This window comes from Microplitis demolitor, chromosome 10 (assembly GCF_026212275.2).
Source record: "Microplitis demolitor isolate Queensland-Clemson2020A chromosome 10, iyMicDemo2.1a, whole genome shotgun sequence".
In the NCBI taxonomy this organism is placed as follows: domain Eukaryota; kingdom Metazoa; phylum Arthropoda; class Insecta; order Hymenoptera; family Braconidae; genus Microplitis; species Microplitis demolitor.
In genome coordinates, this window is record NC_068554.1 from 11,774,752 (window position 1) to 11,846,840 (window position 72,089).

The 72,089-nt window shown below is 31.0% G+C and overlaps 2 protein-coding genes across 3 annotated transcripts; both read right to left on the reverse strand.

Moving 5' to 3' along the window:
• Positions 1-6,854: 6,854 nt before the first annotated feature.
• Positions 6,855-9,520, reverse strand: LOC128668843 (uncharacterized). The gene is made up of 2 exons (XM_053742647.1): positions 9,069-9,520; positions 6,855-6,909 (listed from the first exon to the last, which is right to left on the reverse strand). The coding sequence occupies exons 1-2, from the start codon at positions 9,518-9,520 to the stop codon at positions 6,855-6,857; spliced, it is 507 nt and encodes a 168-aa protein (XP_053598622.1).
• Positions 9,521-26,309: 16,789 nt separating this feature from the next.
• On the reverse strand, positions 26,310-59,542 carry LOC103578260 (uncharacterized). Of its 2 annotated transcripts, none has more exons than XM_014443781.2 (5): positions 59,437-59,542; positions 50,684-50,947; positions 50,286-50,578; positions 27,076-27,221; positions 26,310-26,573 (listed from the first exon to the last, which is right to left on the reverse strand). In XM_014443781.2, the coding sequence occupies exons 2-5, from the start codon at positions 50,926-50,928 to the stop codon at positions 26,388-26,390; spliced, it is 870 nt and encodes a 289-aa protein (XP_014299267.1). In that variant the 5' UTR covers positions 50,929-50,947; positions 59,437-59,542; the 3' UTR covers positions 26,310-26,387. The 2 variants fall into 2 exon arrangements, with proteins under 2 accessions (XP_014299267.1, XP_014299268.1); XM_014443782.2 differs by having other exon boundaries at positions 50,684-50,950; positions 59,437-59,517.
• Between the last annotated feature and the right edge of the window lie 12,547 nt (positions 59,543-72,089).

Here is a 72,089-nt window from a genome sequence, read left to right on the forward strand (position 1 = left end):
CATAACCATCGTTCTATCTTCTTATAGTTACTCATAGCTGCCAAATATTAAACATTTCTCTTTCATGATTCTTACAATTTTTATGAGAATTTGGAGTCGAAAATATTTTCGACACTCTCGTTATAAGAAAATGATTTTATAAGTTTTCATAAGGTTTTCCATGGACAAATACTGACCATTTTCTGATAAAGCATGTTTTCTATGAGAATTTATCAGACCTTTTCCTCAGGGCAGAACATGAATGGTGAAAAAACAGAGTAACAGGACAAGTTGCATTGAAGAGAAAGTGCAAAATGCGAAATATGTTTTAGGTTTCCACTATATTAAATTGATGTAATGGACGGTGTGGCTTAATAAGTTATTGATCAAATTGAACGGAATATAGTATAGTGCCGGATAGCTCAATTGGTAGAGCACTCGGCGCGATACCGACATGGTCTGGGTTCAATTCCCAGTTCGGGCTATCTATATTTTTCTCAATTTATCTATAAATTGTCTTATTGAGAATGTTTGCATGTTTTAGGTTTCCACTTATTTAATTGAAACCCTAAAACACAGAAAGTGCAAAATATGTCAAGAAAAGTTGAAAAAACCAAAAAAAAAACAAGTTAAGAAAAAGAAGAGGAACTAATGAAAAAGACATAAAAATAGCAAAATATAAAATATTTATACATTGCAGAATGATTGTAATAAAAATATTTATTTCTATAATGAGTAAGAAGAACATTTAATTTTAAGTTTATTATGATGATACAATAATAGTAATAATAGTAATAATGGTAATAATGGTAATAATTAAAGTAATTGTAGTGATTATTGGTAATAAAGGATATTTAAGTAGTAAATACCCCGAGAAAAAATTTTTATATATAATCATATAAAATTATATATAATTATATATAACTCGATTATATATAATCATATATGAAAAATGGCCAAATATAATCATATATAACTGTATATAATTATATATAGCTCTATATAATTATATTTGGCCGATTATTTGGCCGATGATTATATATAATCAAGTTATATATAATTAAAAAATATTTTTGAAAAAAAAAAAAAAAAAATTAAATACCAAATTTTTGATTTAGTTATTACCGCGCGAACGCATTACAAATTCAGAAACAAGAATTGATAGAAGTAAATGATAAAAAAATCCCGGAACATCTGCTGGGTTCGAACACGGCTCCTTTTGGCTGGTAGCCCTGAACGTTGATCACTGGTCCACATCACGAGAGTTCAAGTCATGTGCTTAATTGATGTATTTAGAGTGAAATGCCGGTAAAGAACGAGTTCATAAGTTTTCGTGATGGATTTTTACACAATTTAAAAAAACTCCACGAACTTATATGAAATTTTATTTTTGTCGGCCTCGATGATAATTACATAAAATTTTATTAAGTTTCTTCAAATTTTTTGATTTTCTGTTGTGATGTGAAATTTAAAAAAACTTATATAAAATTTTGGGAAACATTGAATTATATGAAATTGAACCGATTGAAAAACTGGGTACTTCCAATTTTTTAATACCATGAAAAAAAAAATTTTTTTTTTTTTAAACACCCTAATGATTGTATACAATTATATATGGATATTGTGATGGCAGACCAGTTGGGGGCGGACCCGTTTCGTTTTTTTTATTCTTACAACTATTGATTTCTTATATCTACTACTATACTAGCTACTATTTATCTAAATTACTGCTATTCTTATACTATGACTACTTGTTAACTACTAAACCTACTTTTTTTATAATAACTAGGACTACTATTTAATTACTACTTATTTACTATTTGTGATATATTACTATTATTATTATTACTTACGACTAATAAACCTAAAACTAGGGTACTTATTCTAATAACTATGACTACTTAATGCTACTTGTAACGTTTAATGAAACCTAAAACTATAGTACTTATTATAACTACTATTTTGTACTTAAAACCTATTTATCTAATACTAACTACTACTTGTTTGTTGTAATCTACTTAAATGTTGGTATTATAACTATTATTTACTATTATTTCTATTAATATACTTAAACTATTGCTATAACTATAGTGGATTTATTTACTATGGCTGTGTCATATTAGTACTAAGATTTTGTGTGATATTACATTGGTACGAGTGTATAGAATGGTAATATGAATACGCGCCGAGTGAAAATATTCTAAGTCCCGAGCCAGTAAATTTAAAGGAGAAGGAAAAAACGTGAAAAATAATTCCATATGAATCTTTTAAAAGATTCAAGAGATTGAAAGGAATATAAAATAAGACAAAATATGAAAAATAATGTGAGAGAGTTTAATTTAACTTAGTATTTTAATCGCGTATTCTTTCATTCTCTCTCCATTCGCTCGCGAGTGCGTAAGCCGTAAGGCTAACTTCTCCGTATTAGATGTTTACTCAAAGTCTTAAACACATTCTTTTTCTTTTCAAACCATTTTTATATTTCGTTAAATTATATTTTTTTTTTAATTCTCACTGATATTAAAACACAAAACTTAGAAGAAATTCAATCTCTTGAATAATATTTCATCGTTTTTCTGCTTCCTTTGATTTTTGACGGTTGGACTTGGAATATTTTCTCGATCGCTACGCTTTAGAAAGCAACGCTAGAGGGCGATGAAATTTATCCTTTTCCGTATGTGTGACGGATGGCTCAAGTAATAAAAGCGCTCGTTAAAGCCCGTATTGGGCAACTTAGTCTCCCGAGACGTTTTCTGGAGGAAGACCATTCCCTGGACAACATCTGGAACTTCGACTACCCCGAGTCCGACCGGACCAAGGTAAGCGAAATTTTGATTCTCGGGGAGATTTAAGGGTCTCCACTCTGAGGCCTTCTGCCAAGGGGTGGTAGGTAGAACTAGCCGTGTAGGTGGGGGTTTGACGGAGACCATCCGCTTACCCTCAGGGAAGGGGAACTCGTGCAGGGCCGACGGGGAAGTCGACCAGACACCCCTGAAGCATCCGGGAGAGGGGTAGACCCGCGTTACTAGTCCGCGTAAATTGTGTGTGTGTGGGAATTGACCGCGTAACAGTGTGTACGTATTTACAGAACCGTGATAAACCGTGATTTGAAATAGTCTTAAATAATTAAAAACCGTGATCATTTATTGTAAAGGTAGTAGAACAAGGGCTCGAAGCCTATGTAAAGGTTTGATTTGAATGAACTTTAAAGTATTACATTTAATATTGTCTATCTTTTGAAAACCCCCTTTGTTTTCAACCTTGGACTCCGGCGAGCTAAACCGAGCCAAAGGGGTAGTTTTGTATATCTTCTAATTTTTGTTTTCTGGGCTAATCATTAAATTTCCTTGCATTCAGATATTATTTGTCTATTTACTGTTTTGTCTTTTCTGGTTCCGATTTGGGTTCATTTCCGACTGATCAATTAATAACTTTTAATTGGCAGCTGAAATCAACCCCAGTTTTACCCGTTACAATATATATATATATATATATATATATATATATATATATATATATATATATAAGATTATATATAATTATATATAATTATATATGATTCTATATGAAAAAAATTTCTCGGAATAGTATTATATATAATCATATATAATATATATGGAGCTTCATATGACTTTCTCCGTTTAAATATTGTATTATGTATGATCATATATAATTCTATATGGATACCCTCGCAGTTTTGCGAATGCCGTAAAAATGCCGTAAATTTTCGGGATTTATGCACATGCCGTAAATTTACCGTAATAATTTGGTTATTTTGGCCAGTTTTTTTTCTGCAGTTACGCCATATACTTTCTGCACTTATGCTGTAGAGTTACCAGATTACTACAGTAATATTACTATAAAAATGCCGAACTTTTACCGAAAAATGCTGTAAAAAAACTATAACAATACCGAACTTTTGCCAAAAAAATGCTGTAAAAAAAACTGTAAAAATGCCGAACTTTTACCAATAAAATGCTGTATAAAAACTATAATACGATAATGTAGTAATAATAAAATTGTTGTTTTCGTGATAATAATACCGTCAGTATCCTGCAATTTCGCCAGATTTACGCTGATAAAATAGAAAATTGTAAAAAAATATGGTTTTATTGAGTGCCATGCTGTCGCCCTAAAATCTCTTTTAATAACAGTAGGAAAATAACTAAAATTGGAACTAACACCTGTACTAATACAATGATATTGTGATTTTTACATTAGACAATCTTTATAAACATAAAATGTACAACAATGTCGTTGATCTATATTGAGAGCATTTAACTATTCGTAAAAGTTAAAGCAAAATAATTTTAATACGCTACTGAAATGTTGCCAACTTAACTTAATTAATGTTTATTTGAATTGAAGTCTGATTTGAGTATAAGTAAAAATTGAAAATAGTTCAAATAAAGAAAAAGAATATAATTAAAAATGTCGAACAAAGAATGTTTATTTATTTACAAAAAGTTGGAAATTAAAATAAAAATTAATATATAAGATTCAAGTATAACGAAAAGATAGGTTTCAACAAAAAATAAAATAGTAATGTGTTTACGTTTACCGTAGGTATGCAATATCTTTCGGTGTATTTTAAAAAAAGTGAATATTTAAATCTGTTCTAAAGTTAGCAGGGATGATGTTGTAAACATGTATGAATTTAGTTGTAGTCGATTTTGTTATTTTACTCGGAAGATAATACTGACTGTCGATATACTGTATTACCGTTGGTAATGTAGAATTTTTCATAAAAATGTTTTTGAAATGTATAGTAGATGAATTAATTTGAATACTGTGAAATGAGAAATCACGTAGAAATAATTTAATTAATTATAAATAATTAAAAACTGAATTGTTATTTATGAATATTATTATCAATTAAAAATGATTATTATTATTATTATTATTATTATCATTATACTCCTATCACACCTAAATAATAATAAAACAAACGAAATATCGGAATTTATTCATCAAGCTGCAATAAATAATTAAATATAAATAATATTTTATAAATTTAATAACGGTACTCGGACAGTCACGTAGTGACTGTTTGCTATTATTAACGATATTGTTATTATTATTTTTATTATTATTATTATTGTCAGTAATTTTTTTAAAAATTCTATATCTTGGTGACAATTGAAACTCGGTCATTTTGTCAATTAATGCTTTAACTCTTTTAAATTAATTAATAAAATTTAATTACGCTTATATCAATCGAGTCATTGAATATTTAAAAAAATGGGGACACTGTGTGAAAATGCCCTCAAATAATTAAATGATGTATTTAAAATACCAATTGCTATTCTATAATAAACAATTCGTTTTTTATTGTTATTGTAGACACATGAAACAGTTTGGATTGATGCAAGGAGTCTCAGTAGTTTGGTGGATATGAAAGATTAGAATTTACACATTATTTTTTAATTATTTGTAAATTTTTAGTAATATTATTCTTTTATTGTTATCAGTGTATTGTACGAGTTGTTTATTTCATAATTTTCATAAAAATAATATTATAATATTGTAATGAATATTTTAGTGAAACCAATAACATTACTGAATCAGGTACAAATAAGATGAAAATTGCACTAGAAAACCGGGATATATCATGTAATTTTAAAATCATCCCTTTGTGGTGGGCCTCTTGTAAAGGCATGGCATCCAAATATTATTTACTCTCTCATAAATTAAATCTCATATAATGTATTCACAACTTTTCCAGAGACGCTAGTATCTCTTCAAGCACTCACAGAAATTGAATACATGACTGTTGTAAACGGTGCAGCGATTGGGCGTAATCCTCGTTCACAAGTAATTGAGCGTGATCGGAACATTAAAAGAGCTTGGATGCTCTACTCCCACAATGTACTCGACATACCAAATTTCCTGGCATACGCCAGTCATATTTTAAATGCCTTTCAAAAAGAAATTATTATTGTAGTAGAACAAGATGAAGAAGGTGTTGAAGGTGCTATTATCCCAGGTATAAAATAATATATTTATTTTGAGAAGAGAAATATATACCACACTTCTCTGTTTAAAAAAAATGATTGACAACAATTAAAAATGATATAAAACAATTCAATTTTAATATTATGTTGATAAACATTCATCATAGAGTAAGTCATTTTCTTTAATCAGGGCTTTTAATGAAACAGCCCTATAACTTAAAACGTTTCCATTACAGATAATGCCTTCGCCCAATTTGATGTAAATTACTTACATTTACCATTGTTTATGGAGATCAACATTGTATAGAGGATATAATCAACATTTTGGAGGCACGCTTAAAGGCTTATCAGCCAGTACATATCGAAGAATGATTTCGATTCATATAATATAAAAGAATATATATTATATCACGTAACTAGTTTTAAAAAGGCTTCTATTTTTATGTGCCCTTTTGGCTTCAGTCACTAAGTTAAAAGCCAAAAGGACGTATAATGTTTTTTTTGTAATCATTAGATTGTAGGATTATTCTAAAGCTGAAAATAGGAAAACAATTTTTAAGAATACATGAGTGATCGGGTAATAATTCTCTGATAAAGTACTGGATCCTTGATCGTGTACTAATTTTTATACGCTGTTTTGGCTATAAACTAAATCAATAAAGCTGCAAGGACGTATAAAACTCTTTTTTAAATTAGTGACGTGATATTTCATAATAATATATTTATAAAATATATAATATACATTACATATTTATTTTATATTATAGATTTATTGATAACAACCCTTCATTACAATATTTTAATATTATTTTTATGAAAATTATGAAATAAACAACTCGTACAATACACTGATAACAATAAAAGAATAATATTACTAAAAATTTACAAATAATTAAAAAATAATGTGTAAATTCTAATCTTTCATATCCACCAAACTACTGAGACTCCTTGCATCAATCCAAACTGTTTCATGTGTCTACAATAACAATAAAAAACGAATTGTTTATTATAGAATAGCAATTGGTATTTTAAATACATCATTTAATTATTTGAGGGCATTTTCACACAGTGTCCCCATTTTTTTAAATATTCAATGACTCGATTGATATAAGCGTAATTAAATTTTATTAATTAATTTAAAAGAGTTAAAGCATTAATTGACAAAATGACCGAGTTTCAATTGTCACCAAGATATAGAATTTTTAAAAAAATTACTGACAATAATAATAATAATAAAAATAATAATAACAATATCGTTAATAATAGCAAACAGTCACTACGTGACTGTCCGAGTACCGTTATTAAATTTATAAAATATTATTTATATTTAATTATTTATTGCAGCTTGATGAATAAATTCCGATATTTCGTTTGTTTTATTATTATTTAGGTGTGATAGGAGTATAATGATAATAATAATAATAATAATAATAATAATAATAATAATAATAATCATTTTTAATTGATAATAATATTCATAAATAACAATTCAGTTTTTAATTATTTATAATTAATTAAATTATTTCTACGTGATTTCTCATTTCACAGTATTCAAATTAATTCATCTACTATACATTTCAAAAACATTTTTATGAAAAATTCTACATTACCAACGGTAATACAGTATATCGACAGTCAGTATTATCTTCCGAGTAAAATAACAAAATCGACTACAACTAAATTCATACATGTTTACAACATCATCCCTGCTAACTTTAGAACAGATTTAAATATTCACTTTTTTTAAAATACACCGAAAGATATTGCATACCTACGGTAAACGTAAACACATTACTATTTTATTTTTTGTTGAAACCTATCTTTTCGTTATACTTGAATCTTATATATTAATTTTTATTTTAATTTCCAACTTTTTGTAAATAAATAAACATTCTTTGTTCGACATTTTTAATTATATCCTTTTTCTTTATTTGAACTATTTTCAATTTTTACTTATACTCAAATCAGACTTCAATTCAAATAAACATTAATTAAGTTAAGTTGGCAACATTTCAGTAGCGTATTAAAATTATTTTGCTTTAACTTTTACGAATAGTTAAATGCTCTCAATATAGATCAACGACATTGTTGTACATTTTATGTTTATAAACATTGTCTAATGTAAAAATCACAATATCATTGTATTAGTACAGGTGTTAGTTCCAATTTTAGTTATTTTCCTACTGTTATTAAAAGAGATTTTAGGGCGACAGCATGGCACTCGTTTTATTTTTTGTTCGCTTCTGCATTTAAAATCATCGAAAATGTGCAAAATGTAATATTTTTTATTTTATTTTATTGGTTCACACAATTCTTACTCAAACAAAAACATGTAAGTGAAAATAACTATCTGTGAAAATTGATGTTTTCAATTTTCTTAAGTTTGTTTGTATCCATCTGAATACAATTAGTAACATATTTCAAGTAAGTGATTTGGCATAATGGCTACCAGATCAGACTTTGAACAAATAGGTCTCGGGATTGAGTCCACGAGTTAACGGGTGTTTTTATTTTTTTTTTTTTTTTCATGACAGTTATTTAATATATAACTTTATAAGGTTCTATATAATTATATATAACTGAATAAAATTTTATATAATTATATATAAATTTTTTTACGGGTAGAACGGTTTGATGCTGCAAAAATGCCGAAAATATACTATAAATATGCTGTATAATTACTGTTTTAATTCTGTGAAAATACCGTACTTTTTCTGTTTTATTACCGTAAATATTAGGAATTTATTTCGTAAATTTTTGGTAATAATGCGGCAAAAAAACTGGCTAAAATAACTCGAGTAATATCATATTTATGCAGTATTTATACCGTATAATTCCGGTATTATTTCGGTATTTCCAAAACCGCGAGGGTCTATACACAAGATTATATATGATTATATATGATCATATATAGTTATATATAATTATGTATGCTTATATATAAACATTTTTTCTCGGGTATATGTATTAGATTATATATAATTACATATGATTATAGATAAGAAAATTTTCTCGGAATAGTATTATATACAATCATATATAATTATATATGGAGCTACATATGACACTCTCCGTTTAAATATTGCATTATATATAATCATATATAATTATGTATATCCATATATAATTGTATACAATCCAGCAACTTCATTATTGACGGTGACTGGTGGCTGATGAGGCATTGGTGGCGGTATGGCAATAGGTCCAGGGTTCTGACGTACAGCAAGTTCATTATTGACGGCGACAGGTGGCTGATGAAGCCTTGGTGGTGGTATGGCAGCAGGTACAGGGTCCTGACGTCCAGCAACTTCATTATTGACGGTGACAGGTGGCTGATGAGGCCTTGGTGGTGGTATGGCAGCAGTTACAGGGTCCTGACGTCCAGCAACTTCATTATTGACGGTGACAGGTGGCTGATGAAGCCTTGGTGGTGGTATGGCAGCAGGTACAGGGTCCTGACGTCCAGCAACTTCATTATTGACGGTGACAGGTGGCTGATGAGGCCTTGGTGGTGGTATGGCAGCAGTTACAGGGTCCTGACGTCCAGCAACTTCATTATTGACGGTGACAGGTGGCTGATGAGGCATTGGTGGCGGTATGGCACCGGATACAGGATTCTGACGTACAGCAAGTTCATTATTGACAGGAACCGGCGGCTGTCGCGCTGGTGACGACGTGCGGCGGGTGTTTGGCCTGTTAACAGAGCCAGACTGTAACTGGCCTGATGTAGCTGTTGGTCGACCACGGGTGCCACGTGCTCTTCTGCCTTTTCCTACGTAATACCAGATAATTAAACATAGAAAATTCACTAAAAAATTATAAATTTGAATTGTAGCAATTACCTCGTGACTTTCCACTAAAACCGTTCATCGTGTGTGGATCTTGAATATGCATGGACAAAATATTAAAATTTTTTTATATTAGGAGTCTGGGGCATTTATTTATTTAAATTTTCAATTGATTTATTCCTTTTAAGGTCCAAGATATTAATTTTTTTTCAATTTCATTTTTATGTTCCCAGCCAAATTACAAAAAAAGGGAATTTCTATACCCCTACCCAAATTGAATGAAAAAAATTGATTTAGCCAATTTCTTTGATCTTCAGCAAAGTAAATTTTATAAATTTTTATATAAATCAATTTTCTATACCCCAGGCAAAAGGAAAAAAAAAATAAATAAATAAGATTAATTCGTTCCTAGGACCCTCAACAGACTAAATTATTTTAATTTTTATGAAAATTAAATTCCTCTACCTACAGTCAAATTGAGTAAAAACATTTTGATTAATTGATATTTAATCCCTCCAGCCAAATTTAAAAAAAAATCAACAAAGTATTTTTCTCTTCCTCTAGCAACATTGAACAATTATAAAATTTCAAAATTAAATATTCTATGCCCCCAGATTAATTAAGTAAAAAAATTAATTCAATAAACTCTCGATACTCTCAGTCAATTTAAAAAAATAATAAGATAAATTTTCTATACCCCAAGCCAAATCAAACAGAATTAAAATCAAATAAATTAATTTCTCAGGCACTTTGCGAAATAAATTAAATCGATATTCAGATAAATTAATTTTCTGTTACTCCAGCCAAAATAGAGGCACAAAAAAATTAAATACGATAATTTTCGATACCCCCAGTCAAATTAAGAAAAAAAAATAACAATTTTAATAAATTCAAATCTTAAGTCCCGAACGCAATAAAAGAATTAAAATTTTTTATAAATTTATTTTCTATAACCTCAGTCAAATTAAAAAAAAGTTAAACTATATAAATAAATATCCTGAATCTTCAGCGGAAAAAATTAATTTTATTTTTACATAAATAAATTTTCTTTACTTCTAGCCAAATTAAAGAATAATGAAATTGAATATAGTAATTTCTTGGGCCCTCGGCGAAAATATAACAGAGATATAAAATGCACAGAAAACATAACATATCTTAGCGCAAAAAATTTTTATTTACCCAAAAAAAATATTATTTGCACCAAAAAATTATTTCGCGTTTTAAATTGAGAACAAACATTTCCTGGAGCAAGACAAAATTTTTAGAGGGTAAAAAAATTATCGCATCTAAGAATTCTTTACAGTCCTAAAAAAATTTTTGTCCTCAATTTGTAGTGCAAAATTTTTCGTACGTTAAAAAATTTTTTTCACTCTGTGTAATGATTTCAGCTAGATAACCTACCGTAGAAAACAAGTTTCCCAAAATTTTAGATCCTTTAGCCACTCAAAATAGTTAATGTGCAATATCTGTGATTAATAATTAAAGAAAATTAGAATTTATTCAGAATCTATTTATATTAGATGGTGGAAATTGCAATATATATGAGTTGTTATTGACTTGCATAGTAATCGACGCCACAAAAAAAAAAAAAATTATCAATAATGTTCATCAATATTCTATTGTTTTATAATTTATTATTTTTTTTTTTTTATGTTGTTTATCTTAACTCTTCTTCAGTTTAAAAAATATTATTTATATCGTCTTATTTTACAGAGAATATTAACGACAAAGGATTAATTTTAACAAATCACTCTGCACGATACGTAAAATACATGTAGAAATGACAATATCAGAAAACAAAAGAATAACTTCATCGGCGACTAACGCTGTGGGTACTTATTTGTCGCACCATACGCGAGGCTCAGATCAGGGAGAGGGAAATAAGCGGCAACGGAAATATATGCATTTCTTAAGTCCGTGAAAATAATAGTGTATCGGGATAAAAACAATTTTAATATCTATACGAACAAATTTTTATTCGCCCGGCAATAATAAAAATAATAAAAATTAATGTTAAAATAAATTTTCAATACCCCAGCCAAATTAAAAAAAACATTAAACAAATAGATTTTCTATCTCCCCAGCCAAATTTATAAACGAAGACATAAGTAGATTAATCGCTTGGAGCGTCAATAGAGCGCAATATTAAAATGTTTACATAAATGGAGTTCCTATATAACTAGCCGAATTGAATAAAAAATAAAATAAAATGATTAATTCTCGATACTCCCAGTCACATTAAAAAAAATATAAACAAGCTACTTTTCTATACCTCCAGCAAAATTGAAAAATTATAAAATTTAAAAAATTAATTGTCTATACCCTCAGCTAAACTGGATAAAAAAAATTAAATTAATAAATTCAAAATACTCCCAGTCAAATTAAAAAAAAAAAAAAAAAAAATTAAACAAAGTAATTTTCTATTCCACCTGAAAAATTACATAGAATTATGAAATTTTAAAGCTATATTTTCTATCCCCCTAGATAAATAGAATAGAAAAGAATAAAATCATTCAATTTCTTAAATCCTCAGCAAAGAAAATTTTACGAATTTTCATATAAATAAATTTTCTATAGCTCCGGAAAAATTAAAAAATTATAGAATTTAAATAATACATTTTTTATACTACTACACAAATCAAATAAAAAAAATTGAATAAACAAATTTCGTCAATTCTCAGCAAAGTAAACTTTATAAAGTTTTATGTGAATAAATTTTCTATACCCCAAGCGAAATTGAAAAAAAAAAAAGAAAAAAAAAAATTAATTCATTTCTTGGACCCTCCACAGACAAACTTATTTCAATTTTTATGAAAAGTAAAGTTCTCTGCCCACAGACAAATTGGGTGAAACGATTTTGAATAATTAATATTTCATTCTCCCAGCCAAATTAAAAAAAAGATTAAACAAAGAATTTTTCTATTCCTCCAGCACCATTGAACAAATATGAAATTTTGAAGATAAATTTTCTATGCCCCAAGTTTAATTAAATGAAAAATTAGTTCAATAAACCCTCGATACTCCCAGTCAAATTAAAAGAATAATAAATAAATAAGATCAATTCGTTTCTTGGATCCACAACGGACTTAATTTTTTCATATTCAATGAAAATTAAATTTCTATGCCCACAGGCAAATTGAGTAGAAAAATTCCAATTAATCAAGACTAAACCCCCCTCCCCCCGCAAAATATAAAAAAATTTCAATAAGATATTTTTCTACTCCTCTAGCAAGATTGAAAAATTATGAAATTTAATAGATAAATTTTCTATGCCCCCAGATTAATCAATTAAAAATATTAATTCAATAAACTTTCGATACTCCCAGTCAATCTATGTAAATAATAAATGGATAAAATCAATTCGTTTCTTGCAGAAGGGGGGAGGGGTAGCATTAATTATTTGAAATTTTTGTACTTAATTAGTCTGCGGGCATGGAAATAAATTTTTTTAATTTTTATAAAAATTAAATTTCTATGCCCGCAGACAACTTGAGTAAAAATTTTTAACTAATTAATACTAAACCTCCCCCCTGCCTCTCCGAAAAATCAAAATAAAAAATTTTAATAACATATTTTTCTATTTCTCTAGCAACATTGAACGATCATGAAAATTAAAAGATAAATATTCTATGCCCCCAGATTAATAAATAAACAAAATTGATTCAATAAACTCTCGATACTCCCAGTCAATTTAAAAAAATAATAAATAAATAAGATCAATTCGTTTCTTGGATCCACAACGGACTTAATTATTTAATTTTCATGAAAATTAAATTTTTGTGCCCACAGACAAATTGAGTAGAAAAATTCCAATTAATTAATGCTGCCCCTCCCCCCTCCCCACTCTTGTAAAATATAAAAAAAATTTCAATAAAATATTTTTTTATTCCTCTTGCAACATTAAAAAATTATGAAATTTAATAGATACATTTTCTATCCCCCCTGATTAATTATTAAAAAAAAATTAATTCAATAAACTCTCGATACTCCCCTGATTAAACAAAACGATTTGTGACGATTAAAACTGTTTTAATCGTCACAAATCGTCATGAATCGTCAATTGATGATTAAAAACGATTAAATTTCTAATCGTTTTAAATCGTCGTGAATCGTCAATTGATTATTAAAGAAGATTAAAAACGATTAAATTTTTAATCGTTTTTAATCACGGTGAATCGTCAACTAACGATTTAAGAGAATTTAAAACGATTAAGTTTTTGATAATTTTAAATCGTCGTGAATCGTCAATTGACGATTCGACAGGATTAAAAAAGATTAAAAATTTAATCGTTTTTTATCTTCTTTAATAATTAATAGACGATTCGTGACGATTAAAAATTTCAAGTCGTCATGAATCGTTTTTAATCTTCATTCGGAACCAGAAATTATAATATTATTTTACGATTAAAAACGATTCATGACGATTTGAAATTTTTAATCGTCATGAATCGTCTTTAATCGTAAAATAATATTGTAATTTCTGGTTCCGATTGAAGATTAAAAACGATTCATGACGATTAAAAATTTTAATCGTCATGAATCGTTTTAAATCGTAAAATAATAAATCGTCTTTTGACGATTTAGGACGATTAAATCTGAAACTCCATGACGATTATGACGATTAAAGACGATTAATGATGATTTAATTTTTAATCGTCTTTAATCGTCACAAATCGTTTTGTTTAATCAGGGTCCTAGTCAATTTAAAAAGATAATAAATGGATAAGATCAATTCGTTTCTTGGATCCACAACGGACTTAATTTTTTTATATTTAATGAAAATTAAATTTCTATGCCCACAGACAAATTGGGTGAAACAATTTTGAATAATTAATATTTCATTCTCCCAGCCAAATTAAAAAAAAGATTAAACAAAGAATTTTTCTATTCCTCCAGCACCATTGAACAAATATGAAATTTTGAAGATAAATTTATTATCTCCCCTGATTAATTAATCAAAAAAATTAATTGAATAAACTCTCGATACTCCCAGTCAAATTAAAAGAATAATAAATAAATATGATCAATTCGTTTCTTGGATCCACAACGGACTTAATTTTTTCATATTCAATGAAAATTAAATTTTTGTGCCCACTGACAAATTGAGTAGAAAAATTCCGATTAATTAATGTTACCCCCCCCCCCCCCCCCCACCCCTCCCCCCGCAAAAAGTAAAAAAAATTTCAATAAAATATTTTTCTACTCCTCTAGCAAGATTGAAAAATTATGAAATTTAATAGATAAATTTTCTATGCCCCCAGATTAATTAATTAACAATATTGATTCAACAAACTCTCGATACTCCCAGTCAATTTAAAAAAATAATAAATGAATAAGATCAATTCGTTTCTTGGATCCACAACAGACTAAAATTGTTTTATTTTTCATGAAAATCAAATTTCTATGCTCACAGACTATTAATAAATCTATTTAATTAATTTTTTAATTTAATTGTGCCGCTGATAGTTTGGTTAATTTATTCAATCAAGTACCAAATCGATTCAAATAAATAAAATATTGAACCATATAAATATTTGAGACCCTCACCAAAAAAATAAGTTTAATATTTAAATAAATAAATACCCAACACTCACAACAAAATAAATAAACAAATGCATCGAATAACAATTCAGTATTGACACAAGATCACTGATAGCAGGATTTTCAAATCTTTAGTTTTTTTACCGTTTCAAATAAGTCAACATGTGATAACTGTGAACAATAAATAATATTTAATTATCAATATTCTAAAGTAATCAGCATAATATTTTAAAGAAACGTCATTTTTTGAGTAGTTTTACTCACTTATACCTGAAAAGGCGCCCAGAGAAAGTATTTATTTTTGCTGGTGGAGATTTGGGATATCTCCTTAATAAAATTCCAATTTATTTATATTAAGGGTGGTCTAGTCAATTAATTTGTTCAAGTATGGAATCAATTCAAATAAATCAATTATTTGAGCAAACGTTTTTTTCACATCCTCGGAAAAAAAATTTTGAATTATAATTTAAAATTAATAAACCACCGCAGACAGCAAGCTTCTTAAATCTTTCAACGTATTAAATAAGTGAACATGCGATATCTATAAATAAAAATTAATATTAATTATAAATTATTTCGATGAATTTCATCACAAGTCCAAAGCAAAAAAAAATTTTTTAGGTTGTGATTCACTCACATAGCAAACGACGCCACAAAAAAAAATATTATCATTACTTTTTATCAATTTATTGATAAAAAGTAATGATAATATTTTTTGATTGATTAACGCAATCGATGCCATTGATAATTGATCAGTACAGTATAGTAATTAGTCACCCCTTTAATAACTCTATAAATAGAGTGAAGTAGGTTGGAGCGAAAAATAATGCATCATTTTTTCTAAAATGTATTTAAAGGCCCGGTTACTAGGTTGATCACCGCAAACGATGCTGTACTGTACGACTAATTATCGGTAGCATCGTTTGCGTAGATCAATCCAGAGGCTAGGACTTTAAATACATTTTAAACGAAATAACGCGGTTTTTTCAGCCCCAACCTTCTTCACTTTGTTTATAGAGTCATTAAAGAGGTGACCAATTACTATACTGTGTTGACCAATTATCAGTAGCATCGTTTGCGTGAAGCAATCCAGTAGCTAGGCTTTTAAATACCATAATTAAATAAACTCCCACGCTGTCCAATTTAGTTATCTGAAATAACGTTTTCAATATCTGAAAGGTAACTATGCTTCTAATTACTTTATACGCAGAATTATGCAGCATCGAGTAGATTTTTCTGTTTCGTATTACCTGGTATGTTTGACATTTAACATAGATGGTCCCGAATTTTTTCTACTCAATTCCATGTTGCTAGTCATTTTTTTTTCATTTATTCAAAAAAGCTATAACGGTGACCTTGGCTACTCCGTGTCCAGTAGCCACGAACCACAGTTACAAAAATTTCCCGATTAAATGATTAATTATTAATTATAAATATAACTTATAATTATTATATCGCTGGTTCTGAACGCGGGAAATAGATCTCAGAGAGTAGGTCGACTCGTTTTGACCGGACACGCGGCTGAAATTTAACTTATTCTAAAGACACTGGTGATAAAAAGTAATTTCTTTGAGGCTTAATTCAATTATTATATAACAAATTTTATTTAACCCAATTCCCAATATATACAAAATTTCCCTTTGCTTATTAATTTAATTCCTTTAGAAATAAATAAGTGTTCAGCGACAATGAAATAAATTTATTTAACGCACCAAGCTTAATGAACACGGGAAAAATAAAATGTAATAATTATTTACGCTAGATCGCGTTGAAGAGAGATAAATATTAATAAATTTATTATGAATCTTATCTGGATTTTATTGAGTAGGACGTACTGCAGGAATCGGGCGTCGCTGCATGGCGAATCCTAGTGTGACTTCCTTTCCAGTTCCTGGGCTGTTGATGGACTTGGTGCTTGACACTGTGGCAAATCACTTCACAAAAAGAACTTAACGAATTTTGGTTTTCGTAAACCACTTGTATCAAAATTATCACTAGGACGAATTTAATAATTTTATGGAATCAATAGATTGACTTCAGCGTGACTATCTAGCCGAACACTTGAACTTGAGTGTCGATTGAATTCAATTCCTCGCCTGCACTTGAATCGTCTCTTTTATCTAGTCGTCTTAGGCCCGAACCTCCGATGACCCCTACCTAATTATGCGCACATGACCGATTTACGGTTACCTGCTGCGTGGAATCATCCCTTGTGGTCTAACGCCTAGCTCAGCCAAACTCGGCAATCAGGCTGCGATGAGAAGGATAGAGAAAGACCAAATCAAGACTGAGACAGCGAGAGAGCCGCACTCTCACGTCGTAAACCAACGCTGCCCGGTTATACTCCCCGTCGCCAGACTTGAGATTGGGGCTCGGAAGCTGAAGGAAAGTTAAACGGTCTTCATCAGCCTTTGGCTGCGCCTGGGCAATTTTAAATCGGGTACATAATGATTGCCCAAAATTTTCCCAGTCTCCGATTTTAATTCAACGACCAAAGGACCAAGTAGTATGGCCATGAACCAAGTAGTATGGCGACATGTGCAGTGAGGCATGATAACTACTATTATAAGCAAGTTGGAATTCGCCTAAGTGCTCATCCCACGACGTCTGGTCTTTCGAAATAAATGCTCGAATCATTGGTTTAAGAGTACGGTTAATTCTTTCAACCGGATTACTCTGAGGACGCGCGATCGCGGTTGGTACTGATTTTACTCCCGTTTCTTTTTAGTAATCTTTAATCTCTTGGTTAATAAATTCTTTGCCGTTATCTGTGATTAAAAATAGAGGGTATCCCCAGCGTGAGAAAACACGACGTAAACTCTTTTTAACATTTAATCCGGTCTGTTTACGAAGTCTAAAGACCTCACTGAAGCGCGTGTATAGGTCTTGTACAATTAAAACGTATTGATAACCGGCTTTAGATCGCGGAAATGGACCAGTCACATCGGCCGCGACTATGGCCCAGGGTTTGATAGGTTGTCGCGTGCGCATCGGCGCTTGAGACGAGGTCTGTTTATATTTGACCTTTTTACAAGTTTTACAGTTCTCAACATACTCGCCGACATCGCGATACATACCAGGCCAGTAGTAGCGTGTGCGTATCCGATGATACATCTTATCGCGACCCAAATGACCCGCATCCGGTACATCGTGGTTTTCTTTTAAAATATCGGGGATCTCATTCTCTGTTAAAACCAATTTCCACGCGTCTTGATCGTCAATATACTCTTTCAAATAATCAGGCTTATAATACTCCAATTTATCCTCACTATTTATTCGCCAATCAACAAAATTTTCCGGATATTTTCTAACGTTAGCTTTCTTTATATCGTACCACGAGCGAACTTGAATATGTACGAAATCTACGCCTTTAGTTTTAATTTCATCGAGGACTTCGGACCACTCTACAGGCTCCTGGTCCTCGTATAAGCGCGATAAGGCATCCGGGCCTTCATTCTCGGTTCCACGACGATGTTCGATCGTAATTTGGTGGGCCAAGAGTTCCATGGCCCAGCGGGCAAGCCTACCGTTCGGATTCTTTAAAGTATGGAGCCATTTTAATGAAGCGTGATCGGTAACCACAACAAATGGAAACCCTTCAAGATAACATCTTAATTTTCTTACGGCCCATACAACCGCCAAACACTCTTTCTCGGTCGTAGTATATCGTGTTTCGGCATCTCGTAACAGTCAACTTAAACATATTATAAGGAACTCTTTCCCGGTATCTGGTTCCTTTTGAACCAAGAACGCGCCTAGACCCGTATCACTCACGTCAGTATATAAATAATAAGGTAGATTTGGCTGCGGTACAGCCAAAGGTTTGGCATTGACAAGAGCTTGTTTAAGATCTTGGAAAGCTTTCTCCTCTTCGTCACCCCACTTCCACTCTGTATTTACGCTACATAATTTGTTTAGAGGTCCTTGGACCTTCGCGACATTTTGTAGATGTCTATGGTACCAGTTTACAAGCCCGCAGAAACTGCGTACTTGCTTACGAGACGTTGGACGAGGGAAATTCGCGATGGGTGCTATTTTCTCAGGGTCAGGTCATAGACCCTCACTATCTACAATGAAGCCAAGAAATTTTACCTCAGATCGCGCGAATTTGCATTTACTTGGATTAATTAATAATCCAGTCTCACGAAAGATTTCAAAAACAAGAGACAAAATGGTTTTATGCTCATCGTAATTCTCACTTATAATTACCCAATCGTCCAGGTACGCAAAGACTTTTTCAGTCCAAGAACTCGGTAGGTTTCTCTTATGTATTCGCTCGATAAACCTCTCTCGAAGCTTATCCATGGCCTTTTGAAACGTTGACGGTGCTCCCGCGAGACCATAAGGCATGCGAACCCATTCAAATTGCCCCCTACCTTCGACAGAGAAGGCAGTATAAGGAATGGACTCCGATGACATTAAAACCTGATGGAACGCTTCCTTGAGATCCATGGTTGTTATATACTTCGCGTTATGTAAAGCGCTTAAAATACGTAGCATATTAGGAAGAGGATGCGCAGGTAAAATAGTATATTTGTTGATTGGTCGATAGTCGACGCAAAAACGCCAACCACCCGAGGATTTGGTCACCATAACCGGCGAACACGACCAGAAACTGTTACTAGGCCTAATATAGCCTTTCTCGAGCAGTTCGTCTATTTGTTTATTTAATTCCGCCGCAATAACAGGACTACGCCGATACGGACGGATTTGAATGGGTTTAATTCCCGGTTGTAAGACGATCTTATGCTGCACGAGGTCAGTTAGACCTTGGTTCCGTAACTCCCCGAATTTAGACATTTCCGATTCTAAAAATACATCAAAATCCTTTTGTTGATCCGAAGTCAAGGTTTGACAACTAGTTCGTTTATCACGACAATTTATAAACTCGAAAGGATGATATTCATTAGTGTCTTTGAATTGCCAAGTCCTAGTAGCGCAATCGATTAATATTCCAAACTGAAGAGCGAAATCCATACCTAGGACTACTGAATAGCTCAGGTCCTCGAGGACACTCAAATACTGCTCTCCTGCTATTGTACCGATTTGAATGATGAATGGAACTCCCCCAATAGTTTTACATTGGGTATGATTCGCGAGAAGAACTCCCCAACGGTTCGTATCATCCTGTTGTAATTATAATTATCATATATATCGCAAAACTGCGTAAATGGATTTTCTTCAATATCCAAATTTTCTAAATTACTACCACTACTACTTTCATTATCAAAGCAAATTAAATCTTCAGTAAAATGATTTAAATTATTTCCAAACGATAGTGGGCTGTGCAGGTCAATTAAATTGACCTCAGTCCCTAATTCATTATCATTATTATTTGAAACGGAGCTCGCTATATTCGCTATTTGATTTTCTAATACTACATCACCTATCAGTTCACCATTAGTTGACACGACCGGACCGATAGTACGCTCTAAGCCGCCATCAGGTCTCGAAAATAAATTTTTCCCAATTTCATAATTAAATTCTTTATCTGGACCGACAGTACGCTCTAAGCCGCCGTCAGGTTCCGAATTAAAATTTATTAAATTATTCGAATTACATTGTTCGATCTGACCGACAGTACGCACCAAGCCGCCGTCTGGTTCCGAACTAAAATTTATTACATTATCTGAATTGAATTATTCGTTCTGACTGACAGTACGCACCAAGCAGCCGTCTGCTTCCGAACTTAAATCTATTAAATTTCCAATATCACCATCTACAACTGGTCCGACAGTTCGCTCTAAGCCGCCGCCTGGTGCCGAATTAAAATTTACATTATTTGTTGAAATTCTTTTAAATTTATTTGGTTTGTTCAACCAGAACTGATATGAATGATAGCTACTAGGGCTCCGATTTCCCCTTCTTATTTGTTTTAACGATTTTCTAGCTTTCGCGCCCTTTTTCCTCGGGGAATAGGAGGGCGAAGCTAGTTTTTTGACTGATCAGTGCGACTAATCTCGCCAGCACTGGTCGGTTGTACTTCGACACAATGGTTGTTTACATTATTAATATTATCATAATTATTATTAACATTATTATTACGAACAAAACGATTCGAACGGTTACCACGATTGTTTCGATTAAAATTATTAAAATTTGGATTCGGGTTTCTCCTATTGAATTTATTTGCATTTGGTTGCCCATGATTCAGGTTATAATTATTACTATTATTATTAAAATTATTATTATTCAAATTATTATTTGATTGAACAGGAATGGCTAACGGACGTAAATTTGAACTACTCGTAAATCCAGGCCTAAATGAATCGCCATTTACTCTAAAACAATTTTGTCTGACGTGGCCTCTTTTAAAACAAAAATTACAGACATCTACTCTGTTATTCATACACTGTTCAGACAGATGACCATTTTGCCCTCAGTTAAAACAAAAGTAATGGTCGGAATTACGACCAGCAGTAACTTCACTAAACGTACGCGATATGACATTTGAGTTGCCACTATTATTCGCGTTGTAGGAATAACGTACTCGATTCTTTGGAGATTTATTTGATGAAAAATTATTTTGAGGAGTTTGGACAGTAGCTGTCGATGCACAAACAATTAATTTGCCGTCATCACCCTCTCTAATTTCCTCGATAACGAGTGGTTGTTTATCATTCATCATTTCAACCAAAATTGGAGTACGCGGGAACGAATGTACTGCTGAGAATCGCGATTTTTCTTTTGTCTTAGCGTGCGACCTATCGGATGGCTCGGACGCGCGTTTATTTTCTTCTAATAGCGCGGCAGCCTCATGTAATATCGATAAGAGGTCATCGTAAGTGTTCACTGACCTAGCGAATACTAAGGTGGAAAGATTTCTAGGCAAGTGATTACGGATGCACGTAACCTGTTCCGATTCAGGGGGTGGGTTACGCATCTCACTATATTTTTGTTGAACTCTAAAAGTGAAATCAATTGACGATTCACCAGATTCTGGTCTCAACTGACCAATTTCCATCAATAACTGAGTGTCCGTCTTTTGTGAGCCAAATGCTCTTAAAAATTCCCGTTTAAAATGGTCATAATCAGACCAATGTCTGCTGTACACGTCGTACCACTTAGTAACTTTTCCAGTAAAAACATACCCAAGAATTTTCACGAAATCCGTTATGAGCCAACCCTCGCGAAACGCCATGGCTTCAAATGAAGCCAAGAAACTATTGGCTGATAAATCGCCCTGTGGATAACGTACAGGCCACGCTCTTACGATTTCCCTTATATCGCGCCATTTGCGTAACGAAACCGCCGCGGCGTTTGGTATTACCAAATTATTTGCTCCAGGTTGCTCATAATATTCTTGGTGATTTTCTTGACCATTATTATTCCGGTATCCGGCGTAATTCCCATTGAAATTATTATTATTAACGGCGAATGAATTTTCCCGTATTATTTCCAAATTATTATTGTAATTATTATTTATTGGTAGGTTATTATTTAAATTATTATTTTGAATTACGCTGGGATTAATAGTAGAGTGATTATTATTATTATTATTGTTTAAATTATTATTAAGATTATTGTTATTGGTACCGCTTGGATTAATAACGGGGTCAACGTTACTATTATTGTTCATATAATTGTTTAAATTATTATTATAATTATTATTACAGAGACCGGCCGTATTGTTGTGAACATTATTTATTCCACTGGTACTTGATTGTATATTCTCCGGGAGGGCTGAGGTCGTAGCAGCCCTATTATCGTGAATCAAGTGACCTGTACTACACTCCCCGTCGCCAAAACTGTGAGTTACCTCGCGAACAGTTTGTGTAATTGACTGTACAGGCACTTGCTGATTGTTTACCCGTTGCGTGCTCATAGCTATGGTCAAATTTTATAAACAATTCAAAATTTGAGCCAGGGTAGTTTGAGTTGCCGCTTGATCAGCCTGTGCGGAAACTGGAACGGTGCCAGGAAGAAAAACGGATCCCGCATTAGGCTGAATTTGTTGAGAAAGTACCGGTGGGGGGTTTTCTATGAATACTTCATCCATAGACGTTCGTTAATTATTATTAATATTTGTTGAATTTAAATTTAATTGTGTATTTGTATTAACGGCGTGTGGGTCGCTCGTTTGAATTGACCCAGACGAAGTTGTAACAGTAATAGGTGTGGTAATGACGGTACTGGGTCGAGTCGCGGTAGTGATTGGTATAGTGGTGGTCACTGTTGTGACCATAGACGTGGTAGTCGTTACCATATTCCCCAAGCTACGCCTTACTGGCGGTCTAACCTGCTGTGGGGTGTCTGCAGTCACGGTCAAATTAGGTATACCGGGTAACGGAGTAGGATTTGGCATCGTCGAGCTCGCTGGCGAAACCGTAGTGCTTGACGTTATCGTATACGTAGTCGAGGGTGGTGAATGCACTACCCTGTTTTGATTCCTACCGTTAGAGGAACTAATGCCTTCGAAGATTATTTCTTCACTTTCCCGCCTACCCGATTGTTGGAGCACACGCTTAGAATTTTGACGCGTCAGTGGTCGAGTGTTACTCATAATATGATTATTGGTACTTAATTTTAATTTATATTGGCTGGTAAGACAAGCAGCTTACGAGCCCCAATAATACTTAAATATAAAATTTAATTACCGGTAGTAAATCCAAATAAGTTGCAATATTTCTTTTGTCACTTATTAAAATTTAAATTTATTTATTTGTTACCGGATTAAGAATTTATTTTAATTACTAGCTGACGACCGTTATGACTCAGTAATCCCTAACAATGACAGTTTAGATTTATTATAAATTAACTATAATGGTTTAAGTAATAAACCACAAGTCTATTGAATTTTAATTTGTTTAAAATTATTATAAAGAAAATTTTAGACAATGGCTAAAATTTTAAGCTACTATTTTATTTTATTTATTAACTGATAATTTTTTCGACGCTTAAAACTTCAAGCCCTGAATTCTATTTTAAACGATAAAGATTTTAGCTATTTATTTTAATTTATTTAATTGAAAGATTTACCCAGACTTAAGTCTAGTGAGTGAATTATTTTAAAATTTGAATATAATATTATTTTTATCAACAATTTTATTGCAATGACTCATTCACTTAATGAATTTTCAAACTTATTTTAATAATCCAAACGGAGGTTTATATTAAACCAAAGTAATTAAAATTAACTGTATTTATTTTATTAGAATTTTAACTTGTAATTTTACTACAGAATTTATTTTTATTACTTTGTTTAAATTTATTATTTAATAACGAAAAAAAATTACTGTCACTGTAAGTTATAAAATATAAATTTTATTTACTGATATGATTTATTTTATTTAATTTATTTATTCAGAGAATTTTAAAGAAACAACAAGCGATTTTATTTTATGTTTCTTTCTCTGAGCTTAGTAACGTACCTATTGTTTGTACTACGAGTAACGCGTACGACCAACGCGTAAGACGATGACCTTGTCTTGGTCTTCACGAGACCACCGGAATTTATCGATTTTTTTCACTACCACGATTTCAATTTTAATTTTATTTTTTCACTCGGTATTTTATATTTTAAAATTTAAGTATTTTACTCACTATTTAGCCAGTTAATATTTAAAGAAATTATTATAATTTTTATAGATTTAGTTTAAATAATTTTGGGCAACCAATATATATATATAATTTAGCAGAGTATCAATCCAATTTATGATTTATAATACCAGTATTTCTCTCTTCAACGGTAAAATATTTAATTAATTTAATTTTTCAAAATTTTCCAAATTTAATTTTTTACTCTATCACCAGGTCTAGAATTTTCCAAAACGAGGAAACCGAGTTGGGCGCCAAATATAACGGAGACCTTGGCTACTTCGTGTCCAGTAGCCACGAACCACAGTTACAAAAATTTCCCGATTAAATGATTAATTATTAATTATAAATATAACTTATAATTATTATATCGCTGGTTCTGAACGCGGGAAATAGATCTCAGAGAGTAGGTCGACTCGTTTTGACCGGACACGCGGCTGAAATTTAACTTATTCTAAAGACACTGGTGATAAAAAGTAATTTCTTTGAGGCTTAATTCAATTATTATATAACAAATTTTATTTAACCCAATTCCCAATATATACAAAATTTCCCTTTGCTTATTAATTTAATTCCTTTAGAAATAAATAAGTGTTCAGCGACAATGAAATAAATTTATTTAACGCACCAAGCTTAATGAACACGGGAAAAATAAAATGTAATAATTATTTACGCTAGATCGCGTTGAAGAGAGATAAATATTAATAAATTTATTATGAATCTTATCTGGATTTTATTGAGTAGGACGTACTGCAGGAATCGGGCGTCGCTGCATGGCGAATCCTAGTGTGACTTCCTTTCCAGTTCCTGGGCTGTTGATGGACTTGGTGCTTGACACTGTGGCAAATCACTTCACAAAAAGAACTTAACGAATTTTGGTTTTCGTAAACCACTTGTATCAAAATTATCACTAGGACGAATTTAATAATTTTATGGAATCAATAGATTGACTTCAGCGTGACTATCTAGCCGAACACTTGAACTTGAGTGTCGATTGAATTCAATTCCTCGCCTGCACTTGAATCGTCTCTTTTATCTAGTCGTCTTAGGCCCGAACCTCCGATGACCCCTACCTAATTATGCGCACATGACCGATTTACGGTTACCTGCTGCGTGGAATCATCCCTTGTGGTCTAACGCCTAGCTCAGCCAAACTCGGCAATCAGGCTGCGATGAGAAGGATAGAGAAAGACCAAATCAAGACTGAGACAGCGAGAGAGCCGCACTCTCACGTCGTAAACCAACGCTGCCCGGTTATAAAGCTTATATTTTACTTCTTATATTTTACTGTTTGTTAAAAAGAAACTTGATGATCGTGGAGGGATTCATATGCTTAAGACCAAAAAAATGAATAGCACTATGTAAAGCAATGACCAAAATTTTTTGCTTGATACGCATAATTTTTGCATTACTAATCGGCTGAGACCTACTTTACAATTTTTTGGGAAATCTCTTGGCTAGATCAGAACTTCTTGCTTACGCTAATGGTTGTTTACTTTATAGACTATGATTATGAGTATAATATTATATTTTCATTTAATTGAATATTCATTATTACTACATATATTTATAATCAAAACGAAATATATTATTCAGTGTATATTTTGATATTAATTTTATATTCATTTAATGTTTTATTTATCCACGATGCTGTGTTTTCCAATTTAACGAGTTTAGTCCAATATTGATTTTGATCTAATAGCATTCCTGTTAAAAAGTAGCTGCCTGGATCTTCATTGTATCGACATATTAAAGTACTACCAAGTGGTAATGCCTATAAAAAATTGAATACAAACATGAAAAATTATATACATAGTATTTTACACTGTTGTATATTTTCAAAAATCACCATCCTCTCGAATTGACTCCACTATTTTTTTTTTAGTGATTAATGATTAAGAAACTAATGAATTTTAAAAAATTCTTGAAATTATAATTTTTTTTCGAAAAATCTGTGCTTGGTTAAATATTTATGGAAAACTTATTTAGTTAAAATTTTCCATTTTGTCGAAAAGTGGCTGATCGCCGAAAACAAACAAAAACTGTTTATTAGATGAAATAAAAATTGATAACAAATAATTTTAAGTATATGAATTTGAAAAGGTCTAGAATACTATCAAGGCATGAAAGTCTTTTAATAAAATAATCACTGAAAAAATTCGAGAAGTCGAGGATCCCTGACTTGATAGGTGAGCGTAGGGTCCTTTATATATTTTTGAAAATCATAGAGTTTTTATTTCCTCATAAAATATTATTTAAACATTTTATTAACATACTTGTTCATTGGGTTTGGAGAAAGGAGTGCAGAGTGTTGTTCTAGATGTTTCTGTAAATTCTGCATTGTTTGTCGGCTCAATAAATGATCTTGATTGACATTGTGAAATTTCTGTATATATTGCATCCAATTTGTGTACAATGAGACCTTTTTATTATTAAACAAATGTAATATTATATTACTTTAATTAAAATATACAACAATTGTCTCAGCTAGTTAAAAATAAAATTTTAAAAAAATGCTGGAAAATCCAAAGTGCACACTTCAATCGCTCATTTTATATTTAATCATTACTTTTGTTTTATAGTAATGATTTTTTTTTATTAATATTTTTTTAAATATTCCGTTTTTTTGTCTTGGATGTCACTCTTTTTTTCAATATTACTGTTACGCTAGTGCTGCTGCCAGTAGTTGATAGAGATAATAAAAGAAAATATAATAACAATAGTAAATATAAAAAGGCCATTCAGAATCCGAAATGGAAGTAGATTTCTATATAAATACAATTTAATAATCACCCATCAATAATTTTCAAAGATATAAACAATATGGCATTATCACCATAACCACATGAGTCAATTATGTGACTTTAAACCCTTATTAAAAATGGAACAATTATCGTAAAACAAAAAATGAAAAAGGAAAATATAGCTTTTTCTATCGGCTATCAAGTTCTTTTTGCATAATAAGGATAGATATATATATACCTGTTAAAAAGTTATTCGCGAAAAAAGCCGAAAAAATAGGATTTTTTGTTACTTTTGGAATTTCAAATATCCACCATTTCTAAACGAGTTGACCGATTTTGCGCATCTTCGAACTTAATCGTGATAATAGTTCATAGAATAAGCGTGGCGTTCATAGAATAAGTTTCATTAAGATCCGTTAAAAATTGTGGCCGCTATCGTCTCAACATGGCGCGTTATATTACATATATATATATATAAATATATATATATATATATATATATATATATATATATATAAACTTTTGAACCAATGGTATTTTTGGAAACTACTCAATGAATTATGATAGATTATGGCAAAATTCTTTGAAAATTCCACCATAAGGACAAATGCAAAAGATAGATTTCTATAAAATCTACTTAAAATCGCAGATAAATTTTTCGTGAATTACAAGTTATTAAGTTTTTATTAATTATAATTAAATCAAAAAGAGTTGGATAATGATTAACGAAAGGGTTTTTGTAGTCACTAAACTAACGCTAATAAAAAAAAAAATTAGGTTCGTTAGCCATTTCATTCGGAGCTTTTCGTGATCACAAGAAATCAGTTAATTAATTGACATTACGGATTCCCTTAACTAAGTTATTTATTTTAAAAATAACATGTTAAGGAATCGACTTTGTGTTGCATTAAAATTATTCCTTAATAAATTCTCTATATGATGATATACGTTTTAACCTATTTTAATATACTTTGAAAGATGTAGAGATGATTGAAAGTGAGTGAGATACCCGAAGAAAAAACAAGCCCCAATACAGCACCCTTAACGCTTTCGCGCTTGAGGTGTGTAAAAAGAAAAACAATTTTTTATTTAAAGTGTATATGGGTCATTCCATACCTAATCATCTGTTTTCAAAAACCAGATTTTCTTATTTAGCTGAATTTTTGACATCATTTTGTATGTATCAAAGTATATCCCAGTAAACACATTGACTTCAATTTAACGTTAACGTGACGTTACGCTAGTCATGAATGAGTCAGGTTTGACTCATTATTCCGCACTTTTTTTACGTAAGATTATAATGTAAACCTAATGACGTATACATGACGTAAATGTGATGTCTGTGTGACATTCAATGATGTCAATATAACATATGGGTGACGTCAAAATTATCAATCTGGAAAAAATATTTTTGAAAAAAAAAAAAAAATAATAAATAAAAAAAATTGAAGTACCGAATTTTTTATTTGATTACTACCACGCGAATGCATTACAAATTCAGATACAAGATTTGATTACATTGAATGATGAACAATCCTGGGCGTCTTCTGGGTTTGAACACGACTCCTTTTGACTAGTAGTCTTGAACGTTGCTCACTGGTCCATATCACAAAAGATCAAATATTGTGCTTAATTGATGTATTTAGAATGAAATGTCGGAAAAAACAGAGCTCATAAGTTTTCGTGACGGATTTTTAAAAAATTTAAAAAAACTGCCTGAACTCAAATAAAATTTTATAAAAACAATCCCAGAGGCCAACAAAGCAGAAGATCAGGACATGTCGTACAGCTCAGTCGCGTAATTAAAGGCGTTATCGCGGACCTTACCCAAGATCGTCCAAGAATTAAATCTGAGGAAGTTCTTATCAAGCCGGTAACGCTAATAATACTGCGAGTGGTCGTCAACGATTCGATCAATATATCAAAATCGTGTGTTGTTGAGCCTCCGAGCTCGTGTGTTGCCGAGCCGTCGAGTTCTTGTGTTGTTGAGCCATCAGGTTCTGGAGGTTTGATCAACCAGTTACAATCACTTTTCTTTATGGAGGAGTCGAATCTCCAGAGCTCAGTTGTGCAAACTCAGATGAGGCACCAAAGAAAAACCCGGTCTTCTGGACTGGCATCAGCAAGGATTGGCAGTTGGTTCCGGTGGAGGTTCCATTCATCCACCCACCTAGCGAAAGTATTCCGTTTCACACCCTCTTTACGGGTACTATTCAGAGGCCTACTTCAAGGCCGCTGGCAGAGACGCCTACGCACCAGCGGAAGTGAAGAAGCTACGTGAGAAAGGGATTATTTAGGCCGACTTATAGAGCCCATAATCTCCACTATGGTAAGTCATTAAAACCTTTTTTTTGCATACAATAAAAGAAGTTCAACAGCTGACGCACCTGGGGTCTATCAACACCCTAATGAAGTCAACCTGGTCGATTTAAAAATATTCAGTCCAATAAATAGATTAGCCAGAATGTAACAATATATATATATATATATATATATATATATATATATATATATACATATATGTATATATATATATATATATTAGGATGCTTCGTTTCCGGCGAAAGTATTTTTTTTGTTGTTCATCAAGCAAAATATTGTTTTTTTATGCTAAAACAAAAATTCCTGCGAAGTTTGAGCTCTTAATTCCAATCCTAAGTACTTTTCCATTTGATTTCCAAGATTTTCCATTTAAAATACACGTAAATTAAATTACTTTTTTTTTAATTTTCTAATACTCAACTGCGTTTCATGATATCGACGAGGTTTTGGTCATAAATTGTAGGGCATTTGGTGTTCTTCAAAAGTGCCTGTAGTATCTTAGCTGTAATTCCAGCTGTTCCATTGATGTCTGCTGAGAAAGTCATTTTTAGTATCAAATCGACCTATATTGGCTTGCAGAACGTAAGCCAATGAATGCACACCAAAAATATAAATGGGAATTTCATAGGAAATTTTATTCCCTTCAAAAAAAAGTCCTATGAGTCAAGTCGCTAAAGTCCATAGTTTCCGAGTTATATGAGTTTTAATAATTTAAGAAATATAATATTAAAAAAAATGACAATTGCTATTTTATTTTCTAAATTATTAAAATAAATTTATATATATTAACGCAAAAAAATAAAGGAACAGAAAAATTTTAGAAATTTTTTAGTGATTTTTGGAAGGCTGTAACTTTGTAAAAAATAATCGAATTGAGATTTAAAAAAACATTTTATAGCTTGAAATCTCTAGTTTTGGTGCATTTTGATCAAAATTTTTTAAAACCTCCGGTTATTGCGCAAACATGAGAAATACCGCAAGACAAAAAATTTCTAAATTTTTTTTTTTCCAAAGAGCCCACGGACCCTGGAAAAATTTTTCCAACTAAACCAATGCACAGGTCATTTAGCAAATTTATTCAGCTCCAATTTGACTTTTCCATTAACCTCGTAAGACGATTTGTCGCAGAGATATCAGCCTTCAAACAAAAAATGATCCTTTTGGCTTTGATCATTGATGTTTAGGGTACCAATAATCGTAAAAACTTGAATAAATTACTTACAAGACCCTCTTATTATTAAAAAAAAAAAAAAAAAAAAAAAAAAATTATTTTTAACATCCATTAGAAATAAGTACAAAAAAATGACTTTTTTTGGTTTTTTAGTAAATCAACCGCTACTCTGTAAATATCAAGGAGAAGACTAATGTTGCCAGGGACTTTTTTAGCTTAATGTACCCCAATAACCTTGTAAGTTTTCAAATTGATCTATTGAATCCTTTTTTGCGAGTGATCGATCAAAGTTTTGCTAAACAATGAAAGGAACAAGTTTTGTATATATACATACATAAATTTTTTAACGAATGATATTTTCGAACTCTACCCAACCATTTAGAATAGGTTATGACAACATTCCTTCAAAAATCGACCATGAGGACAAATACAACACCTAGATTTAAAAAAAAAATCCACTTAAAAGAATATCATGTCATTCGAAGTTTAAATAATTAATAAATATTTATATATAAGTTTCGAATCCATTCAAACTTTTAGTATTAAGAATATAATTTTTTCTCTAAACTTAGTCTTGAGTATATTATAGTACTGAATAACTTTAAGTAAAAGAATAAATTTCTGTTCCGAAATGCGTGTAGTGGCCGAGTGAGCTAAAGCACAAGAATTGAACTTCTCATCTATTAGTTGTGATGTGTCGGCAGTTTGAGTCCATCATACGTTGGAAGAAAATAAAGAGTTCTTCTTTACCGAAGTTGAAAAGTTAGGAATAACGTAAGCTCCTTGGTTCGAGTATTTTTTTTTTTGTGTAATTATAATTTTAAATCGCTTCAAATACTTTCTAATCGTGAAGCCGAATTCAAAAGTATTCGATACTCACCATTGTAGATTGCTTAAATATTTTGAAGGTAAATTCAAAAGTATTATAAATTTGTAATTCTAAATCGCTATGAATATTTTCTAAAAGCAAAAGTGAGTTTGAAAATATTTAAATTTTATGATTTTGAATCACTTCAAATACTTTATAATTTCAGAGGTAATTTAAAAGTATGTGGATTTTGAAATTTTAACACGTTTCAGATATATTGCATAACCGCACGAGAACTTGATTCGATTCGAAGGAATTTTAAATTTTTAAATCACTTCTAATCGTTTTTTTTAGTCAGAGATTTGATAATAATCATATTTGTAAAATTTTGATTGGGCGCATTAATTTATTTTTTTAAATTAATTTTATTCTTTGTACTAATTTTTTAAGTGGAGTGGTTGTAGTTGATGTATGTCTACAAATTGCATGTTCATACATCAATTAAGCTTTTTTTTTGGTTCTATTAAGAAACACAGGCTTTTGAAAAAAACAAATAAGAAAGAGTGGGTTAAAAAATCGAAGATATTCGAATCACATCTTAAACAACAGCATAAAAAATTCATTTTGTAGTCTAGTATTACTTATATTTTTCAAAAAGAAATAAAAATGTTGCTCTTTCAAAAAACTCAATATTTGAGTTGAAAAACTGATGTAACGGGGTGGAATGCTCCACATTTTATTTAAATTTGAATGTTGACTCACGCCAAAAGAACCGGCCTCCTTATTCAACAACTGTTCATTTTGAAGAAAATACAGACACTGAAGTGCCGGGGTCTCTACGGTAGAGCTTCTTGACGTTTGGTTTTAGGGGTTGGCCAAACTGAGTAGAGAGGTACGAGGTCCAGAGACAAAGAACTGTCGGTCTCTTGGCTCGCAGCAACCGCCGTGGATGGACGTGCCCTACTTCTAACATCTTGGTTTCTACTACAACTACCATCCACATCTACTACTACACGTGCTGATAGTCATACTTATAATGGGCCAAGAACATATAAGCCCATCTCAAGTGGAAGGTTATTTCTTATTTGAATTAATTAAGTTTTATTTAAATTATTAATAATTATTGTAGATTGGACCTAGTGGATTTGGAAAGACTTGGAATGGATTGGTGGACTTGGAAGAAACTGGTTGGAGGTTTTAGTCATGGAGTAAAAGGATCGGTGGAAAAGAATGGTTATGGTTGGAGATTGTTGGAGTAAGTCGAGACGTTTTGTTTTATTGTCGAGTCAACTATTTTATTTGTAAAATAATATTCGATTAGTTGAGGAGTCGTTAATTAATAATTTAGTCGAGTCACATTAAGTCAGTAAATTCAGTTGACTCAGTTTCATCAGCCATTTAATAAATATTTTTCATAGTTTCATTCATTCTTTTGTTAGAGCGGCTTCGTTTAAATAAATGTCATAGTTTTATGTGTCAATTTAACATATTAACTTTAATTAATTAATAACAACCTTCCTGATAAGTTTAGTATAAGATCTCTCTCTAAGTTTAATACTGCGTGGTTTAGTACGGGGTTATCCTCGTCCTGAGATAACTGAGTATAGCTGGACAGGTACGTAAGACACCTTAAGTTTTACACAAGTGTGGGCCCTTGTTTTATTAAGACCACGTTTAGTTAATAAAATAAGTGGACCCATTATGGAAATTGGAAATTTTATTTAACTCTATATTTTACGAAAAGTACATTTCAAGATGAAAAATTTAACCCCAATTGTTACGCTCCGTGATATTTTATCGATTGAATTAAATTAATCATTTTTAATAAATTAATTTAATGCAATGTAACAGAAATCGGTTACGATAAGAGAATAATTAATGAATTACAATTAGTTTCAAACAAATTCAACCTTATTGTGGGGTGCCAATTGGCACCCCCGATATTTCCATTTTCACCATGGCCTATCCATAACATTACTGCCACCCGGGGATACGCGCTTATCGGCACTTCTACCCTGTCTTATAACCCTGAGTGCTCAATAGCAGTTCGGGTTTCCTGCCGATTTTCCTACCATTCACCTGCTACTAGAAATATTATAATATGGAGGACAAAGGCAGTTATCGGCATCGACACGAATTTTAAGTCGCAAAAAATAAGAAAAATTAATAACGTTCACTCACAAGCTTAATCATTTTGAAAAGCTTCATGTACTTTCACTACGTCCGGGAGCTTCCGAACTCGCTACTGACTTCAAGGTCAGAATAGTGCCGGGTCACTCGCTATTTGGGCCCGGCACATACAATTTCTTTCTCATGACCGTGTCAAGCCGGCCTGAAAGACCCGCTACCAGCCAACCAATCAGGAAAATTGGCAGCTAACTACATCCTGTTGACGCGCTTTTAAGCAAATAGAAAAATTTGCTGGGACAGCCATGCTGTCCAAGTCACCACCGAGCGGCAACGAACCCTCGCAGTTTTGAATCAGCCTCGAAACACCGTGGGAGTGGAAACACGGTGGAAACATGGTGGATCCAGGGTGGTTACAGAGTGGGTTTGTGCCATTTTATTACCTTGTATTCACGGTGGTTACACGGTGTTTCCACGATGGTTACACCTCGTACTCACCGTGATTCCACGGTTTATTCACCGAGATTCCACGGTGTATCCACGGTGATTACGTGGTGTACGTGGAATCACGGTGGGTACACCGTGTAACTATCGTGAAATCACGGTGGATACACTGTGTAACCACCATGGAATCATGGTGATAACATGATAAAAAACCCACCGTGTAACCGCCGTGGATCCACCGTGATTTCACCGTGTTTCCAGGGTGATTCAAAACCGCGAGGGAAGGAAGAAAACGCCGCCATTTCAGGGCTTTTTGCTTCTGGTGTTCAACAGTTTCACCTCGGACCTTCCATCCTACTTTGAAGAGTCCAACGTGCTACTACGTATTCTCAAACCACTTCACTGAGTGTAAATTATTCTTGTGATATAATTTCACTTCACCTACGCTAAAATATTCTCAATAATCAGCTAGTATATCAAGGCTATTAATTATTGAGTATGTATTGACTCGTTGCTAGCGTCTAATTACTTATAAATTAATTAACGCGTTCTGATCCGCTACTGATCACGTGTCGAATTTTTAAACGTGAATTTTGTATAGTTAAATTCGCTATCGCGTATAACACAAAGTCGCATTCGCTATTGAATATATTTCTTCTCACAGTTTTTCATTGTACATTTTACTCAAAACATCTCGATTAATAACAAAAAAAATATATGTAAATAAAAAAAAATTTTAAAAATTGAATTGAAAAAATTCAGGCTTACCAATTAGCAAAAAAAGACAGCTGTACTAGGACGGTAATGCGCAAGCGCCCCTGGTGAAGTACATTACGTATAATGTATAGATATATTATCATCCATATTAATTTTACATATACATATGTATAGTTATACAGTCCTTTTTTCATTTTATTAATTGTAACCAAACGGCACTGAGTTACCTAACCATTCGCAATAGGGGACCTACAAATCTTTCAAAGAATTAAAAAAAAAATTTGATTTAATTACTAGATTTTCTCGCAAGTTACGATGTATACGGGTTTTAGTGACGGAGAGGAATTTTTTTTAACTATTTTGATGTTTTTTCCGTTTTTTTTTTTAACCAAATAAATTTTAGAAAAGTATGAAATTAATCTCTTTCAAATTATCTTCAAGATAGTATGCTACATATTTTAATTCCGTGAAGTAACAAAGGTATAATAATTGAAATAGTTGCCAAAGTGAGGCGAAAAAAATTTTTCGGTCGCAAAGCACACTGTGATGCTTCGCATTATGAGTCGTGCACAGTTCTTGAATGATAAAAAAGACGCTTAGGTCAGGAAAAGATTTCTTGTCTCAAGATAAAAATTCTCTTATTCCGAAAAATAAATTGCCTAAGTGAAAATAAAAGTAGCTTGGGCCAAGAAAAAAAATTTCTTGCTTCAAAAGTTTGCTTCTTTAATAAAAACGAAAAAATTTCTCAGTCAGAAATGTATTCTCTCTTTGAAATGTTTTTTTTTTTTTTTTAATTTTCTAAAACGTATTTTTTAAACTTTTTATTTCGAGAAAAATTATTCAAGTAACCATTAATATTATATATTAATGCCATGATGTTTTATAGAATATGCTATAGTACAATCAAAAAAAATATTTGTCATTTTGTCAAATGAAAGAGGAGTACTCGAACAAAATTGGGTTCGAATTTGGAATATAAAATATAATAATTCTAAAGTATCTATCTTACCAGGGACACTACAAGTGGTCAGGCGTGATCTCGTGGGAAGTACAAAACTACTTCAACGGCTGCTGTCTAGCACCGATGACTTTTCCCTTCTCCATGTTGATTTTTTCTCTCGAGAAATTTTTTCTCTTGGCTTAAGTAACTTTTGTTTTCTTGGTCGGAGAATACAAAAATACTTGCGTGAAAAGTATATAGTACTTGTTCTGAGATATTTTATTTTCTTTAAACAAAAAAATGCAATATTGCTACAAAAAATATTGCATCTTGCTAAAAAAAATATTTCTTTCTTTAAGAAATGTAAACTCTTGAAACAAATGACAATTTTTTGCTCGAAGAGCTCGAAAATGTATTCACAACAACTTTTCGAGCTCCTTGAGCTCGAAAACAGTGGGAAGTTTTGGGGCTGGCCCACAGGGGTAACTGATAGACCGATTTATTGTGTAGAAGTCATGCATTTTTAAGACTTGCCACACTATTATTTTTTGAAAGTTTCAAAAATTCGTATCTTAAGAGCATTTAAAGATTAAGGGCTAAAAATTTACAAGTGAACAGCTTTTGATGCATATAAAATAATGTCAAGAATTCAGCTGAATAAAATAATGTGATTTTTTAAATCAGGTGATTTATTTATTTATTTATTATTGGATCATGGAGCAACGCTCCTTGTGATCGAGACCAGAAAATACAATAACATAGATTTTAAGTACAAAATATAGAATCAGATAAAGACATCAGCATAGTAAATTAACTACAATACATTGAATTCAATACAATAACTTCATTTACACAAGAGCGTCCGAATAATATAATAACAATTCAGATTTCACAGATCAGTGAAATTATAAGATCGCAATAGTTTAGGTCATTAGGCCATTAACGTATATACAATATGTGTATTAATTAATTATAGCGAGTATCAATATATAATTATTCATGCAAACGGTATTCTTCGTTAAGATTGAATTTCTTCAAATTGCAATAAATACAGGTAGCATCTATTACGAAATTCGTCTAACGTTGCCGACGAGGTAACTTCAGTTGGAAGTTCATTCCAAAAATTGCAACCAGTGATTATAAAAGACTTTTGAAAAGTCGTCGTGCGTGCAAACGGAACTTGAAGATTATCCGTTTGCGCAAGGTTTCGTCGAGATGCAATATTGGATCTAAGTATTAATTGGCTACCAAATAGGCCCGGTCTCATAAGGCATAGAGCTTTATAGAATTCGCAGGCAACAAATTGGAGTCTACGGTGATTCGGTAGTAGCCAGCCAAGACGCCGCCGATGACGGGATATATGCTCCCTACGCCTGATACGAAGTACAAATCGTACACAATTGTTTAACGAAACTCGTAGAGATTTTTCTAGTTCAGATGTTAGATTTGTTAAGACACAAGCACAGTAGTCAAAAATGGGTAGGACCAGGGCAACTATAAGTTTACGTTTTAGCGGAATACTTAGATATCTATCCTGCATTCTGATTATGTGCCAGGCATGTGCAGAAAGTGTTTTAATGCTAGCTACTTGAAAATTCAAAGAGAGTGTGCTGTCAAAAACAACGTCTAAGTACCTAAAGGTATTAACTATATCGATTTGTTCATTCGAAAAATAAAGTCGAATGTTGTGAGTGGCAATATTATCGTTATTGAGCCTACATAAATTTATTGAACTACCAAATATCATTGCCTTGGTTTTAGATTTGCTTATCTTAAGCTTGTTAAATACAGACCAGTCTGCGATACGTTGGATATCGTCATTCATGCGGCGGAGGCCATCAGCTATATCTAATGGCTTGCACCGTAAGTAGATGACAAGATCATCTGCATAAAGCAAGTGAAGACAGTAACGCAGGCATTTTGGTAAATCATTGATAAATATTGAGAAGAGTAAGAGGCCAAGAACGCTGCCTTGAGACACACCAGAGCTAGTAGGAATCCATTCTGATCTAATATTATTACTAGTAGTTACAGATTGTGAACGATTGCAGAGGTAAGAATGGAACCATTTCAGAGATTCTAGTGAAATACCAAGCTCCATCAGCTTGTGCATTAGTAGCGAATGATCTACGGTGTCAAACGCTTTTGTGAATTCGAAGAAACCCGTAAGGGTGATTTCGCCCTCATCAATACCAAACACGGAAAATAATGTGTAGTATCATTTCCTACAATGTTGCAGTAAATGCGTTTGTAGTTAAAAATACCACATAAATGATCAAAGTTACTAAATATGCGACAAGTTTTACTAAGTTAATAAGTTGAATTTACTCCTATCTTGCGGTTAATTCTACTGCACACTGTAGTAACAAATACTCCGGGCGGGAGTTGAGAGTACTACAGAAGGAGCACTTCCCGCTATTTCACCATTTTAAGGTTAATCTGTTGTGTATATTCAATTTCAAAAAAAATTGGCTTTTATGTTTTTGGATAAAATTTATGTTTTATCTTTTTTGATAATATTGATGTATTTCTTTTTTTTATAGTACATTAAACAATGAACAATGAAAAAAAAATTGATCAATTTAATCAAAAAAAATTTAACATGGCCCAGCATGGGTGGACCCTATTTGTAAATAATTATCATGTTTAGTAGATACAAATAACTCAATAAGTGATTTTTAAAAATAATTTATAAAAATTTTAGGTAATATACCGTTTATTTTTACGTAACCGCATATCGAGTAAATTGAACTACAATTGGAGTTACAAATACCGCATGATGTGGCATATCTTACTTTTTTCGATAGTTGATGCTCAACTACAATATTGTAGTAAATCTAACCACAATTTGGAGTTGTCTCATGTCATACTACAGCCTGTGGTAAATGGAACTCCAAGTGTTGTTGCCATTACTACAATTTATTTTCCGTGAATCTAATATCATCGGCTAACCTCAAAGCAGCTGTCTGTGTCCCCATACCTTCTCTAAATCCTGTCTGCGTACCATCGAGCAAATTGTTATTCGACAGATATTTTATGAGCTGGTTATAAACAATTCTTTCTAGTACTTTAAATAAAGCACATAATAATTTAATATTCATGCTTAAAAAATCCGATAGATTCTTTAGCCATATGTATAAAGCCATATACTTGACTATAGCACTTTTCATTGAAGTCCTTTATTCTTACAAAATTTCTATGGGAATTCATGAGAATTTATTGGATTCTATGAGACTTTCTAAACAAAGCCTAAAATCTTACAGCCTTCTCAAACACGATGGTTGTTATTACAACAAGTTTTAGATCGATTGATACAACAGTATGAAGTTTGGAGACTTTTTTTTATTCATGCTCTAACTACTGATCGCTTACTAATCGCAAATCAAATTTTAACTCAATTAAATGGTCCAACAACTAAATTATTTCTACATTTCTTGTCATTTGTGCTACAGATATTCAATAATTTAAGCTAAATTTTGCAATCTGTTAGAACTATTGTTGACTGTTATTTAGATCTTAATTATTTAAGATCTTGTGATATTGAAGGTATTGATTATAAGAATCCTCGAAATTTTTTACCTATTGACAAAATGCATTTTGGTGCGTATGCTGGAACATTTATGTTAAACGAAGGACAGTCTGTACCTTCTGATGCAATTAAATTTGTTCGATACGACGTTGCTTTGATTTCTATATTGAGGCTGTGAAAGAAATTATCGTTCGAATATCATTGGCAGATCTAATTTTAGAAAATTTGCATTTTATAAACTCATCAAAAATCCAATCAATTTCTACCATCGCTCCAATGATTTTATCCCCAAACATAATATCGAGTTATAATTTATTAAACTTGAACACTGAGCGGAGAACCCTTAAAAATATTGAGTCTCTGGACTTCCAAAACTCATCGGCAATGGAATTTTGGAAACAAGCTGGAAACTTTAAACACACTGATGGTCAGCGAATATTTCCATTACTAACTAAATTTGTTTTTAGTCTACTTAGTCGCTAATGTAGGATGAAAATTTTCAACAATAAATGACATAAAGTCTAATAAAATGTCTAAACTAGGAGATGATTTACTTATCGGTTTGTTATATACTAAACAGTTGTTACGCAATAGTTCTTGTTTTGATATTAACATAAAAAAGTCAGTGCAAAGTCGGTTCACTTCAGATATTTATAAAAATACTGAAAATGAATCTTAAAATGGCAATTTCATCGCTCTCAGTGATACATATTAAAAGTGCAACAAATTTATCTAAGTACAAATACTTAATATTATTAAATTATTTAAAAAAACGTTTTAAAAAATTGATACATATTTATTATTTGTTATTTGTTTCTTGTATTAAGTAAAGGTATTTATTTATACGACCCTAGCGGACTTAATTTACGGTAATTTACTGGTTTTACAGAATATTTCCAAAGTGGATATGGAGCAAATCCAAAATTTTTCCAGAAAGTATCCAGAGTGGAAACATACTGACACCGTTATGCATCCACATTGAATACAAACTGATACCAGAGTGTTTCCAGAATGTTTCCAGAGTGGGATTAGAGTGAATACATACTCAAACCAGAGAGTATTCAGAGTAAATGAAAACTGAAAAAAAAAAAAAAAAAAAAAAAAATTACCGAAATACATTATTTTTAGAATACTGAACGGAATTTATTGAATACAAAAATCAATTTTTTTTCATCACCTGAAACGTATTTTATGTTTCTGAATTGTAAAAACAATTTTTTAAAGAAAACAAAAATATTTGACATTATCATCACAGAGTAATATAGCATCTACTATATGACCAACGAAACAGGCACTTGTCATTCTGTCAAATAACAGAGAAGCACCCGTGCAATAATTGTTTCCAAGTATTGAATATAAGATCTCTGAAATACCTATCTAACTAGGAACAGGACAATAATAGGTTGGGCGCGATCTAGTGGCGAACACTGAACTACTTCCACTACTGCTTAACACCGGTGAGTTTCTTCTCCTCCACATATATCTTGTCCCAGTAAATTTTTCTGTTAAGTCTTTCACATGAAAACCCGGGTCAGAAAATTAGATCTGTTTTAAATTAAATGATAAATTTAAATATTTTTTCTTAAATTTAAGTTTATAAATCGTATTTTTTTTATATAAGAATTTAATCTATTTTTGCCCAGACTATTCCTTATCCAGGCCAATATCAGACTTATTTTCGTATAATATTTAGTCTGTTTGAAATCGCGTTTAAACTAAAAACAGACTTTTTTATTAGAATTCATGGTCTGTGTTCAATTGTTTTTAAAAACAAAAACAGACTTTATTGACTATAATTTTTAGTCTGTTTTTAATAGCTTTTAGATCAAAAACAGGACTTTTTACAAACATAAATAATAATAATAATAATATTAATAATAATAATAATAATAATAATAATAATAATAATAATAATAATATAGATTCATAAATTTATTTTAATTTTCTTGATAATTGAACCATGCGAATGTGCTTCCGTAATAAGATGTCATAAGAATTTTGATGATTTCTAATGCTATAATATTTTCGATTTTATTCAGTAAATAAGGAAAATTTCTTGATATTTTAAAGTTATTTTATTACTTTCATTTAATACTATAAATAATCAGTCAATAAGACAACTAAAACATAAAGCCGTAAAAACTTTCATTAACTGTCGACATTTTTAAACAAACGACACTAAATAAATTGTAAACAAAACATAATCGATTTTGTAACTTAATATATTTTTTATAAATATTGACAATAAATAAAAATATTACAAGTCCATGATATAATCTAGTTCAGTACTTGCAAATTTTCAGAACTAAAATTTTTTAAACATCAAGAATTGATCTAGTTTTGTCTACCCGTAACGCAATTGTTTTTTAAAACAACAAATCAAAAACAGATTAAATAATTAACTAATTGGATAATTAATAATTAATTTTTACTTGTTGAAAGTTTACACAAAAACGCTGATTATTTCTAAACAAAAAACCCCGGATTTTTTTTACTGTTCGGAGCTATTCTTGAAAGGGTTTAGAAAAGATCGCCATTAGAAAAATTAAAAAATTTCGATTTTTTACTTCTTTATTAAAAATCTAAAGCATTGAAAAATAAAAAACATGAATAAAGCAATTAAGAAATTTTATTTTTTTGATTATTTTGTTTTTTTGTTGCTAAAAGCTTCACAACAATAATTTTTAAAAAATTTTTACTTGCATTGTTTAAATAATTGTTATAAACAAATGCATTGTTAATAAGATTTTTTTATGGAAAAAAATTCTTAATGAAAATGACGATTGTTAAGAAAAAAATCGTTTCATACACTGAGAGAAAAAAAAATTATTTTCGAGTATTTTTTTTTTACTTATATTATTTCTGTGAATACTTAGAACAAGAAATTTTTTCCTAAATTGTAGTATAATATTTCTTATTTTCAGCAACTATTGCTTCGATCTAGTAATATATTACTAGATACATAAGTTATTTGTAACATGCAATTATTTTTTGAATTAAGTTGACATATTTCTATATTCAAAAAAGCAATTACGTAAGCCAAGAAAAATCTTTCTTGGACCAAGCAATTTTTTTCAAAGTTCGAGAATATTTTTTTCTTAAGTTAAGAAACTTTATTCTTGGCTAAAGACATTTTCCGTATTGAGTCAAAAAAAAAAGATCTTGAACTAAAACAAAAAAAAAATCTGGGCGTCGGTTGACCCTGCGGACCAGCCCCAAAACTTCCCGCGGTTTTCGACCTCAAAGAGCTCGAAAACATTAGTGTAGATATATTTTCGAGCTCTTCGAGCTCGAAAATGCTATCACATGCAATTGTTTTTTTACGATCTTTTCAAGCTCTAACAAGTTACCTGTTATGATGAAGTTTGAAAATTTAAGAATCGAAAATCATCAGTGAAGCGGTTTTTAAAATTTAGTTCCTGACTATGTTCAGTAAAATAAGTGAATTGAGGCAGAAATCAATGTTAGGGATCAAAATCAAGATTTAAATAAGTTTTGACTCATGTAAGAAACAATAAAATATGAAATATCCGATAAAAATATTAAAAACTACGTTTTATCGATTTTATTGTTGATAATATGATTTAAACTAAAAACCAAGTTCGATGACATTATATGATCAAAAGAAACCATAAAAAAGATAAGTTGGTATGATATCAGGCACATTTTAGTACGTTATATTATGATTTATCCGGAAAAAATAACATTAAATGTTATTTTTTTAACTTTTCAACGCCGATATCTTTTGAACTAATCAAGCGATTTTGATAGTTGACGTGCTAATTGGCGCGTTTTATTGAATTCTAGAGCTGATTAAAATTTGAAATCGATCGCGTCAGTCGTTTCGAAAATATTTAGAAAAAACCGTTTTTCACCATTTGTTTCTCCCGCGATAACTCTCGAACGAATTATCCGATTTTGATGTTTGAGGTGGCAATCGACGCGTTTTATTGAGTACTAAAGCTGATTAGATTTTGAAGTCGATCGTATAAGTCGTTTTTGAGAAATCAATGAAAAACTAAAAAAAAAATTTTTTTTTTTTTCGTAATTCGCAAATATTTTCGAGTCTATTCGATCAAATAATCTGAAATTTTTAGGAAAGTTGATGGCCAACAAGCTCTTTTGATTGCCACCTCAACCATCCGAATCGATTCATTAGTTCAAAAGTTACAAAGAGTTTACATACAAACACACACACACATACATACACACACTCGGACATCATTCTGAAAATAGTCAGAATAGCTTCCTAGGACCTCAAAACGTCGACATATGATGAAAACTCGATTTTCGAAAATCAGGGTGAAAACTTCCAGAAATTTTTGAAAATCGTCGATTTTCTTCGCGGGAAGTTAAAAATTGTAATAAGTAAAAAAATTTCTTAGCCCAAGTGATTTTTTTTCAGTTCAAGAGTGTTTTGTTCTAAACTTAAGGAATTTTTTTTCATAGTGTGACGAGTCACAACATTTACATTTATAAAAAAAAAAGTTATAAAAAAAAAAACAAATAAACACAAAAAAATATAATGCGTGTAAAAAACAAAAAATAAAAAAATGTTAATAAATAAAGAGAGAGGAAAAATAAGGCGAGTGAAAATAACAAAGTGCAGAGACGCAGAGTGCAACATAAAAAATTAGTACCAGGAATCACCGCTAGGCGCAGAAAAGCGCTGCAACATTTCCCTAGTTGGACAGTTAGAATAGAAGTGATAAGTTTCGCTCAAAGGAGTAAAAAGTCGCGTTGTCAACTACTCGCTTCAGGATAATATCTTAGTTAAAGAGTATAAGTACCCTAGGGGAAAATACCGGTGAGTAGATTTTGGAATGATTGTCGGCATATCCAACAGCGCAGAGGATTCCGAAGAAGCATCCATACGGATTATATTCAAATACTAAATATAAATGTTCAACTTTTGAATTTGAATATTTTATATACTGAATGAAAATATTCAATTATTATACTTAAGTATTTTAATTACTAAGTATAAATTTTAAATTATTGAACTTGAGTTGTTTAAATACTAAATAAAAATTTTTAATTATTATACTTAACTGTTCTAAGTAATAAATGAAAACTTATAATTATTAAATTTAAGTATTTTAAATGCTAAATTAAAATATTTAAATATTGATCACGAGTATTTTAAATATTACCCTTCAATTATTAATTATTGAACTTGAGTATTTTAACTACTAGATCTGAATTTTTATTATTTAATTGGACTATTTCAATTACTAAATTAAATTTTTTAATTATTTCTTTCAAGCATTTTAAATTCTAAATTTTAATTTTCTATTATTTAACATTAGTATTTTTTTAACTAAGCCTAAGTTTTTAGTATTAATAGATTTCACAAGTATTTTTACTAGAGTTAAGAAATTATTTACTTCGCACTATTTACGTATCTAAAATACTTGGATCAAGTATTTTTACTTGAAAATATGCACTTTTTTCTCTCAGTATAAAAAATTTTTTTTTATTGCCAAAAAGCGAATTTGCTAATTTACAATTTTTTTATATTCACAACAAAGTATTCAAAAATTACTTTTATTCATAATTTATTAAGCAATTAACTCAGAGCTTTGATTTAAAGCTTAATTTGTTTAATGATTAATAGAGAATAAAAAAGACTTGAAATGTTCTAGTCGTATCTTCAATAAGTTATTTTAATAACAATGAAGAAGATCAGGAAGATAGCGACACGTCCAAGTGTACAATAATTTAAAAACTCACATCAAAAATAAAATAATAAAACAAAGTTTAGAAAATCCAAATGAGCATGCCTTAAGCGCAATAAAACAATAAAAATGCGTAAATGATAGGGTTCACGCTTAATGCATGTAATTATTATATTATATTCAATGATAATAAAAAAACATGCAGTTATTTATTTATCCTATTAATTTAATATCAATAGCGAACGAAGTTTTGTCTTTTATCTTATATGATGAAATTAAATCGATAGCGGAATTTGACTGTTATTTCGTTTGATGCTTTACGGTTACGATTTCGTTCTTTATTATTCCTTTTTTTGTTTGAATTTTCCCGCGAGTGGTATTATCTCCTCTGTAAGTCGAACTAAAAAGAATCTTAACATATGGAAAAACAGTTAGTAATTATACCATCATGAATGTATAGTTTCTGCTTGTTATAGTTTCAATCCTATTTATGAAAAATAATGTGAATGGCTGCCGAAATCGCAGAAAAAGTCACCGAACTGACAGTCAGAAAAAATTAACTGTATTGAAACGGAATTATGTTGACACGCAATTTTCACAAGGGTTCTAGCAAATTCCCTTAGGAATAAAACAAAAAAAAAATCAAATCGTGAAAATAATTTTTAACAAAGTTGTGGTGTTATCAAGCCTAGTGCTCCCATGAATACCACACTCTTATTCATTTAATTCGTCAGAAAAACGAGTTTTTTCTGAGAAATCTTATTTAAGCGATAAGAAAATCTTTATAACGTGATCTGTAGTTATAACTATTTATCTCAATACGCTTTTTATACATTTTTTTTTCGTTTAAATTATGAAAATTACGTTTTAATCGAAATCACAATTTTTAGGCGAGAGTAGAACATACCTACGCTGCGCTTAAGGCATGCAAAAAAATTTTTTTCTACAAAAAAAAAACGCATAGTTGTTTTTAGTATTTAAAAAAAAAACATTGCGTAAAAATTTATTTGTTTATAACAAATTGTTTGCTTCCCGATAAAAAAAGATTTTATCTAATTATATACAATTATATATGAGTATATATAATTATATATAAGATCATACATAACTATATATAATCATATATGGAATTATACATATAAGCCTATATATGACCAGGTTTAATTATATATAAGTCTATATATAATTAGATCTGATCAGATCTAACTGATGAAAGCAAGGTATAATCATATATAAGCCTATATATGATCAGGTTTAATTATATATAAGTCTATATATGATTAGATCTGATTAGATCTAACTGATGAAAGCTAAGTATAATCATATATAAGCCTATATATGATCATGTCTAATTATATATAAGTCTCTACATAATTAGATCTGATCAAATTCAATGATATGAAATCTATAAATATTTAATTACGTAGGGGAAGGGGGGGGGGCAAGCGGAGTACTTAAGGAAATACTATGGTTCCAAGGATTTAAATACCCTCGCGGTTTTGAATCACCCTAAAAACACCCTGGAAACACGGTGGAATCACGGTGGATCCACGGCGGTTACACGGTGGGTTTTTTTATCATGTTATCACCGTGATTCCACGATGGTTACACGGTGTACCCACCGTGATTCCACGTACACCACGTAATCACCGTGGATATACCGTGGAATCTCGGTGAATACATCGTGGAATCACGGTGAGTATGACGTGTAACCATCCTGGAAACACCGTGTAACCACCGTGTATACACGGTGATAAAATGGCACAAACTCACCCTGTAACCACCCTGGATCCGACATGATTCCAACGTGCTTCAACTCCCAGGGTGTTTTCAGGCTGTTTCCAGGCTGATTCAAAACCGCAAGGGTACGCTAAATCTTTTTGTTTTTAATGATATGCGAAGTAAATAAACAAAAATTTCAGTTGACGTTGAAACAAAAAATTTTCACTTCGGTGGGCAAAATAGGGTATCCCCTAAAAAAGGCCCAAAAAAAAAAATTCTTCATATCAAAAAAAAATTGATCAAGTTAAATTTTTTTGTAAGTAATTTCTATAACGAAACATTACATCTTACACGATTACTGGATGCAAAAGCAGAAAAAAATCTTTTCACTGGTTTTTAAAAGTTTAACAAAAATATTTAAAATATTACTCAATTATGTTTACGAAAGTGATTTTGGAATAATTAAATAATAAAATTTTCTCTTATGAAATTTTGGGGGTACCCCGTTATACCTAACCTACCCCTTTTGCGCCCCAATCCCCTACATGGATAAATATATATATATATATATATGAAATAATGTGACAATTTTAATATTAATGTTATTAAATTTTTATTTTGTCAACTATCAATCAAACTTAAATCCCCATTACTTGAAAAATATTCAAAGGTTTCGGCAGCAATTCAAAAGTATAAGTCGATATCGATTTATATATGGATATTTACAAGTTTATAGATAAAAAGATTTGATTATATATCTATCTGATGAAATCTATCGTAATTTAGATACAAAACTAAATTCATCATTAGGTGCATTATTCAAGTAGGATGTATCAATTTGATTATTTGAGTCGTTATATCATAAACTTTTCTTGATTGCAAGTTCATAACAGACTAAAGGATCAATCTACCATTCAGCGATTACCAAAGTCAAGCAGCATCGACGTGGACCCAATAATTGGATGGGTGACCCCTTAGTACAAAAATAGTTAACCGATAGTAATTATTTTTTTTTTTCCAATTTAAATTTAACCCGCATTTATATGAATGAGGACAATCAATCCTAATTTAATTACTTGATTAATTATTTTCAGATATTTTCAATGAGCTTTTAAAAATGACTATATTCGTTCATGCATGATTATATCTAATCTGATGCGTGATTATATCTAATATGATTATATATGATCAGATCTGGCCAATTTTCAGATCTGATTATACATGGATTCATATATAATTATACAAAATCTTTTTTTATCGGGTTAAGAAACAAAAAATAAATGAATGAAGAAAATTTTTTTTTATTATATAAGAGAACATGATAAATGATGATTTTAAACAAAATTATGGTTGCTTAATATTAATATTGAGTAAAAAAGAAATTGTTAGTTAGCAAATGCGCTGTTTAATAATAAAAAAATTTTTTCAAGAAACAATTTTTTTCTTAAAAATCGTTATTTTCATTAAGCGTTTTTTTTTTTTTTTTTTTTTTTTTTCAAAAAAAAAAATTTACTAAATCTTATTAACAATGCATTTGTTTATAACAATTATTTAAACAATGCAAGCAAATTTCTTTTTAATTATTGTTATGTAACTTTCAACAATGAATAAACCATAAAAAAAAAAAAAAAAATAAATTTTATTGATTCCCCTATTTACGTTTTTTATTTTTCAATTTTTTAGATTGTTAATAAAGAAGTGAAAAATCGAAATTTTTTAATTTTTCTAACGGCGATCTTTTCCAAACCCATTTAAGAATAGTTCCAAGAAGTATAGAAAAATCCGGAGTTTTTAATTTAGAAAGAATCAGGGTTTTTATGTAAACTTTTAACAAGTAAAAATTAACTAATTAATAACAGCATAGTTGATTAAAAAATTGGGATAAAAATATTTTTCTGTAGATTATTATTGATTTATGTGTTTAGAAAGTACCAAATTTTTTTTATTTCTTAATATTTGAATTTCATCGACTCTGGGCCCATTCTGAAAAACCTTCGATTTCATCCTGCACTTATTTTGAGCCCATTTTGAAAACAATTTGATATCATTCTGGACTCACTTTGGGTCCATTCTGAAAACATTTCGATTTCATTCTGAATTCACGTTGGGTCCATTCTAAAATCACTTTAACCGACTCTGGATTAACTCTGAAAACACTTTTGTTTCACTCTGAAAAAAGGGCATAAATCCACTCTGGAAACATACTGGATTTAGAATGTTTACATTCTGACTATAATTCCTGAGTGTTTCTAGAGTGGGTTGAAGGTCGCAAGGGTATATATTTTTAAAGATTGCTATTCGTTTGAAATATGAGTGCTCTGACTCTAGTATAGACACGTGGTCGGCTCGCGCGGCCCAGGTAAACACACACATACACACATTTGTCTTTGAACATGTACTTGGCATGAGATACTACCGTGTCTTCAAATACGATCAACTTAGCCGATGCTACGGTAAACCTATTGTAACATCCAGCCCTTTTATTTTACATGAAATTATTCGTTTACGGGCAAAAAAACATTCAAACTACCATAAAATATAGTAAACTCCACGTAAAAAACCATAGCCACGAAATATACAGAGATGTAACAATCCGTAAAATACAATAAATTCATCGTAGAATATGATAAATCCACCATAAAACAGTTGGGGAATCCAGTGTGGAATATAAAAGAACCACTATAGGACAACAGGTAAATCGACTATAGAATAAGCCTAATCCGCCGTAGAACTGCAGAGTATCAATCGTTAACTACGGTAAATCACCCGTAAAATACGGTAAATTCCGATAAGCTGGCCTTTTTACGGCGAATTCCCGAATTTTAACGGTAAATCTGCCGTAAATTACAATAATGATACCGTAAATTACGTTAAATCGGGATTTTACGGTGGATTACCGTAACTTACGGTAGATTCACCGTGAATTAGGTCCGTTAGGGTATTTTATTAAAACTAACTCATTAAATCTGAATTTTTTAATCTACCGCTTTTTTTCCTTAGCCTACCGTTTTATTTAAGTGGCGCTACCACTTTTTTAAAGACAGGGTCTGGCAACACTGTAGATCTTCGCAGTAACAATCTAGTAGGTATGTAACTAATGTGTATCGTCACTTTAACGATAGTATACTTGTAAGAACAATTTTGTTCACTGTGTAAACGTATACAATAAAAGAATACTTTTAGTAAGTTTCAACCTCTAGCATAATCGGACATGTGTCAATTGATCTGATTATTGATTTGACTCAATTTGATACACTGAATTTAAAATTTGTCTAAATACTAACCTTGAACATCTTCGAAAAGACTCACAAGAAGGCATCCAATCCTATTTACACTTCTTCTCATTGTTGGCTGTAAAATTCCAATTGCTGGATAATGTATTATACCTCGATCAAGAACCATCATAATGAGATTACGTTTAGACACACTACTGAAACTTCCATTATCTGTTTTCCAATGGTAGAAAACTTTGATAATATTGCGGTTGACATATGAAATTGGTAAAGCACTATCTCTCTGTAGATCATTGTTTATTGGATCGTATCCACGAACTTTTAATTGTGATAATTTTGTATCTCTAACAATTTTTAAGTAATGATTATTAGTTAAAACAGTGATTTCAATTATTTATCAATAAAAACTGAATGAACTTCAAAGTAAAACTAAAAAAACCATTAATTACTTTACAATACATAGGCCTGGTGCTAAAACAATTTTCGGATTAATGAGTGCACCTTGACAAATATATTCATACTCATTATTTTTTCTCGAAGAAAATGTGCGTTTAAAAATGCCTACAGTCCATCCAAAATTGTTTTCATATGTTTTTACATCAACTGGATTTATTGCGGGACGGAAATGATCCATATTATCAGCGAAAACTCCGATAATATATAGTTGTAATGTCACCAAAAATAGAAGCAACATAATGTACTTTCTATTCTTACTGCTCGAAAATGAATTCATTATAAAAAAAGAAAATTAGTTTCATTTTTTTCTTATTCATCCGTGATTAAAGACTATGGTATTGAATCATTCGAAAGGGTTCAATTTTGAATCGTGTATTAAAGTATTGAATCATATTTTTTTTTGACATAAATTTTGAAATTAATCTTTTTGATTCGTATATGTAAAGATATACCGAATTATAAAAACAGATAATGTTATTTTACGATTCAGAATTATAGAAAAATATTCTACTCTCCGAAGACTTCATATGACTTTAATCACAAATTACAAAAATACTCGAATTTTCATTCTTTCTGACAATTCATATGATTGATAAATATCTTACTCCTTAAGCATTTTCAAATTGTTTTATATCATTAAATAATCTTTAAATTACTGTTCACCCGGGAAAAAATGATCAGATTTGATCCGATATGAACAGGCATGAGTCTTCAGGTCTGATCAGATATGAAAAATGACCGGGTCTGACCAGACCTGGCCAGGCATGTTCAGGTTTGAGCAGGTATGTTCATGTCTGTCCATGCCTATCCTGGTAAAAAAATTATAGAAAATAAATGGCCCTATATAATTATATATAATTATGTATAACTATATACAATTATATATAATTATTTCTATAATTAAAAAAAAAAATTCGGACGTGTGCAGGATTTGAACCGTGGACCTCATGCTTGAAAATTAAGCCCGCTACTCGTTGACCTGAGAGATTGACTTTGAAAGTAAGTTTTGTATGAACTTGAAGTGATAAAAATCTTATATATGATAGATTCTTGGTCGACAAAATTTTATATCTTATACATGATAGATTTTTAGTCAACAAAATTTTATATCTAATTTATTAATAATTGATTTATAGTAATATAAAATTATATATAAGTTAGATATAATTATAACAACGTTAGTTATATATGATTATAACTAAGTTCTTTATATTTAATTATAACTAAAATTTTAAATTTATTCCCATATAACAGGCTGGATCAGACATGAACAGACATGGGCAGGTATGATTAGGTATAATTTCAGGCCTGATCATACATTAACAGGCATGGCCAGATCTAATTTCAGGCCTGATCATACATAAATAGGCAAGGTCAGGTCTGATCATTTTTTCCTGGGTATACTCTGATAATTAAAAATAATTGAACTCAATATTTTAAAGGACCTGCTTTAATCCGAGATTTCGTTAATCTGGGATTAAGAGCCAGTTTTCAAACCAGGTTTATTTTAGAGGTGGGTAGTTCCGGACATGTATAGTTCCATGAACTATGTCTTCTGTCAGATACGTATCCGATCGTTCTTCAAAATTCACTTTAGTATACTCACTAGTTCTTTTTGTCCGCCATTGCTATCATTACCAACAAGCAGTCAAGCAGCAGAATAATTTTTGATTGGTGATTTTTTATGGAATTTAGAGTTGCATACCAATCATAATTCATTCTCTATTTAGTATAAAAAATTTAGAGCGATCAAAAAGCACCCTCAGTGCTTTCGTGCTTGAGGTTTGCAATAATATAGTTCGCCGTGAATGCATCTTAAACACATAGCTCGCATAGCATAATGTTGTGTATACTGAAATATTTTATATGTATACGTTCTAAATACTGAATCTTCATGAGAATTAATAACATTAAATAGTTCCACGGATACAATTCCAGGAACTAGTTCCTTTTCGCTCCGGAAACGTTCCAGGTTCAATCCGGAATGTTCCCGGAACTACCCACCTCTGGTTTATTTATAATCTGGGTATAAATTATTATTGCTGATATATCTATTATTAATGTAGATAAATCAATAATGTATAGATTAGGGTGCTCCATTTGAAACAATCATTTTTTTTTTTAGCGAACACAAGAAAATTTTGTTATTTATGTTAAGAGAAAAATTCTCTGAAAATTTTAGCTTTTAATTTTAATTTTAAGTACTTCCTCTCGAGCACCAAAGTTTTCCCATTTAAAAAGCATGTAAATCGAATAACTTTTCTTTTAAATTACTACAACTTAGCCTGGTTTTGAGCTATTGGTTTGAAACAAGTTCTTATTTGTAGAGTAATTGTTGCTTTATAAAAGTGTATAAAACGGTTTTGGTCTTACTCGATCTATGTCAATTGTATCAGCTCCAAAAGTCAATTTTTCACTTTTTTCATTTATTTTTGTTAATAGTGAAGAAATGGCTCATCCCAGGTAGGAATCGCCGAGGATGACTATAGGCCGAGCCTTGGCCCTGTTGTCACTTGCCAAGCTTCGGCAGCTGACCATTGGCCTAAGCCTCGGCCAGGGCTTGGCCCGATGGTTTAATTACGTTTAGCCAAGCCTTGGCAGCTAACCATTGGCCCAAGTCTAGGCCGAGACTTGGTCCATTGGTTTCATTAAATTAAGCCGAGCCTTGGGTAGTGACCACCGGCCCGAGTATCGGCCAGGGTCAGGCCCGACAGTTTAATTTTTGTCAAGCCGAGCATTGGCAACTGACCATTGGCCAATGCCTCAGCCTGGGTCAAATTTTTATTTAATATTCAAATTATCAACTTTACATGTATATATATATATATATATATATATATATATATATATATATATATATATATATATATATATATATATATATATATATATATATATATATATATATATATATATATATATATATATATATATATAGAGAGAGAGAGAGAGAGAGAGAGAGAGAGAGAGAGAGAGAGAGAGAGAAGACCAGGTCATAACGGTTTACCGACTATACGATTAATATCAATAATTTCCATTTGATTAGTTACTGATATGTACAAAACTTTAGTAAACATGGAGTTTTTATTTTTGGCGGGCAAAATGGGGTACCCTTTAAAAAAGTTGAAAAAAAAATTTCTACATGAAGAAAAATAACATTTCACATCATTGGCCTAATAAATCGTTTCCCTTCGATTAGCTTAATTACTTATTGTTATTCAATAAGAAAAAAACAATTCTATATTTTTTCTTTGCCATTATTTCGAACCCAAAAAACGTATTTTTGTATTTTTTAGATTACAGATTATTTAGCATTATTTCAAAAATTTTATCAGTTAATAAATAAAATATTATTCTCGAATATTTTTAGTGGCTGAATTTGCCCCAGGTGCCATGTGTAGGGCTAAAAATGCGCAAATGTATCGGATTTATAGCAATTAGACAAAAAAAATTTTTTTTTTTTTTTAAATATTTTGGGAGTACTCCGTTTTGTCTGCTCTACCCCCTTTTCCTAATAATGCTACTTGATCTTACTCTTAATTTATTCATTTATATCAAATCATGAAATTACAAATTAATAAATGTATTCCATTACTCAACAGACAATTTTAAGTTCATTAGAGAAAACTACATGTCGCCTCATCTTTACGATCTAATATTTTCGAATTAAAATGTATTTAAATAATTTAAAAAGCAAAAAAATCATGATTATCTGGACATCAGATTTAGCACAGTGAATACCGTCCTGGATTAGTAAACAGAAGAATCTCAGTTCGAACCCCAGTAGCGCCCAAATAATTTTATTCGTTATTTCCCATTAATTCAGAAATTAGTTAACTACACTCCGATGTAATGCCGATAAAAATGTGATCAAACTTTTTTTTAATTATATTTATTAATTTAAATAATAATATTTTAGATCGAGCATTGGGCGAGCTTCAGATTTTTTGCTTCCCGAGGTTTGGCCGAGGCTTGATTTTTTGTTTCCCAAGCCTTGGCCAAGGCTCGATTTTTCGTTTTCTAAGGCTTGGCCCAAGCCTGTTTTTTTTGTTTGCCAAGGCTTTGCGACATAGTTATAATCCTAGGCCTCGGCCAATCCTTGGCCCGATGTTTAGCCAAGGCTCGCGCCAAGGCTCGGAACTCCGGCATGACGACTGGCCAATGCCTGGTCCGAGCCTTATCCAGCGGTCCTTTCCTACCAGGGATATCTTACAAAAAATATGCATAAGACCAATCTTTTAGGGAATTTTGTCCTATACAAAATTGCTCATGACACTTATCGTCCCCTTTCTACGTAAACCTCGTATCTACAAAATCGTATTTTTTGGTAAGTCAATAAAAATATATTTATTATTACTTACATTTTGTAGATAGTTAAAATAAATTAGAAATTTATACTCTTTATTTATTACTTTGATAGAATTGAACATAAATTATACCAGCCGCATCGATATGCTCGTTTTATTTATAAGTTTGTGTAGAGACGCGTTCTTGTCTCAAATATCCCGGTAACTTTATTGTAGTTACGAGTTTATGAATAAAAAAAAATTTTTTTCCTATAAGATCACTGAAAAAAATTTTTTTGCGCCAGATTCTCAACTAATAATTATTTCATATGAAAGAGGAGGGGGGCAAAATGGGTCCCTAAAAATTTTGGATGCCTCAAAATATTTGGGAGCAAAATAGGGAGAAAAAAGAAAAGAAACAATTGAGTAACTTTCATTTAAAAAATGCATTAAATGAATTTAAACTATTACAAAAAATAAAGAGAACATCATATTATCAAAATTTCAATAATAAATAAAAATAATTTTTTTTAAGCTTAGTCAGGGCCATATATAGTACTGGATAGCTTTGAGTAAAAGAATAAATTTCGATTTCCAAATGCATGTGGTGGCCAAGCGGGCTAAAGCACTTGATTCGAACTGTTTTCAGAGCTTCAATCGAAGGGTCGTCAGTTCGAGTCCCATCACATGTTGGAAAATAATTAAAGATTTCTTCTTTACCGAAGTTGAAAAATAATATACCGTAGACTCTGGTTATATAAGTTGTATTTCTGTCTATACTCTTACTTACAGGAAAAAATGAAATTGACGTGAGAGTGAGTAGAGCGTCCGATGTAACTTATAACCAGAGTCTACTGTATAACTCTCAGTGGGTTAAAATGAGTTGTCAACTAGTAATTAAATTATTTTTTTAAACAAAGAAATAAATGATTTTGTTTTCTTATTCAATTCAACTGAAAATAATTTCAAAATTTAAATTATTCCAAATAATTTTTAATTATCTCAGGAAACAGAAATATACGATATTTCTCTCATTTTTTTTATTATTATCTCATAGAACCCCATAAGTATGTCGCCTACGAATTAACGTAAAAATAATAAAACTATCTGCTCATTCATTTTTATACAGCGGTAAGAGTGGTATAAACTTGTACCCATAGAATCTTATAAGAAATTGACGCATTACAAATTATTATCTCATAGATTCCCATAAGAATGTCGCTTACGAATTCACGTGAAAAAATAAAACTATTTTCCCATTCATTCTTTTATAACAAAAAAAAACAAGACGTCTATATTTCCAATTGATTCTTTTACGAAATGTATAAGTACGACGCATTCCTAATCATTCTAATAAAAATGTGAACATGTACAACAAGTTTCATATAAGAATGAATGAGACATAAGTTGAAGGATTTGGTAAGTTTTTATCGGATTATGCTCGGGTTTGAATATTCTCATAGGTTCTAATATGAACTATCATTTTTCGATGGGACACTTTACCGATTCATTCTCATAAAAATTGTTTTATGAGAATCTATCGGATTTTTTAAGCAGGGTATACACATATATAAACTTTTGAACCAAATGTATTTTCTGACTCAGCTCGACAAGCTGAGTTGAGACATAACAAAATTTCTCGAAAATTCCATTATGAGGGCAAATACAATAGTTAGATTTCTATGAAATCTACTAAAAAGTGAGGGAACCTACATAGGTTACGTCATTTGAGAAATTGAGGCCTCAATCTGGAGCAGTAAATTTTTTTATAATATGAGGATTTTAAGGTCCCCGGAAAATTTTTTTATATGTTTAGTCCTCAATTATGTAAAATTCCCCATAACTACAACATTGAGGCCTAAACTGGACTTACTTTCCACACAGTTCTCAATCTTCAAAATCCAACTTGTCCCTCAAATACCTCACGTAGTGTTTTGAGATTTGAACTGGAATTTATTTTTTGACTCGGGATGAGCCGTTTCTTCGCTATTAACAATAATAAATAAAAAAATTGGCTTTCGGAGCTGATACAATCGACATGGATCGAGTTAGACCAAAACCAATGTATACACTTTAAAAAAGCAACAATTACTCTACAAATAAGAACTGGTTTCAAAACGGTAGCTCAAAACCGGGCTACGTTATAGTAATTTAAAAGAAAAGTTATTCGATTTACATGGTTTTTAAATGGGAAAAATTTGATGCTCTAGAGGAAGTACTTAAAATTAAAATTAAGAGCCAAAATTTTCAAGGAGTTTTTCTCTCAACATAAATAACAAAATTTTCTTGTGTCAGCAAGAAAAAAATGTTCGTTTCAAATCCCTGATTGAGAAACCTAATTTGAAATAAATCAAACACGATTCAAAACAATGCAAAATTGGCAAAATTGACTGTATATTAGAGTGCTTCGTTTTCGGCGAAAGTATTTTTTTCGTTGCTCATCAAACAAAACATTGTTTTTTATGCTGAAACGAAAATTCCTGACAAGATTAAGCTCTTAATCCCAATTCTAAGTACTCTCTATTTGATTTAAAAAATTTCCCATTCAAAATACACGTAAATTAAATTACTTTTTTTTTAACTTTCTCATACTCAGCTGAGTTTTATGATATCGACGCGGTTTCGGTCGCAAATTATAGGGTATTTGGTGTTCTTCAAAAGTGCCCATAGTAACTTAGCTGTAATTCCAGCTGTTTCACTTGTGTCCGTTGCGGAAGTTATTTTTCTCATGAAATTGACCTTTATTGGCTTGCAGAACTTAAACCAATGAATGCACACTAAAAATGTTAAGGAGAATTTTATAGGAAATTTTACTACCTTAAAAAAAGTCTCTAGAGTCAAGTCGCTAAAGTCCATAGTTTCCGAGTTATAATAATTTTAATAATTTGAAAAATATGATATCAAAAAAAAAAAAAAAATGACAATTGATATTCTATTTTTTAAATTATCGAAGTCACTATAACTCGGAAACGATGGACTTTAGCGACTTGACTCATATGACTTTTTTTGAAGGGCATAAAATTTTTTATAAAAATCTCGTTGATATTTTTAGTGTGCATTCATTGAATTACGTTCTGCAAGCCAATAAAGGTCAATTTCATAAGAAAAATAACTTCCGCAACGGTCACAAGTGAAACAGCTGGAATTATAGCTAAGTTACTACGGGCACTTTTGAAGAACACCAAATGCCCTACAATTTGCGACCAAAACCGCGTTGATATCATAAAATGCAGCTGAGTATTAGAAAGTTAAAAAGAAAAGTAATTTAATTTAAGTGTATTTTAAACGGAAAATCTTGGAAATCAAATGGAAAATACTTAGGATTGGAATTAAGATCTCAAACTTGGCAGGAATTTTTGTTTTCCCTCGGGGTTTTGATTTACCCTGGAAACACCCCGGAAACACGATGGAATCACGGTGGATCCACGGCGGTTACACGGTGGGTTTTTTGTCATTTTATTACCGTGATTCCACGGTGATTACACGGTGTATTCACCGTGATTCCACGATGATTACACGGTGTACCCTCCGTGATTCCACGTACACCGCATAATCACCGTGGATAGACTGTGGAATCTCGGTGAATACACCGTGGAATCAGGGCGGGTACACCGTGTTACCATCGTGGAAACACCATGTAACCACCGTGTATACACGGTGATAAAATGGCACAAACCCACCCTGTAACCACCCTGGATCCACCGTGATTCCACCGTGTTTCCACTCCCAGAGTGTTTCCAGGCTGATTCCAGACTGATTTAAAACCGTCAGGGTTAGCATAAAAAACAATGTTTTGCTTGATGAACAACAGCAAAAAATACTTGGCCGGAAACGAAGCACCCTACTATATATAGATATACACTTTATCTTGGATTGAATCATTCCAAATGAGATTTCTGAATCAGCAATGGAGCACCCTAGTATAGACATACTAGCAATGTTAATTTAAACCTGAAAAAAATAAACCTGGTTTGAAAACCTGGCCCTAACGTATTATAGTTAGTTCATACATCTATGTATTTACAATACATAAATAATAATTTAATTTCAAAATTTAAAAAATCTTGGATCGAAAAACGTTATAACTTTCCCTTCTTTTCAAATAATCTTTCATCCCGGGTCAACGTCAAATTTTTCACATGTTACAATACAAACGTTCGTACGCACATACATACATACAAACATTCAAACATCATCTTGAAAATAATCAGAATAGCTTTCTAGGATCTTAAAACGTCAAGTTCTGCTTAAAGCTTGGTTTTCGAAAATCGTACCGAAAATTGTACCTATTGAAGTTTTTGAATATTTTTAAAATACTGTCAAAAAATTTTAATTTATATTTTGATCCAATTCGAATGCAGTCGAGTATTTTAAATTATTTTTAACCATAGCCTTTAATCGAAAATACTAAATCCTAATTCGGCAATAAATAGTAATGTTATATAATTTCAAATACTTACTTTGGCAGTAGGATTATGAACAAGTATGTTCTTGAATATTCTCTTCAACTCTAAAATAATATTCACAATTTACTTAGTATTTATAGAATCTTATATTAATGAGGCCTTGTCTTTTTTGTCCGATTTATCTTATTCTCATATTCTACAGTATTTCGTTTAAAAATTTTTATAAAATTTCTTTGAAAAAAGATTTAACTACAATCTATAAAATAAGTTTTGTACTCGTTAATTTATTAATTTTATGCTTAATCATGTATTTTGAATATTTTGATGTGGAATTATTAATATTCAAATGCATGAAAGATAATGAGACGGAAGTTTCCATGGAATGAATTCGTGAGTATGCATATATTATTATTTGTGTCTTTATTTATTTTTACAAGTAATTTTTTATTGTTACTATGAAAGACTACTATACTTATTGTTTGCAATAAATGAAATAGTTAAAATTATCGTTCTTAAATTATCAATTGAAAAATAGCTTTTGTCGCAGAAGTAGTATCATTTTCTGTTAGATTAAATTCTTGCGCAAGACCAGAAATTGTAGTATTCGTTCAGAATTAAAAAGTATACGGAGATCAAAATATAGGGAACTTTACGCGGAGAGAAATTTACAATAACAATTACAATAAATTATGGGAATGGTTCCCACCAGAACGCATGGTAATCTTTTTTTTTTCAAATATCGATTATAGGAACGGCATCCGTACATATTGTGGTAATCATTTCTATAAATATGCATACTACCCATACGCATATACTATTACCTATGAAATTATGGTAATCGTTACTATGCCACTATGGTAATTGTCTCAGTAATAGGAGGTAATCATTATCATAATATTATGTTAGCCACATAAAATTATGATTATTTAAGAAAATTTTCAGATAAATGAAAATAACTTACGACTTGTAAGAAGAATCGAAAATTATCATAACGATAAGTTATAGTAAATGAAATGTTCTACAAAAAATGTCCTGCAAAATTTTCCCATAAAGTTGATGGTTGCGTCCAAAAATTAAAATAATGTAAAAATTGACTATCAATCCAACTTTAACTTTGAATAACTTTTGAAGAAATAAAAATTTCGAAAAATTGCAAGAGACCTTTTTTTAGAGCGTCAAGTTACCCATATGAAAAGGTCTTGAACAATTTAAAGTATTGTTCTTACACGGCCCTTGCGGTCTCAAATATATTCTGACACTACTCTGGAACCAGAGTCAGAATGGAACCGTCTGAGTCCAGCGTCATTCCAGAGTGGTTTTGTGCGATTTTTTAAGAGTGATACCAGCCTTAAATTAGACTGAAACCAGAGCATATCCAAAGTATTCCAAGAATGTGTTCAGAGTAATTCAAGAGTATAAATTCAGAGTAAATCCAGAGCAAATTCTGAGCAATTCCAATGTAAGTCCAGAATGAAACGATAATGTTTCCAAAGTAAAATCAGAATGTTTTCAGAACGAATCCAAAGTTCTAACTAATAATTTTAATTAAGCAATTATTAGGCCCCGATGAGGCATGCCATATTCCAGACTTGCGCTAAATGAGGCATCCAAACTAGGTCAGGATCCTGAAAATAACGCAGTTGCGAGGTTCTGCCTAATTTGGCTTCCTTCTTAGGCAGCGGGTTGGAAACCATGCTTGCTGGTGGTAGCTTAAACCGAGTTCGCGCCAAATAAGGCAACCGCATAAGGTTCGTATCACAAAAATAACGCACGTCCGAAACTCTGCATAATTAGGAAAGCCAAATTCGGCTCAAAATCAGAAATCAAAGTCGCCCCGAAGCACTGTAATCTATCTGTGAAAAACGATTATACATAGAAATTGGTAATATGTGAGCATGTATGACTGTAATGATCATAAAATTTTGTCTAACTAAATTAAAAAAAAAAAATTTTTTTTTTGTCGTTTAAAATTATTTTCGCAGAGCTGTTATCATCAGATGTGCTAATTTAATCTTATTTTAATTTCCAATAGAATTAGAAATTTTTAATTCAAGGAAAAATGCGAAACTTGTCAAGGACCACGATTGTGGGATTCGAACCCGGGACCTTACGCACGAAAGACTGATACCTTAACTACTACGCTACACTACCGATTGTAGCTGCTAAGTTTATTTATGCTATTCAAATATTATTTGGTACCAACCGGGAATTTTAAAGATATACCTAGCTTAGACAATGACGAAGACATTCCTAATAATAGCCAAATTTAACATACCTAACTTTGGCAAGCCTTTGGACATCCTCATTGCGTTTTAGTCAGGAATCCCAAAGATACAATGAACTTACGCCCTACCGAAAACTCCTAATAACACCCAAGTTTAAAAAAATGTTGGTATATCAAGTTTCGATTTTCTTCATAAGGACTAAACAAAGTTCAAATTAGGCTACTGAACTCCGGCAAACCTTAGGTTACTATTACTACCTACCATTCTGAAATTCCAATAGTATGCCGTACTTCGGCAATGCCACAGAGTTTCGTGATGACAATCGAATCTGGAATTCTTTCGGCATGCCAATTTTCGTTTTGTCTCATGAAGATCTGATAAGAAACGAATTAGACTTGCCTTAGCTAGGCAAGCCTAGTTCAGGCCAAACTGATTTTTCGGCAAGCCTCACAAAAATTTCCAGTCGGGTGAAATAAGTAGACCAAGTTTCATTAAGATCGGTGTAGAATTGTGGACGCTATTGTTAGAAAACGGGGCGTTATATATATATATATATATATATAACGTTGAAAGTATACTATATACATTGCGGACGTATTTCTTTTACGGTGTCGTTATATTGCTATATTCTCTAGACGAGGTGGATAAACTTTTATAAATTTTATTTACAACTGTAAACTAAAAATAGTGCAGTATTTTGAAATAATAATTCCAGTTAGTGTTTGAAAGTTAATAAATATTATTTAATAAATAGCCTAGAGATTCTACTAACAAGGTTAGGATACATAAAAATATTGCCCATAAAAGTTTACGTGTGCTACCATCTACAGTCATAATGTCCATGTTTTGTACTCTTTGCCAGCGTCAAGTTACCGAGCAAGCAGAAGCAGTCCAGACTGGTGCTGCTTGTAAACATTGTTTCCATGACAGATGCGTCAAAATTCGCTATGGTTTACCAAATAAAAGACTTGCGGGTGACAGAATAGCTGCTTCATGTCCAGTATGTTTTATTGATGTTACAGAAGTTTTGAACTCGATAAATTTAAAAATGGCTGGAATAGAGACAAAGAATGATGCTTCCTCTGCAACCGTTGAAATGATAGCAAATAAAGTTAACGTTCTTGCGACTAACTTTGATACTCTAAAGGCTCACGTTACGACCTTGGAGACTAGGATTACGCAGATAGAACTAAATGAACATCATCCAGTAGCTAATAGTGATTTCATTGATCAAATTAAAAGTACTGTCCAGAACATAACTGATAGTAAACTAGAGGTTCGTACATTACAACTAGAAACTCAATTATTGGCAGATGAAATAACTATTGGTGGACTCCCTGAAGTGAAGAATAAAAAGCTTATGGATACAATAGTGCTACTCTCAAAACCACTCAAAGTCACTGTTACTGAAGCTGATGTAATTAACGTAGAACGACTTGGTAAAGAAGTGAGAGCTAAAAACAGAAACATCCGAGTGAAATTTAGTAGTCAAAAGCATGTCAACAATGTCATGAGTAATATTAAAGGGAATACTGTTAAGGTGGGAACATTAATACCAAATGCACAATCTCCTGATGCACCAGTTTATATTCATCGACGTTATCCATCACCGCTATATAAGCTTCGACTTAATGTTCGCAAGACGTATCCAAATATTCCTGCTAAGAATATTTGGATATCTTATGCTTCGGTAAATGTGAGATATGCGGACAACAAACCACCAGTCAAATTACTACCATCAACAGGATTGGAGCCACTAGAAAACCTTCTAGACTAGCAGTTTGCGACTCTCTCTTTACCATCACCTAATATTGCACCTCATTATAATGTAAATACTATTAATAAAAATAATACAAATACAAATAGTGCTTCTTCTGAAAATTATCTTGATAATTTAAAAGTATGTCATATCAATGCACAGTCTCTCAGAAATGAGTGCCATTTTGAACAATTTAAAAAATACTTTCGTATACACCAGTATGACGTTATTGCAGTCTCGGAAACGTGGTTAAATCATCTAATATCCGATAGTATAGTATCTTTACCATTATTTACGTAACATCGTCATGATCACTGTCTAAGAAGTGGAGGTGGAGTTGCAATCTATGTTAGGAATGTTTTAACCTCTAAGTCTGTGTCATCATCGCCAAATTCAGAAGACAAACACCCTGAATATTTATTTGTGGAAGTATCAAAGACTTCAAGAGAAAAAGTATTAATTGGAGTTGTTTATAAACCACCGAATGCTGGACACCTTGATGACTTGGAAGACGAATTTGAAACTGCAGTGGCAGTTCATAAAAATATTATAATATTGGGTGATTTCAATTCTGATCTAAGTAAGAGAAATTTTTACGGTGATCAACTGCGGAGTATCTGTAATGATTTTGGTTTATATATTGTACCTTTTGGCCCAACACATCATTTAGAATACTCCAATTCGACTATTGATGTCTGTATTGTCGATGATCGAGGAAAGATTTTATCATTTGAACAGTCGTTACAACCATTTCTATCAGATCATGATCTCATATCTGTAGTTTATAAATATAAATTGGAGTCGCAAAAACTGAACAATTTCACATTTCGAAGCTGGCATAACATTGATGATGATTTACTGAGGCGCTTATTCAATGACATTGACATTAACATCATGAAATCATTAAATTCGGTGAATGAAAAAAATGAATGGTTACATCGACATCTTGAACGAGTTATAGACTGTTTGGCACCTGAAAAAACAGTATGTCCACGACGTCCTCCAGCGCCCTAGATTACAAGTCAAATTAAAAATCTCCAAGCTCGTCGAGACAAACTCTATCGAATTTTCAAAAGAACAGGTTATGCCTACAAAGAATATTCATCTGTGCGTCGGTTAGTTAAGAAGCGAATAAGTGAAGAGAAAAAATGTTATTTTGATAATCAACCAAGTAGTGCTAAAAATTCGAAAGGAATGTGGAATGATTTGAGAAGGCTAGGTTTAATAAAGCGTAAAATACTCAATCGGTGATTAGATTAAATCCAAATGAATTGAATGATTTTTTTATTCAATCTTCTAGCGGCATGAACGTTGATATAGATATAACTGATATTACAGTCGTCAATATTAATAATACCAATAATAATAATGTATATTTTCATTTTTCAGAACTAGATGATAATATTGTAAAGAAATCAATTATGCGAATAACTTCTAATTCAGTAGGTCCAGACAATTTTTCGATAAAAGCATATAAATGTACCTTGATGTATGTCCTACCGTTTATTACAGATCTATTCAATAAGTCGCTAACTACTGGGATTTTTCCTACTGAATGGAAGTTTTCGCATGTTATTCCAATACCTAAGATTAAAAATGCAGTAAACTGTAAAGATTTTCGACCTATATCGCTACTGAATAAAATGTATCAAAAGCTCTTGAGAGATGAGTGCATGACCAGATGGTTAAATATATTAATGATAATAATTATATGGATGAGTATCAAATGGATTTTAAAATAGAATTAAATACACAGACGGCAGTTATAAAGTTATGTGATGATATTCGTTTTGCAATTGATGAGTCTAAAGTAACAATAGCAATTTTCTTTGATTTAAGCAAGGCATTTGACTCAGTCAATCATAAAAGATTATTATATAAATTATTGCGAATGAATTTTTTAGATGAAACCATTACTTGGATTAGATCTTATTTGACTGATAGAAAGCAATCAGTAGTTGTTGATGGTAAAACATCATCTTTGAGAGAAGTGGTGAATGGTGTGCCTCAGGGTAGTGTACTTGGCCCTTTACTATTTTCAATATATGTTACTGATCTCACAAATCAGCTCAATTGTAAACATCTACTTGATGCTGATGATTTAGTAATTTATACTTCCTGTCATGTTTTGCAAGTTAATGAGTTTGTTGCTATCCTAAATAATGAAGTAAAAAAGATTGAAAAGTGGTGTAAATTGAATTGTTTACAGCTAAATGGTACGAAAACAAAAGCTTCCATATTTGGTAGTAGAGTGAAAATAAGTTGTGATGAATGTAAATATGCGAATAATATTGTTGTCAATGATTGTGTCATTCAATACGAAAGGGTTGTAAAATATTTAGGTGTGATGATCGACGATACTCTGTCATGGGAAAATCAAGTTGTTAGTATATGCTGCCGTACAATGAGGGTCCTTACTCAGTTAAAAATTAATAACGAAATCTTCAATGAACAACTGAGAATAAAACTTGTAACTACTTTAATCTTTCCGATATTTGATTACTGTTGCGCTGCCTACACAAATATTTCTAAAAAACTACAGATCAGAATACAGCGTAAAATGAACTCTTGTGTTAGATATATTTTTAAAATATCTAGATTAGAGCATGTCACGCCATATTATGCAAGATTAGGTTGGCTAAAACTTGATATCAGAAGAGATTATTTTATAGCTTATCTTTTTTATAAGGAAATTATGTTAAATTATTAGCAATTATTCAGGTCTAAACTAGAATTTTTGCCTGTTGCACTACGAAGAGGAGATGTAAGGAATGATATTCTTAGATTACCTAGATCAAATTGTTATATGTATAAGCATTCCTTTCTTAGTCATGGCATTCGTGTCTGGAATTCTTTACCAGCGAATATTACTACAATAACAAATTTTGAAGAATTCCGTAATGCGTGCTTTAATTACTATACTGAGAATAGAAACTAATTAAACTAATAATATTGTATTGGTTATTGCAGCATTTAGTTCTATGCCTAATTAAATCTGAATTGAATTAATTATTTATTATTGGCTATTAACTATTAACTATTAACTATTAACTATTGTCTGAGAAAATTATATAATATGATTACTGTTATATTTTCACTGCTTTAAGCACTGTATCTAATGCATACTAAAAATTAAATTAATGTAAAATTGATGGTCTTGAGGGAGTCTCGACTCCAAGATCAAATAAAACTTATTTATCTATCTATCTATCTATTTATCTATCTATCTATCTATCTATCTATCTACCTATATATATATATATATATATATATATATATATATATATATATATATATATATATATATATATATATATATATGGGTCATTCTATCTCAATTCAACGACATTGCGATGGTGACCTCTCTCGATTTATTCGATTTTTGATATGTTTTCATACATGTCGAAAGAAGCCTTGAGCTAAATTTTTAGCTTTTTATTTCCACCGCTTCCAGAGTTATAATTTTTGCTTAAAAAGGATATAAACTTTGACTTTAGTTATGATAATCTCAAGTTATGGGGGGTCATTTTGTTCGATTTTTCACGCTCTTTCTGAAAAACAAAATCGGTCTGTCAGTTGACCCTGCGGATCAGCCCCAAAAATTCCCGCTGTTTTCGAGCTCCTTGAGCTCAAAAAATTGTTGTGAATTCATTTTCGAGCTCTTCGAACACGAAAATACTATTGTATGCCTTTGTTTAAAGAAAAAAAAGTTTTTTACTATTTTTTCTTTAACGATATCTTTCGAACGAATTAATCGATTGAGACGGTTAAGGTGGCAATCGAGGCGTTTTTTTTTAGTTCTACAACTGATCAGATTTTAAAATTGATTTATCGAGTCGTTTTTGAGAAATTTCGAAATTACTAAAAAAAAATTTTTTTTTAATTCTTTCGACAACGGTTTCTCTTGAAAAAATGAACCGATTTTGATGGTTGAGGTGGCATTCGACACGGCTTATCAAGTTCCAGAGCCCAGTTGGTTCTGAAATCAATCCAACGGGCACATTACACGTTATCAAAAAAATAAAAAACATTTTTGGAAAAAGTTTACTTTTGGAATATCTCTGATATCTGATTTTCAGATAGTCTCACAATCCATAATAACATTACTTTTTTCTCAGTATTCTCAATGGGAAATATATTTTTTTATAAGAAAATGTATAAGTTAAGTATTTCTATTGCAATTTATTGTATCTTTTTAAATTAAAATTCAATTATATCGACCGTTACATCGTATTATTCATATTTATTACTCTTAAATCTACTACGTTATTATCAGTAGTGCTTATCTGATATTACTATGAGATAATATTTTGAGACTATTTAAAGAAATCACGTGATTTTAGAAAGAAAATAAATTAAAATTACAGATTAAAAATTGTTTTTTAATTTTTTTTACTAGAAGTTATTTGATGCCCATCTTCGTTTACGGCTCAAAAATTTTGTTTTTCAACATAGAATTTTGGGAATTCTTTTGAAAAAAATTAAAAGTGTCCCACTGAACGAAAAACTAATTTTTTGACTAAAAATGGCCGAAAAAACATTACAAAATTTTTTTTTCTGATTTCAAATTTTTTTTTTCAGAAAGAGCGTTAAAAATCAAACAAAATGACCCTCAATAACGTGAGATTATCATAACTGTAGTCAAAGTTATATCCCATTTAAGCAATAATTATAACTCTGGAAGGAGTGGAGATAACGAGCTAAAAAAAAAAATTGAGCTCAAGGCTTCGCCCTGATTAAAAACTCCGATTGAATCCGATTGAATCTGATTGAAACTCAATCAGAATTCTATCAGTTTTAATCGGAAACGAATTTTCAATCAGAAATGTTCGGAAGCGTTTGAGGCCTCCGATTGAATTTCAATCAGATTCAATCAGAAAATAATAATTTTAATTTTCGATTATTTTCCGATTGAATCTGATTAAATCCGATTGAAATATCTCAATCAGTTTCAATTAGATTCAATCGGAAAATAATAATTTATTTCTCGATTTTATCCCGATTGATCAATTTTTTATTTCTCCGTGTAGAATGTTCTAATTGATTTTAAACTATCTTCCTGATGAGTTAGATATATAGCTAAGTAAAAAAGTATAGATAAGTCCTTAGTAAAAATGAAACGAGGCACTGGCTAGCGTCTCGCTAGCATCGCTAGAATCAATGCTAACGGTAGATGACAAACGAGGCGGCCCTCGTTTATTTTTAATAGGGGTGTGCGTATTATCTATGAGATACGAGTAGTTTAACATTAGACAGTATAAAAATTGTAAGCTTAATATAGTATAAATCCTTTTTACTGCAGAATGTTCTACTGATTGTATCTTATAAACAGTGCACTTTAGCAATATCACCCTGTTTAGAAAATCTCATAGATTCTCATACATTCCCATTGAGATTTTATGAGAATGAATGAGTTCTATGAGAAGTGCTATATGGTTAAGTATAGGGCCTTATACATACAGCTATAAGAATCTCTCAGATTTTTTTAGCAGGGAAGTATAATAAACAATTCTGTAGAGGACGAAATTTTCTAAAAGATGGGTGCTATGCATCTTTTTCGTACGATGAGCCGTTTTTTTTTTCACTATTAACAAAATTATATGAAACAAGTGAAAAATAGACTTTCGGAGCAGATAGAATCGACATAGATCGAGTTAGAGCAATTTGTTTTATAGAATTTCAAATTCAACAAATTCTCTGCAAATTAAAACTGGTTTTAAAACGATAGCTTAAAATTTGGCTAAGTTATAGCAATTTAAAAAAAATGTTATTCAATATACATACTTTTTAAATGGAAAAATTTAATACTCTAGAGAAAGTACTTTAAATTAAATTTAAGAGCTAAAAATTTTCAGGGAATTTTTTTCTCAATATAAACAACAAAATTTTCTTGTGTCGGCTAGAAAAAAAAATTCGTTTCAAACGAAGCGGATTCAATTAGAAAATAATAATTCATTTATCGATTATTTTCCGATTGAATCCGATTAAATCCGACAGAAAATTTTCAATCAGTTTTAATCAAATCCAAACAGAAAATAATAATTTATTTATCAAATATTTTCTAATTAAATTCGACAGACAATTTTCAATCAGTTTCAATCAGATTCAATCGGAAAATAACAATTCAGATAGTATTGATAATTATTAAAATTTGGGCAGATATGAATTTCATTTATCATTAATTCAGCAATTTTCAAAATATCCGAGTATAGAATTTTATCTGTCTTTCCAATTAAATCAATTTCATAAAAAGTTAAAACAAGCATTTTTCAGGATTATATTAAAATTTTTTTCAAAAACTGTATTGATTGAGTTTAAAACTATCACGAAAATAAAAGGAAACATCAATAAAAAATTATATATATATTAAGTTGGTTAAAAAAAAATTTTTTTTTTTTTTTTGGATCCAAAAATTGAAAGTCTACCTAAAAATAAAAATTTCGGTACCAATCCAAGCTGTTAATAATAATACTACGGTTTGCGTCAATTAATTTTTCTATTTTCTATTTAAATAACACGGGAAAAAAACTTTTTATTTTTTAGAATTTTCTAACTTACAAGCCAATCAACGAATTATTATGCACGATAGATATTTTTGTAGGATATTGAATGCTTTGCAACAAAAGTCTCGTCATTTTTTGATAAATCTAACTGTTCAAAAGTTATTTGAGCTTAAAGTCAAATTTATAAAAAATTTTGAGATCTTCTTACTTTCCCGGCGAAACTATCAGTTTTATGAGAAAATCTTCTCGAAACTTTTTTGTAGGTAATTTCATTTCTCAAAAATTATTATAAATAAAGTTTTTCAAAATTTCGCTTTTTTTTTCTAGTTATTTTCATTTCAATGTCAAGCTCTTTAAAAAATAGTTTTCTGATTGATTTTTTATAAATTCTAAAATATGTTTTTTGTATTTTAACTTATATTTTTTTAATAAATTTTTTTCATGGGGGTATTTAACGCATGGATTTTCGTATGCTCCAACTAATAGAAAAAAAAGTTGCTTGAACTAAGAGAAAAATTTCTTAGGAGAAAAGATATATGTAGAGGCAAAGAAATTCACCAGTCCTAGGCAATAGCAGTGGGGGTAGTTCGGTGCTCGCCACTAGATAGCGCCTACCACTTGTGAAGTGTCCCTGGTAAGAAACGTAGTTCAGACGTATTGTATTCCAGACTTGGAAGCAATTCTGACACGAGCATTTTTCTGTTCTTTGACAGAGTGACAAGTGCCATTTTTTGTGGTAATATAGTATATCCTATATTACTTCATGACATGAAATCTAATTGTTAATATAGATTCAACGTAGAGTTCGATATATTTGATTTTTTAATTTTATACCATTTAATAATATATAAAATTATTTTTTCCCGGGAATCGGTAATTTGTTATTAATTTACAATCGAAACCTTCCGGAAATATCTGATCAAATCCGATTGAAACTGATTGAATGTCAATCAGAAATTTCCGATTAAATTTGAAAGGACGTTTTCAATCAGTTTCAATCAGAATTTTTAATCAGGGTCTTTCGACATGTATGAAAACATATCAAATAAATCGAAAACGGTCACCGTTGAATGTCATTGAATTGAGATGGAATGACCCATATATCTATTAGGGTGTTAAAAAAAAAACAAGTTATTTTCATTTCAATGTCAAGCTCTTAAAATCAATCAGAAATCTATTTTTTTTAAGAGCTTGACATTGAAATGCAAATATCTTGTGAACAATGTAAAATTTCGAAAAACATTATTCGTAACAATTTGTAAAGAATAAAATTATCTACAAAAAAGTTTCTACACCATTTTTTGATAAGACTGATACATTCGCCGGAAAAGTAAAAAAATCTCAAAATTTACTATAAATTTGACTTGAAGCTTAAATAACTTTTGAGCTGTGAGATTTATCAAAAAATGATAAGAGACTTTTTTTGTAGAGCGTTTAATTTTCAACAAAAATATTTATTGTGCATAAAAATCCGTTGATTGGTTTGTAAGCTAGAAAATTCTAAAAAAAAAAAAAAATTTTTTTCCTGTGTTATTTAAATGGAAAATAGAAAAAAGGATTGAGGCAAATCTTAAAATCATTATTAAGAGCTTGGATCGGAACCCAAAATTTTTATTCTTAGTTATACTTTCAATTTTTGGATGCCATAAAACAAAATTTGTTGTTTTTTTTTTTTAAACACCCTAACATATATATCCCTCATAGCCACTTTAGCTTGAACTTCACAGTAATTTGACAATTGAAATTAATGAGATTTGCTGTCCGAATTAGCAGACAATTCTACAATAAAAGTTGGAAAAAAAAAATTGTGATTAATTTTTCCTTAAGAACGGTTTTCAGATAATTTTGTCCCAGCTTTTCTCTGAAATAAAAGCTCTAAACGCAAAATAAAGACACATACCCGATGCTTTACTCTATGAACTAGCGAAGTGCACTTGAATTTTTTGATAACTTCCATTTGTTTACGAGAAAAGCTTGGACAAAGTTCCTATTTAATGTACAAGTGCAACAGAGATAGTACCGTTTATCCAGTTGAGTGCGAATAGAGAAACAAATGAAAACGCGTCTTAATTTAGATGTGTTATGTCCTCCACCTATCGGGAGAATGATTAATTAATTCACTATGATCTAATTTATCTATTTGGGTTATTTCGCCCGGAAGTATTTGAATACTCAGCTTTGGTAGAATAATTGTAGATTGAGGAAGGATTTTCAATATAA

Excerpts from the sequence above, each read along its gene's own strand:
- LOC128668843 (XM_053742647.1), bottom strand. The coding sequence starts at position 9,520 with ATGCCTCATCAGCCACCTGTCACCGTCAATAATGAAGTTGCTGGACGT. Across the intron at positions 6,910-9,068 it reads AATAATGAAGTTGCTGGATT|ACACATGAAACAGTTTGGAT; the intron begins GTATACAATTAT and ends TTGTTATTGTAG.
- LOC103578260 (XM_014443781.2), bottom strand. The coding sequence starts at position 50,928 with ATGTTGCTTCTATTTTTGGTGACATTACAACTATATATTATCGGAGTT. Across the intron at positions 50,579-50,683 it reads CCAGGCCTATGTATTGTAAA|AGATACAAAATTATCACAAT; the intron begins GTAATTAATGGT and ends AAAAATTGTTAG. Across the intron at positions 27,222-50,285 it reads TCTTTTCGAAGATGTTCAAG|GTCTCATTGTACACAAATTG; the intron begins GTTAGTATTTAG and ends AATAATAAAAAG.